The sequence below is a fragment of the Ovis canadensis genome, chromosome 9 (assembly GCF_042477335.2).
Source record: "Ovis canadensis isolate MfBH-ARS-UI-01 breed Bighorn chromosome 9, ARS-UI_OviCan_v2, whole genome shotgun sequence".
Lineage (NCBI taxonomy): Eukaryota > Metazoa > Chordata > Mammalia > Artiodactyla > Bovidae > Ovis > Ovis canadensis.
Window position 1 is genome coordinate 58466958 of NC_091253.1, and position 72089 is coordinate 58539046.

Genomic DNA, 72089 nt, shown 5'->3' on the forward strand with positions numbered 1-72089 from the left:
GTGTTAGTTCTAAAAGGTCTTGTAGGTCTTCATAGAACCATTCAACTTCAGCTTCTTCAGCATTACTCGTTGGGGCATAGACTTGGATTACTGTGATACTGAATGGTTTGTCTTGGAAACGAACAGAGATCATTCTGTCATTTTTGAGATTGCATCCAAGTACTGCATTTCAGACTCTTTTGTTGACCATGATGGCTACTCCATTTCTTCTGAGGGATTCCTGCCCACAGTAGTAGATATAATGGTCATCTGAGTTAAATTCACCCATTCCAGTCCATTTTAGTTCGCTGATTCCTAGAATGTCGACATTCACTCTTGCCATCTCTTGTTTGACCACTTCCAATTTGCCTTGAATCATGGACCTGACATTCCAGGTTCCTATGCAATATTGCTCTTTACAGCGTCGGACCTTGCTTCTATCACTGGTCACATCCACAGCTGGGTATTGTTTTTGCTTTGGCTCCATCCCTTCATTCTTTCTGGAGTTATTTCTCTACTGATCTCCAGTAGCATACTGGGCACCTATTGACCTGGGGAGTTCCTCTTTCAGTATCCTACCATTTCGCCTTTTCATAGTGTTCATGGGGTTCTCAAGGCAAGAATACTGAAGTGGCTTGCCATTCCCTTCTCCAGTGGACCACATTCTGTCAGACCTCTCCACCATGAGCCATCCATTTTGGGTTGCCCCGCGGGCATGACTTAGTTTCATTGAGTTAGACAAGGCTGTGGTCCTAGTGTGATTAGAATGACTAGTTTTCTGTGAGTATGGTTTCAGTGTGTCTGCCCTCTGATGCCCTCTTACAACATCTACCGTCTTACTTGGGTTTCTCTTACCTTGGGCATTGGGTCAGCCCCCCGTAAAGTCAGAGGTATAGGTGAGAGCATAAAACAATAAAGTAGGCAGACTCTGGTTTTGGGGGTAGATGCTCAGCAACGGGGTTTCCTGAGGCTCGATCCCACCTTTGCATACGCCGAAGCCTCCTTCCTCATGACCTTTGCCGTGGGCGGAGTTCCTCATGCTGGCTTCCGGCACTCCTCAGGGACCCCGGACTTCTTATCAATCTGCCTAGGAACTGACTCTCAGAAAGGGACCACTTCTGGAAAGAACTGAGGGCGGGGGCAGGCCATTAAGGCAGGGCTGTGTGAAAGGAGAAGTTCAGGGCCTGATCCTAGGTGGTGCCCAGGCAGGAGTAAGGGAGGAGACCCCAGGTGGCGCCGACCTCCAGGAAAGGGACATGGAGTAGGTGGGAAATCTCCTCCCCCAACCCTCCCTCAGCAGCCTTAGGGGACCCAGTGGCTCCTGAGTCCTCTCTGAGGACGTCCTCCTCGTCCCCAAACTGTCACCAGCTTAGCTTTGCACTACATGGGGTTTCATCTTCCTCCTTTCCTGCCTCGCTCCCATTTCCTTCCACTTACTAGCTTCTGTGATCCCAGATTCCCCACATAAGGTGTTAGCTCCAATGCTTTTGCTTCCGGCTCTGTCCTCTAGGGAATCCAGGATAAGACAGAGTGCTTCTGTTGTTTTAAAATGTTAAGCCTTCCAGAAGGCGTGTAACCTCGGTCTTTGTATTCACCACCGGAGACCTAAAATATTTGAGGGTGAAAAGGCAGAAAGTATTATGGATGTGAGAGTTGGACTATAAAGAAAGCAGAGCACCAAAGAATTGATGCTTTGGAACTGTGGTGTAGGAGAAGACTCTTGAGAGTCCCTTGGACTGCAAGGAGATTCAACCAGTCCATCCTAAAGGAGATCAGTCCTGGGTGTTCGTTGGAAGAACTGATGTTGAAGCTGAACCTCCAGTACTTTGGCCACCTGATGCGAAGAGCTGACTCATTTGAAAGGATCCTGACTGGGAAATATTGAGGGCAGGAGGAGAAGGGGACGACAGAGGATGAGATGGTTGGATGGCATCACCGACTCAATGGACATGAGTTTGGGTGGACTCCAGGAGTTGGTGATGGACAGGGAGGCCTGGCGTGCTGCGGTTCATGGGAGTTGGACATGACTGAGAGACTGAACTGACTGAACTGACTGAACTGAACTGAACTGAACCTCAGGGTTAATATATGTAGGTTAAGGCTTGGTGCAACTTACAAATTGATCACTAGATGGCGCGCTGAACACATCCTTTCATGACTGGGCCAGTTGTATGGGGCCCAGTCTTGACTTTTAAAAAATATATATTTAATTTATTTTAATTGGGAGATAATTACTTTACATTATTGTGATGGTTTTTGCCATATGTCGACATGAGTCAGTCACAGGTATACACGTGTCACCCCGTCCTGAACCCCCCTCCCACCTCCCTCCCCACCCTATCATCTGGGTTGTCCCAGAGCACTGGCTGCCCTGTTTGAAGCATCGAATTTGCACTGATTATATATTTTAGTTTCTAAATTCAATTATTTTTTCTGATTGAATCCTGTGATAAGAGTTTGAGCTGCAGAGAGTTCCCAGAATGGAAGAAAATAATATAGTGTGGAAATATCTATTGACAGGTGTATTTACTGCCCTTGAAGATGAGTTTGAAAGGACTCATTTTCTTATACTTGATAAAAATTACTACTTTTTTAAAAGAAAAATCCTTTTTGAGATGAAATTCACAAGGCATATTTTAAAGACAATAATGGCATTTAGTACACTGACAATTTGTGCAACTACGATGTACATCTAGTTACAAAACTTTTCCATCATTACAAACTAAAACTCTTTTAAGCAGGCTCTCCCCATACTCCCTCACTCCAGCCCCTGGCAACCAACCAATCTGCAGTTTATCCTGATGGATTGATTTATCTGTTTCATACAAATTTCATACAAATTAAATCATAGAATATGTGATCTTTAGTGCCTGATTTCTTTCACTTTGCATAATGTTTTCAAAGTTCATCTACCTTGTGTTATTTATTCATTTTTATGACTGAATAATACTCTATTGTATGAGGATACCACAATTTATTTATTTAGGGTATTTGGGCTATGTCCAACCACTGCTGTGAACTGTGCTCTTTTAAACATTCATGTGCATATATTTGTTTGAGTAATTATTTTCAGTCCTAAGAGTGGAATTCGTGGGTTGTATGGTAATTATATGCTTAACTGTTTGAAGAACTCTCAAACTGTTTTTCACACCAGCTGATATTTCTACCACCAACATTGTCGGAGGATTACAATTTTTTCACATCCTCACCAATGTCCTTTTTTGTTACTAGAATAATCATCCTAGTGGGTGTGAAGTAATCCTTCATTGTGGTTTTGATTTAAATTTCACTAATGACTAACCATGGTAAGCATCTTTTTATGTGTTTATTGGCCACTAGTATATCTCTGGAAAAATATCTATTCAAATCCTTTGACCATTAAAAACAATTTGGAATTGCTTGCCCTTTTGTTATATTTAATCGTTGGCAATACGATATTAAAAAGAAATTGCTTTTCTTCTGTTATTGTTCAGCTCAATCAACTTCATATATGCTTAATCCTTACCATTCACTTGTGTTATTTCATGTTGGTTTTTTTTTTCCCCCATTTCCCTTGGTATATCAATGTCTTCTTACTGATTTCTAAGAACTCATTTATGACTAAGGATGTCATGCTGTGCAAATGAAATACCATATTTTATTGCCATCAAGTTATGTGATGTTTTATATATTGGTTGTGTATTAAAATATAATCACGTTGTGTTTTTTTAATAAAAGAATCTTTTGTATACTCTGGTTACTAGATCCTTATCAGAACATAATTTGTGTGTGTGTTAGGGGCTCAGTTGTGTCCGACTCTTTGCGATCCCGTGGACTGTAGCCTGCCAGGCTTCCTTGTCCATGGAATTCTCCAGGCAAGAATACTGGAGTGGATTGTCATTTCCTTTTCCAGGGTTTTGGTATTATATCCACTGCCAAGTCCAAGGTCTTAAAGATTCACCCTTATGTTTACTTCTAGTATTTTCATGGTTCTGGTTATTATATTTAGTGCATAAGTCACTTATGCATTTTAAGTTAATTTTTGGTGTGAAGTAGAAGTCCAAGTTCATTCTTTGGCCTGTGGATGCCCTGCTGTCCCATTACCATTTGCTGTTGTTTAGTCACTAAGTAGTGTCCGACTCTTTCGCAACCCCACGGACAGAGGAAGACAAACCAGCCAGTAAAAAACAGCTAAGAAATTATCTCAAATGATAAGGGAATGAAAGCTGAATCTTCAAGCAGAGTCTTTCTCTAATCCCAGATAGTTGAGAAGCCACATCCAATTTCCAAAATCCAAATTCATTTTCCTTCTCTGTAAAATGAATAAATTATTTTGGTTTCAATTATCATTATTAAAATTATAATTTCTTATCTGCTCATAGCATAAGCCTTTCCCATGCAGTTACACAATTTGGAAACCATAGTTTTTAATTGTTGCATAAGAGTCTGTGGTTATATAATCACAGTAGGCATTTATTTATTTTTTTTTTAATTTTAGTTTTTTATTTTTAAAATTTTAAAATCTTTAATTCTTACATGCATTCCCAAACATGAACCCCCCTCCCACCTCCCTCCCCCTAACAACGTTCTGGGTCATCCCCATGCACCAGCCCCAAGCATGCTGCATCCTGCGTCAGACATAGACTGGCGATTCAATTCACATGATAGTATACATGTTAGAATGTCATTCTCCCAAATCATCCCACCCTCTCCCTCTCCCTCTGAGTCCAAAAGTCCGTTATACACATCTGTGTCTCTTTCCCTGTCTTGCATACAGGGTCGTCATTGCCATCTTCCTAAATTCCATATATATGTGTTAGTATACTGTATTGGTGTTTTTCTTTCTGGCTTACTTCACTCTGTATAATCGGCTCCAGTTTCATCCATCTCATCAGAACTGATTCAAATGAATTCTTTTTAACGGCTGAGTAATACTCCATTGTGTATATGTACCACAGCTTTCTTATCCATTCATCTGCTGATGGACATCTAGGTTGTTTCCATGTCCTGGCTATTATAAACAGTGCTGCAGTGAACATTGGGGTACATGTGTCTCTTTCAATTCTGGTTTCCTCGGTGTGTATGCCCAGAAGTGGGATTGCTGGGTCATAAGGTAGTTCTATTTGCAATTTTTTAAGGAATCTCCACACCGTTCTCCATAGTGGCTGTACTAGTTTGCATTCCCACCAACAGTGTAGGAGGGCTCCCTTTTCTCCACACCCTCTCCAGCATTTATTGCTTGCAGATTTTTGGATCGCAGCCATTCTGACTGGTGTGAAGTGGTACCTCATTGTGGTTTTGATTTGCATTTCTCTAATAATGAGTGATGTTGAGCATCTTTTCATGTGTTTGTTAGCCATCCGTATGTCTTCTTTGGAGAAATGTCTATTTAGTTCTTTGGCCCATTTTTTGATTGGGTCGTTTATTTTTCTGGAGTTGAGCTGCATAAGTTGCTTGTATATTTTTGAGATTAGTTGTTTGTCAGTTGCTTCATTTGCTATTATTTTCTCCCATTCAGATGGCTGTCTTTTCACCTTGCTTATAGTTTCCTTTGTTGTGCAGAAGCTTTTAATTTTAATTAGATCCCATTTGTTTATTTTTGCTTTTATTTCCAGAATTCTGGGAGGTGGATCATAGAGGATCCTGCTGTGATTTATGTCTGAGAGTGTTTTGCCTATGTTCTCCTCTAGGAGTTTTATAGTTTCTGATCTTACATTTAGATCTTTAATCCATTTTGAGTTTATTTTTGTGTGCGGTGTTAGAAAGTGATCTAGTTTCATTCTTTTACAAGTGGTTGACCAGTTTTCCCAGCACCACTTGTTAAAGAGATTGTCTTTACTCCATTGTATATTCTTGCCTCCTTTGTCAAAGATAAGGTGTCCATATGTGTGTGGATTTATCTCTGGGCTTTCTATTTTGTTCCATTGATCTATATGTCTGTCTTTGTGCCAGTACCATACTGTCTTGATGACTGTGGCTTTGTAGTAGAGCCTGAAGTCAGGCAAGTTGATTCCTCCAGTTCCATTCTTCTTTCTCAAGATTGCTTTGGCTATTCTAGAGCTAATCAATGAATATAGTAAAGTTGCAGGATATAAAATCAACACACAGAAATCCCTTGCATTCCTATACACGAATAATGAGAAAGTAGAAAAAGCAATTAAGGAAACAATTCCATTCACCATTGCAACGAAAAGAATAAAATACTTAGGAATATATCTACCTAAAGAAACTAAAGACCTGTATATAGAAAACTATAAAACACTGATGAAAGAAATCAAAGAGGACACTAATAGATGGAGAAATATGCCATGTTCATGGATTGGAAGAATCAATATAGTGAAAATGAGTATACTACCCAAAGCAATTTACAAATTCAATGCAATCCCTATCAAGCTACCAGCCACATTTTTCACAGAACTAGAACAAATAATTTCACAGTAGGCATTTAGATTAGTCTTTATTTTTAATTATTTTTAGCATACTGTGATGAAGCTAAAGTAGGTATCTATGAGACAACTTCTAGCTCTATAGTGTTATGGCTTCATGATTCTATGAAATAAATACCACAGATCCTACTTAATTCCATGATTACTAATCCCTAATAGTAGGCAATGGCAACCCACTCCAGTACCCTTGCCTGGAAAATCCCATGGCAGAGGACCCTGGTAGGCTGTAGTCCATGGGGTCGCTAGGAGTCAGACACGACTGAGCAGCTTCACTTTCGCTTTTCACTTTCATGCATTGGAGAAGGCAATGGCAACCCGCTCCAGTATTCTTGCCTGGAGAATCCCTGGGACGGTGGAGCCTGGTGGGCTGCCATCTATGGGGTCGCACAGAGCTGGACACGACTGAAGTGACTTAGCAGCAGCAGCAGCAATCCCTAATAGTAATGGTTAGAAAACCTCTCTCTCAGATATTCTTAGGTTTATCCTGATTTTCGTGTCTCAGTTCAGACGTACCATTCCTTGTCCTGTCCTTGTGAAAATGGGTAAGAGTGAATCACCCATTGCTGGTGGAGAGTTGTCCCTTCTGAAACTCACTTCAGCAATTCCCTATTAAACACCTCTGATCTGATTGTGTATTCTAGGTAGAGTGGGAGTGCCTCCGGTGCTGTATTCTCCAAGATTGTAATTCTCTGAGCTAAAAGCCCCAATGCGGGGGACATAAGAGATGCGGATTCAATCCCTGGGTCAGGAAGATCCACTAGAGAAGGGCATGGCAAGCCATTCCAGTACTCTTGACTGGAAAGTCCCATGGAGGAGGACCCTGGTAGGCTGCAGTCCATGGGGTCACACAGCGTTGGACACAACTGAAGCGACTTAGCATGCACACAGGACGATAGATTTACCTGTTTTAGTTCAGCCCATAGACAGCAGGCATTTTTCAAATTGTCTTCATTAGGAGATAAAGAAGAAAGCATAACCAAAAAGAAACAGATGTCTTTGTAGACGGCAAATGCCTTCCCCCGTCTGCTTCCGTTGATACTGCCAGCTAAGCAGACAGACCCTGGCTCTTTTCCCAAGGTTCACACTGTTTAAAGCACTCAGAACCAGGTAAAACTCTGTAGACTCATCCACTGTTCCAAGTTCACATCCAAGGCTAAGGTGGCCTGGTTGGTGGGCACCATTTTCCCACCAGCTTCCTTTATACCTGGGAGACATATTGAGGGAGATAACAGGATGGGGTTGATTAAGGCTTCAGATTCTGAACTAAAGAGAACCAGGTTTAAACTCTGAATCTATCACTAACACCCGTGTGGCTCTCAGCAAGCTCCTGAAGCTCTGTGGCATTCGGTTTTCCTACCTATAAATGAAGAAAGTCAGAGACTTTGTAATGTTGTGAGGAGAGACTTAAACGAGATACTGCCTACAAAGTTCATAAGACTTAGTGTGTATACAGTGTTAGTGTGTCTCTTCCCATTTTAAAGCTTTTGTCCTTTGTTATACTCATGCAGTGAGTTTCTTTTCTGTCTGAGGGCTCCCAGGAACTATCAGATTCTGGGCAGAGCTGAGGCACCTCCTGTTTGGCAAGAATTAGTGTCATTGTCAAGCTGTGTCCTGGATGCCTGTGATGATTAAGTATCTCAGTTCAGTTCAGTTCAGTCGCTCAGTCGTGTCCGACTCTTTGTGACCCCATGAATCACAGCACACCAGGCCTCCCTGTCCATCACCAACTCCCGGAGTTCACTCAGACTCACGTCCATCAAGTCCGTGATGCCATCCAGCCATCTCATCCTCTGTCATCCCCTTCTCCTCCTGCCCCCAATCCCTCCCAGCATCAAAGTCTTTTCCAATGAGTCAACTCCGCATGAGGTGGCCAAAGTACTGGAGTTTCAGCTTTAGCATCATTCCTTCCAAAGAAATCCCAGGGTTGATCTCCTTCAGAATGGGCTGGTTGGATCTCCTTGCAGTCCAAGGGACTCGCAAGAGTCTTCTCCAACACCACAGTTCAAAAGCATCAATTCTTTGGCGCTCAGCCTTCTTCACAGTCCAACTCTCACGTCCATCCATACATGACTACTGGAAAAACCATAGCCTAGGGGGCTCTAAAGAATGGACTTTCCCAAATCACCATCATTTCACAACAACAAAAAAATAATTTACCCCAAGAGTTGTTGTTTAGTCCCTAAATTGTGTCTGACTCTTTTTTGACCCCATGGGCTATAGCCTACCAGGCTTCTTTGTCATGATTCTCCAGACAAGAATACTGGAGTGGGTTGCCATTTCCTTCTCCAGAAGATCTTCCTGACTCAGGGATTGAACCTGTGTCTCTTACGACTCCTGAATTGGGGTTTTTAGCTCACAGAATTACATAGTCTGTGTCTCCTGCATCGGTGGGTGGGTTCTTTACCACTGAGCTCCCAGGAAAGCCCAAACCAAGAGTAGCAGTAACTATTCTCTATTAGGACTAATTCATTAAATATTTATTGAGCGCCTCCTTTCTACTAGAAGATGGGGCTTATGATTTCGTAAAAACTCAAAATGAAAAACCATGGTCCCTGATCTGAATACATTTCCAATTCAGGGACAGAAGAAAGTCAAGCTCATGCAGAAGGGTGGCAGGGACATTGTTTCCAAGATGTGTGTCCTTGAACTGAGGAGTCCTCATCTCTCTCTCTCTCTCTCAGCTTTTAGTTGCTAGTGTACCAGCTTTGAATCTGAACCCCAAGACCAAGACCAAATGTGGTAAGAATCTTGTTAGGCCAATGGACAGTAGAGTTCCTAAATGAATGGAAGAGTTTCTAAATTCTGTACTCTTTCAAACTCTCCCTTTTAAACTTCAGTGATAAATGATGACTCATGATGTATACTGTCTGGCCCAAGTTAGAAACCTTGTAGTCATCCTTAATTTCTTCCTGTCTTTCGTCACCCACATCCAGTTCACAACCCAGTCAACTCAGTTGTAGCAACAAAATGCCTCTTGAATTCTCCCCTGGCATTCTCCCATTACCCTCAGCCTGAGAGCTCGGCTTCTCTTGCTTGGTCTGCTCAATCCCCAGGTCCTTCAGCCCATCCTGCACACTGCAAGCCAGGGAGTGTTCCAAGCATCCAGGCTCAGGTGACCACATCTCATCTCTAGATGTGAAACAACTCACAGGTGTGATGCTAAAGCCCCGACAGAGATGTTGAGAGATCACCAGGGTGAAACTTACTAAAGGAAAGCAATGGTGGCTCAGATGGTAAAGCCTCTGCCTACAATGCAGGAGACCCAGGTTCGATCCCTGGGTTGGGAAGATCCTCTGGAGAAGGAAATGGCATCCCACTCCAGTACTCTTGCCTGGAAAATCCCATGGACAGAGGAGCCTGGTAGGCTGCGGTCCATGGGGTCTCAAAGAGTTGGACACGACTGAGCAACTTCACTTCAAAGAGAGAAAAAGCTCACCAGATTCTCAGAACAACAGAGAGGGTTTCAACATTTCCTAGGCTTCTAGGAGTTTAAAGAAAGCCACCCTTTTTGTCTTCTTCTTTTTTTTTATTTTTTTCTGAAGGTTCTTTGATTTGGATCAGATTTTTCCACTATAATTTTTAGTCTGAGGCAGATTAACTACAATCATTGAACGCTTGTTCAAAGGTCTGGCCAGTCTCCTTGTCTCATTTGAAAAAAAAAAAAAGAAAGAAAAACTAATGAAAATCTGTTTTCAGAAGGGAATGGCTTTATTTTTAAAAAATGTTTTTAAAATGTGAGCCATTTTTAAAGTCTTTATTGAATTTCTTATGATATTGCTTCTGTTGTCTTTGTGTTCTGGATTTTTTTTTTTTTTTTTTTTTTTTTTGCCTCAAAGCATGTAGCATGTGGATCTTAGCTCCCCTTGGATCGGACCCTTAACCCCGGCACTGGAGGGCAAAGTATTAACCACTGGATCACCAGGGAAGTCCCAAGAATAGCTTTAAACACCACAGTTTCCACACTTATTTGATTTCTACATCACGTTGAAGAAGCCTTCAGCACCTTTGTCAGACTGAGTATAATGAAAATGAAGAGTCTGTATCGAAGTTTACAACTGACAGTTAAATTGTGTGGAAATAGCACAATTCTTCTGTATGAGTCAAAAGACACCTGAAGAGTTTGATTTCACCTAAAGCCTTTAAGTGAACTTTGTCCTTTTGCTCAGGGGTTCAGCCTCCCTTTGGTTCTGTACTAATGAACTGGATCACTGATGTTGGATGGAAGACCCGTAAGAAGTAGAGCATTTTAGAACTGAAAAAGACCAGAGGCTTCGTCTAGCTCAGGCCCCTCGTTTTTGATGAGAACCCAAGGTTGGAACAGTGAGCGATTGGCCCGGGCCACCCAGCTAGTCAGTTTCTCAGATAGCCCCCACTTGTCACCCTCGGCAGACTCCCAGTGCTTGGCCAGTGCACATCGAAAGCAGCTGCAGAAAATAGCTGTCCTGGTGCCAAATTCTTATCTGCTGGTGTCCTTCAGATTGGGTGGGCTGAATGCCAACGGGAAACTCAGAGTCTGTGAATTCTAATCCTGGACAGTTCTGGTCATAGGGTCTTAAATTTCCCTCCAGAGCCTTGGTCCTGGGACAGATCAGAGGAGAGCTGAAAAGCATGAGTGGGTGCATCTGAATCCATGCAGATGGCTGGTGCTGTTTATAACCTCAACGTGTTATAATGGCCGTGGAGTCACTCTACCCGTGGCTGTGCCCAGCTGTCGTGACCATACAGATATATTTTAGAGCCCTATTCTCCAAGTGAGCTAGATGTGTTGCTTGTCGTGCAAATCAATACCCTGAAGATTTCAAAATTCTGAAAAGGCCAATTGAGGAGAAGTGAAACAGAGTCAGAGTTAAAGGCTGAGATTTTTCAGAGTTATGGGAACATGAGGGGCTCTGAATGGTCAGGGACTTAGCATTTTCTCCTGCATGCTGAGAAAATGACTTTTCTCAGGTGGTTATCTCAGTGTGATGATAATGGTGATAGTAACACTGATACTAATAGATGAACGTTTGTTGATGACCTACAATTCCAGGCACTAAGTGTTTGACATTCACTGTGGCTTTGAACCTTCATAAACAACCCTCTCAGGTAGGTTCTATTATATCTTCATTCTACAAGTGAGGAAATTGAGATTCAGTGATTTTAAGTCACTGGTAAGAGTCCAAGTTCTCCACTGCCATACTAGCTGTGAACTTCAGTCTCTTGACCAGTACTGGAACCTCTTCATGGGACGTCTTTCCCCTACCTTGTCTTCCAGCCTCACCTGTCAGCTCTCTGGGAAGCCTTCTACGATGATCCCAGGCTGTGTGTTATACCCTGCCTCCTGAAAGGCCACGTCCCTTCATAGCACACAGCACCCCATACTTCACAGATCAGTCCATTTGACTGTTTCTCTTTTCCTTTATGGTTCTTTGAGGCAGGCAACTGTCATTCATTTCACTTTACCCAATATTGTCCTGGCTCATTGCGGATGACCCCATAAGTGTTTCTTGAATAAATGGATGATGTAGAAACTGACAATAAGTTTCAGTTATCTATTGCTGAGTCATAAACCACCCCCAGTTTAGTAGCTTAAAACAACTCTATTATTAATGCATGCATGCTGAGTTGCTTCAGTAGTGTTTGACTCTGTGTGACCCTATGGACTGTAGCCTGCCAGGCTCCTCTGTCCTTGGGATTTTTCTGGCAAGAATACTGGAGTGGGTTGCCATTTCCTTCTCCAGGGGATCTTCCTGACCTAGGGATCAAACCCATGACTCCTGTGTCTTCTGCATTGCAGGCGGATTTTTTACCTGCTGAACCATCAGGGAAGCCCTTGTTATTATTATCTTTCAAATTCTGTGGATGCGGAATTAGGGCAGGGCGCAGTGGGACTGGCTTACTTCTGCTGTCCTTCCTCTGTGGCTCCTTCATTTGCCACAATATGTGCCAGAGTTGCCTCTGCCGGGATCATCGGTCTCACTGACCTTGCTCTCAGCAGGGCTCCTCCATTCTTAGGTGTAGACTCAAGGTTTCTCTTTTTCCTGTAGCTTCTCCACGTGGTCCCTTCAGGAAGGTGGTTGGAATTCTCATATGAAAGCTCCAGGATCCCAAATAAGTATAAGCAGAAGTGGCCGGTCCTTAAGGCTCAGGCCTGTAACTGTCAGAGAGTCACTTCCGCCGCCTTCTATTGATTACAGCAGGTCAGTGGACCAGCCCTACACAAGGGGCCTGGTTCATCAGGGACCATCTTTGGTGATTAGATACCCCATCATCTAGTGGAACCTAAACCATCCCAACCCAAGCCTCCAAAGAAATGGTGTTGGTTGGAAGAGGGCCTAGGCAGAGAAGGTAGATAGCTGAGCCTATTCCACCACCAGCATTTGAGGGAAAATCTGTAATTAAAGCCCATGAAAGTTAGGGATTTCCAGAGATTTCTGTTTGTGTAAACAGCCAGTCATACAGGGCCTGATCAGAAACACCTCAGGTGTTCTGTTTAGAACATAACACATAGCCCATGTCCAGCAAGGCAGAGGTCTGAGACAGCATTAGGACTGTGATCTTTCCTCTCCTGACAGCTTCTTCCTTTCCTCTGTATATATTTGGTTTACCCATCTTGAGCCTTCAGGCTCCTGAGACCTTGGTTTGAAGCCCCTCCAGCACTGCCTGTTGCAATTTTGATTCTCCTTAAGTGGATTTAGCCTGAGGGGTTTCTGCTATTCCTTTTGCACAGATGATATGCTCTCCAACTGCCTGGCTCTTAAAACAGTTTCTTTAAGGATCAGCCAAGTGCCTTAGAACTCATGTCACTGAGTTTTTTATTTTATGGGATCCTTTCTTTGCATTTGAAGATGCTTGCTTCCAAAGCATTTGATGGCTCAGTGGTAAAGAATCTGCCTACCAATGCAAGAGATGTGGGTTAGATCCCTGGGAGAAATGGCAACCTACTTCAGTATTCTTGCTTGGAAAATCCCACGGACAGAGGGGCCTGGTGGGCTACAGCCCATGGGTCACAAAGAGCTGGACACGACTTAGCAACTAAACATCAACAACCAAAGCATTTGAGGATTCTCTGGGTTTTTGTTGTTGTTTGTTTTTGTTTCTTTCCTACTCTAATTATGCATGTCCAGGCATTTAGTTGCTTTAGTGATGTGCGCAATATAAGTTAATCGATATTATCATGAATAAATGTATCTTTCCCTACTTGGCAAACCTACGGACAAAAACAAATTCTTTATTGAGGACCACTAAAAGCGATGCCCATATTTCCTTAAATAAATTTCTTTATTAGTATGATATAACGGCTGTGATTCTAATATAGCCATAATATTTTTGTCCATAATATTAATATATGGACAAAAGAAAAAGGGATTTTGAGGTCTTGAACTTTGGCCATCACTTTCCCTTTCATCTGAAAAAGGGGGCCAGCTCTGAGGCTACAAAGTTAAGAGCCTGGAGGAGACAGGAGAGATGGGAATGAGGAAGAAAGAGTAGGAAGTGATAGAAAGATCCTTCTGCCTCCATGAAACCATGCACATGGTAGTCCAGCTGCTTTCCCTGCTAGATACAGGAAGAATGTATGGAGAAAGTGTTGCATGGAGAAAGTCCTTCACATCTAAGCTAGCATCCTAACCTCTCATCCTAAGCCATTCCTTGATGGCTCAGATGGTAAAGAATCTGCCTGCAATGCAGGAGACCTGTGTTTGATCCTTGGATTAGGAAGATCCCCTGGAGAAGGGAATGGCTATGCACTTCAGTATTCTTGCCTGGAGAGTTCCATGGACAGAGGAGCCTGGCAGGCTATAGTCCATGGGAGTCACACCAAGAGTCGGACATGACTGAGCAACTAACACTTTCACTTAACCTCTCTAGAGAATCTTTCTGATCAAGTATTTGCTTCTATATCCAATGTAGATTTGATCTACAGGCTCCTGTCCTACTGAGATGATCACAAAATCAAGAAAACATCAATCTTATCAATTGATAAGCCTTAGGAATTATATAGGCCAGTGGTTCTCAAACTTTTTTTTGCTTCTGGCTTTTTTTATGTTAAAAAAATTTTTTTTAACCCTGAAAAGCTTTTGTTTATGTGGCTTCTATCTGTTGATATTTACTGCATTAGCAGTCAAAACTGAGAGAAAACATTTGCTAATTCACCTAAAAATAATAAGGAAGTAATTACATGTGAATGTAAATAACATATTTTCAATTACAATAACTATATTTTCCAAAACAGTTGAATGGGCAAAGTGGCAAAAAGTTTTATATTTATGCAAGTCTCTTCAATATCTGACAATAGAAGATAGCCAAACTCTCATTTCTACTTTCTACATCAATTTGTTGTGATATGTTATTTTGATTGACATATATGAAGAAAACCCAGCCTTACACAGATATGTAGTTGTAAAGGGAAGAAGTATTTTAATGGCCATTTTAGGTCATTGTGGATATTCTTTGATATAACACCAAGGCTTCTCGAATCTAGCTTCTGAAAGGTTGGCTGCAATACAGAATCATATCAATGAAAATTTTATACTCTATTATATCAAAATCCATTGGACTATCTTGCACTCCTAAATGAATTTTTTTTAATCCCATGGATAAGTTTTGATGGTGAGTGGTCTGATCTTTATTTTTTAAGAGGAAAGCCAAAGGAAAATTTCTCCTTAGTGACAACAAAAAGAAAGGTCAGTATAGGAAAACTGGTGTGGCATAAAACTACAAGGTGATAAAAGTGGCAGGGGGGAAAGACAGAACAAATTTTCAGGAGAGTGAAAGACATCTGAACTACTGTTAGAGGAAAGGAAGGAAATCAAAGCTTCAGTTTTTTTTTTTTTAAATTAGCACTTATGGAATATTGCCTAGGTGTTTAATAGAGTTATTGTATTTAATCCACTTTTATTACTTTTGGGAATATAGGATGTATTTTTCTCATCTCAGAATCCTAAAGGAAATCAGTCCTGAATATTCATTGGAAGGACTGATGTTGAAGCTGAAACTCCAATACTTTAGCCACCTGATGCGAAGAACTGAGTCACTGGAAAAGATCCTGATGTTGGGAAAGATTGAAGGTGAGAGGAGAAGGGGACAACAGAGGATGAGATGGTTGGATGGCATCACTGACTCTATGGACATGAGTTTGAGCAAGCTCCGGGAGTTGGATGCATGCTGCAAAGATGCAAAGTTGATCTGGTAACCCATCATGGTGATAGAAGAACCACGAGGGCTGAGAAAATTCAAGGCACTGGTACTTTAGTGCTAATTAGGTTTATTTACACCATTATATATAGATTTCAAGTTCTGGCTACTTCCTAGACCTTCTTATAGTCACTGGATTTCAAGAAATTTTATGAACCATTTTTCACCATTGTGGGAGAGAGAAAAACAGATAATAAAAAGGACAAAATAGTGTAGAAAAGGAGATGAATGGTGGGTTGTTGTTGTTTAGTTACTAAGTTGTGTCCGACTCTTTTGTGACCCCATGGACTGCAGCCCATCTGGCTCCTCTGTCCATGAGATTTCCCAGGCAAGAATACTGGAGTGGGTTGCCATTTTCTTCTCTAGGGGATCTGCCTAACCCAGAGACAGAACCCAGGTCTCCTGCACTGGCAGGTGGATTCTTTACCACTGAGCCACCTGAGAAGCCTGAATGGTGGGTAGTTAATACAAAGATGCAAGCACTCTGATCATCCTCAGGTAGATAAACAGAAGTGCCCAATGAAAAGAGAATAGCCAGGTGCCCAGGTACAAAGGTGGTGCCCATAAGTTAGACGCTTGGCAATGAGAAGTCAGTTATGAACTTTCCTGGTTTTTGCCTTTCCAGACATTAGAAAAACAACTTTCTTGGTTATTTTTTTCAAAAGTATTAGCCAGGCTATTTACCTACTACCTATTAAAATAGGGTGTGTTCCATTTAGTTCTTTTTATAGAGAGGAGATGTCTTTCTTATTTATTTTTGACTTATGAAGCTTTTATTGCCAAGGGGGAAAAAAGCTGTGCCTCTAAAAAATTCTCCACTGTAAATTATAATGATCATTGTCACTATCTGTTGAAGGAGATATCAGATTGAAATAAAGTTGTAACTTGAAGCTCAGTGCAAAAAGAAAATGCCCCAAATCAATTCTTCATCCACAACCAAGAGAAACGCCTAAATGTTTCAAAATTACAGTGCCGAAAGTATTTCATGTAGAATATTCATCTTAGGAAAAGCCTGTGAAAGGGGATTTTTGTTCTCTTTGACTGAGTCAGTCTCACTAATAATAATGCTTTGGTCCCTCAAAAAGCCCCCGGAAAAGTATTTTTCAATTTACTCATTTGATTTGTTATTCAGTACTTTTTACATTTCTTAACTTTTTTTTCCTTCAACTTTTCTCTCACAGCAGTATAATCAAATCGAAATAACCCTAAGGACAAACTTACTTCTCTTTTTTTAATTTGCTGATTTCCCCAGTCCCAATTCCTGTTTATCCACCCCAAATCCCTAAAAGAAACTGATGAAGGGAAAAAAGAAGGAAGGCTTTGGGATGTCTTTCTACCCCTTAGAGCACATAGTAATCACCATATTCACTGGAGATCAAGAAAGCACAGTTCAAGGTACTTCAGGCCTCTCCCAGCAGTAACCCTTGCCCAGAAGTTTGAGCAATTTATACTGATTCATCTGGACTTACTAGAAATTGGCCTCTCTTCTTTTTTTTAACTACATAGTTGTTGACATAGAACTTCTTACTGAAACCATGGAGCAAAAAATTCTCGAGAAAGTTCTTCTCTTCTCTATAAATTATTAGGTTATCAAATGCAATAAAAAATGAGCTTGCAGAGAACACCACTCTGGATATGTGAATCAGTGAAAGCACCCCCTTATTGGGGGTGGGGGGCAGAGGAGGAGCAGAAAATCTGTGGGTTTGTCCCTGAAGTGTCCTGAAAGGATATAATCATGGTAACACACATTTTAAATATTTTATTTATGAAAATGTGCCCTAATATATTTCCTTGGTTTTTCAGTTGCTTTTTCCTGCTTATATTCACTGCAAGTAGTCTTTTTCTTTTCTGTTTCTACTCTGGTGGGGGGCACTTTTCTCTCACTGTTTTAATCCAGGCATCTCAAAACAGGACCCAGTCTTAAAGACTGGATTCCTGAAATGTCCCACCTGTTCAAAGTGGTCCCACCTGTTCAAAGTGGTACCACCTGTTTAAAGTGCCCCCCCCCCTTAAAATGTTCCCTTTTGCCAAAGCCTCCCCTTCTGTTTCCTTCAGTCATCAATAAGCCTTTAGGACACGGCTCACTGCCTTAGAAAGGATGCTTAAATACTGCTGTCACTTTTATTCCTGATGACCATCTTCTGAGGCAGCCACTGTTACTACCCCATTTGGTAGATGGGGAAAGTGAGGCTGAGGGGAGTTGCACAGTCACCAGTCTGTGGGGGGTGTGGCAGAGCTTGGATCCCCAAGGTAGCTTCTGCAGACTTTCAGGTTCACATTATAAGACAGGACACTGCCTCCTTTCCTTTATAAGGACCTCATTTGCTGGCAGCTTTGTAAAAGACCTTGACTCAGGGCTGGCTTCTAGCAGACACCCGACTCCCAAGAAGCTGGGTCCCCAAAACTGGCCTAAGTGGGGTTCCCTGGTGGCTCAGACGGTAAAGAATCTGCTTCCAATGCAGGAGACCTGGGTTCAATTCCTGGGTCAGGAAGGTTCCCTGGAGAAGGGAATGGCAGCTCACTTCGGTATTCTTGCCTGGAGAATCCCATGGTTAGAGGAGCCTGGCAGGCTACAGAGAGTCAGACACAACTGAGCAACTAACACACACACTAAGTGCCTTTAACCACTATGATAAGGTTTCCTGTCACTAGTTACTCCCAAGTACTCCTTTAATCAGAGATCCTTGATGCCACAGAAAGCTCCTGCCAACTTCTGCCACTGAAGACTGGAGTCCCCACCAGGGTATGAACAAAAGCCCAAGAAAATCCTGCCAGAAACCAGTTCTCCAGAGTTTGGGTTCGATTTAGTGCAACATAGGAAACCATGCTCCCTCACTTCCCTCTCACCTCCTAAACTCCAGCTATATATCTTCTCTCTGGTAAGTGAACTGCCTTTCGATTTCATAAAATAATGGACATACCCCAAATTGGGCATTTGTTCAGTTTCATCCTCCACACTTCTCTAAACTTTTAAAGGTCCTACAAAGAGAATGCTCCTCTGTAAAAAGACCTGCATTTAAAAACCCTGTGATGGGTTTCCCGTTATTACTTCCTGTGAAAATTGCGGGTGGCTGGATCAAAAGTCTATATAAACATTATTCAAAAAGCCCAAAAACTCTCCTGAAATACAAATCAGTGCCAGTTAGACCCAAGACTCACCCCTACTCTGGATGTGTTGGCTGTAGGGGGTTCTTGAACTACTTGCAATTGTTAGCACTGTAGTGTCTTTTAGGCTGGAGAAATTCTCGTGTGTGTGTGTGTGTGTGTGTGTGTGTGTGTGTGTGTGTGTATGTGTGTGTGTGTGTGTGCGTGCGCGCGCGCAAGAAAGAAGTACACTTATATTGCTTTGAAGAGTGTATACCTTTCTTTCCACGTGGCCCTGACCTCAAAAGACTATTAAGGGCCTTACAAGCCTCTAGTCTCTGGCTTCCAAGAACCCTTGCTTTAGGAAGAGGAATCAGAATCAGAGAAAAGGAGAGTTACACTTAAAATTGCAGCGATCCAAACCTGATCAACTCCTCCGCCTCCAACAATGACCCAATTCCCACACAGAGCCAAAGGGCAGCTCCAAGTTAATTCCCAGACCAAACTCGAGCAAAAAGACCACGTTTTGACGCCCCAGGGCACTCGGTTTTCACAATGCGTTTTATTATTCATAAAAAAATAAATTTATTTACATTTGCTAATTATCGTGGTAGTGCTGCCTGGGGCGGCTGCAACGTTCCGCCGCTTCAGGGTCTAGTACGGAACAGCCTCCGCGCCCCACCCCGCCGGGAGGAAGAATGGGGACTCCAGGAGGTGGAGTCGGAGGCGGGTGCCACCCGAGGGGGAAGCCAGGTGGGGACAGTCGGGAGTGGGGGGTGGGGAGGAGGCCTGCAAGTTGGTGTGGGAGGAGGGAGCAGAGGGAGGTACCCAAGCAGACGCGAGCCAGGTCGGTGGGGAGAGGCGGATGGGAGGCTCAAGCCTTAGAAGGGGAAGGGGCAGACCTAAGCCTGGTTAAGGGGAGATGCTCGCCTCGGGGGTCGGAGGGGCGTCACTGGCCCCCGGAAGCGCGACCGGAGGGAGCGCTCCGGGCAGACCCGATCGGGTGGGTCTCTGCGAGCGCTCTTCCACCTCTCCCCGAACCGGCAGGGCATCGCGCGTCCGGCCCAGAGGGGGCAGCCCTGTGGGAAACAATTCTGGCCCAGGTGTACCGCGCTCCTCTCTTTGCAACTTAAAAACACACCCCGATGTAGGGTCTGGCGTGAAGACTTCGGTCTTTGAGGCAGGTTGTCCAGAGCGCGTTCTGACCATGGTCTAACTGTGAGAGGCCTGGGCAGTGCAAAGTCGTGCCATCACACGGTAGATCTGGCTCAGTTTGGAAACTAACCCCTAGGCGGCTGCGCGCTGGGCTCTGACTGCACCGCGGGGGTAGTCTATACAGCTAAAGCCCGAGGCTTGATCTGGGTCCGCGTGTAGTGTCGTCTCCCAGACCCGTGGGAACAGAGCCGTCTGCGCCCTGCGATGCCAGGCGCACAGCCGACACCCGGGAACTGCCCACCCCCACCCCCACCCCACCCCCCCGCCCGCCAACGCCCGCCACCTATCCAGTTCATGGTCCTGGGCTGGGGGAGTCTAGGAGAATCCAATGGAACGTTCTTCCCATTCTCGGGGCGTCTCACACTGTCTCCCACCTCTCCGTCGTCCCCAAACCCGTGTGCTCAACCAATAATCACAAGTGAGTGCGAGTTCGATCTAAGCGGTGGTCCCACATAATCTGTTGGCCGCGGAGACTTCTTTGGTGTCAGAGTCGGGTCGTCCCGAGACGACAAATGGCCACGTCTGTAAAACCAGAAAGAGCATCAGATACCGGAGAAACGATAGTTTCAAACCGAAACCGCTCTCCAAACTGAACCCCGGGATATCCCTGGCTTTGCGCAGCTCCGATTTTATCAGTATTCTGGGAATGTTTCGCGTCTTCTCTCTAAACCAAGATGTTAATTTTACTGGATTTTGATCACGTAAGACGGGAGTTTTCCGTTCCTGCTGTCTTCACGGTGATTCCGCGAAATTTGCATGAATTTGGGATTTTGTGGCTTAGTCCCCTTCCCCCAAAACACACACACACACACACACACACACACACACACACACACACACACACATCAGCCATTCACTCCAAGAAGGAACTGGGATATGATCTTTCTCAAGCTGGGAGAGTTGGCAGGTCGGAGAGGGACTTTCCAGACAAATCCCGTTTGGGGAAACCTCTGCTATTTAAGAATTGAAAAAACCCAAAGGCTTTTAAAAAGGTCTCGGTCTTCCCTCCCTCCTTTCAGAAAGTAGGGCTGGTTGATTTAAACCTGTTAGACTCTTATCTGGAAAAAGTTAGGAAGGGAGATTTTTCGTTCTATCTGCAAAGGGACAGCGGACTCCAGTGGAACCTAGATTTACCCCGGAAGCAGGATATTAGCCATAGTGATAGTAACTATCAACCGGCAAAAGCGTCACGTACAATGATCAGACTGATGCAAACACAGAAGGGTGGATGGTTCTCTTCCAGGAAAACGACTGGCTCCTCCCGTAATTTGGGAGAAACCAAACTGGCCTCCTCACCACCCCTACCAGACCTTCCCCCGCCCCACTCAGCGGCCAGACTCTGCCGGGCGCCGGGAAGCGCGCTGGGCATCACTCGACCGCCCCGGCCCGGGCCTCGCGCGCGGCGCCTACCAGGTTCACCGGGTGCACGTAGCCGTTCTCGTAGCGGTCCTCCTGCAGCAGCTGCCGCAGGTGCGCGATGTAACTGGAAGCCAGCCGGAGCGTGTCCAGCTTCGAAAGCTTGGTGTCGGGGGGCACCCAGGGCAGGCTGGTCTTGAGTCTGGAGAATGCTTTGCTCAGCACGCGCATCCGGGCGCGCTCTCGGGCGTTGGCCGCGTTCCTCTGCGACTGCTTGCACTCGGCCGCCGAACCCTTGGGCGGGAGGGGCTTCTTGCCGCCGCCGCCCCCAGCCACCCGGGGCCGCTTCCTCTTGCAGCCTCCCGCGCCGCCCGCCGCGACCAGCGCACAGCGCTCCTCCTCGCCGTCGGGGTCATCCTCCTCCGCAGACGAGTTGTCGCTGGGCGACACGTAGCTGCGATCGGCGCCGCGGAGGGACGGCCTCTTGGAGACGGGGACCTGGTACCCTCGCTGCAGACCCCGCAGCTCCATCTCCTCGGGGTCGCTCACCGAGCCGGTGGACATCGTTGCGTCCCCCGCGCCCAGCCTCCCTCCCCCAGGCCAGTCTCGCGGCCTCTGCCTTCCGCTCCCTCGCGGAGGCGGGGGCCAGGCTGAACTCCGCAGGCAACGAGAGATCTGGGTCGTGAACCGCGGAGCCCCGAGACAGATCCGAGAGAGCGTGGCCGAGCAGTCGGCGCCTGGGCCCAGGCTCGGCACTCACTACCGCGCACGGCGCGTTTTGACCGGACTATTTATTCTGTACTCCTCGGAACAAACCACCCCGGGCAAAGAAGAGGGGGTGGGAAAGGGGGGCAAGAGGTGGGGCGGGGGCGTGGAAGGGGTGGGGACCGCTTTTCAGAGTGCCGAGAATCTGCCGGTGGGGGCGGGGAAGGGGAAGTCTCTTGAACTGGGATCTGGACCCCTGGGCTCGAGGGACCCATCACTGCGAGATGAGTGCTCCTGGGTGAGTGAAGGAGGGGACCTTGTTCGTACCCGGGTACCCACTTCCACCCCCTACTGATCTTAACGGAGCCGAAGATTGCCGGACACTTGGAAACCAGGATTGCGACCTCTGAGTCCTTCCCCTCTTGTCAGCCGAAATGTGTTTTCCAAGTTCATCACTCATAATGTATGACTGCCTATTCAAGCCCGGCCCGACAAAAGCGTAAAAGCTAAACAAGCAACACTGAGCAATGGGCGAATTACCTCTCGTTTTCCTCCCCTCTTTTCCTTAAACGTCGTCGTTTGATTTACAAAGCACTTTCATCTACAGTGGTTCGTTTCATTTTCCAACATCTGTGACTTAAAATGTTATTATCTCCACTTTGCAGAACTTGAAGCTAAGCCGCAGAGATGGATGTTAAGTAAAGGACCCCATATCGACAGGCTGGTAAGCAGAATATGGACTCCAAATCCGTGTGTAGAATCCCAGGCCCCTCGGTATTTCTGTCGCACAGCACAGGATGCTCTGCGTGCTGTTTTCTGCTATCTGGGGAGTTCCACGCGTTAATTCTGTTTTCAACACCAGAGTGCTGTGAGATAGAGGGTCCTGCCCGCGCTCTGAGTTACAGTCTAGGGAATCGATGACCATTTTCGATGGTGTGTTGAAGAGCATGCTCCTGGATTCAGCATGCAAAGTCAGCACAACCATCCAAAGTAAAACAAAACAAACAAGAAACCACGATAAAACAGAACCCAGAAGTATGCCCCTCAAAGGAGACAAAACATAACTGCGGTCTCCTTGTTTCCTAACTGGGAGAACCTTGGCAATACGTGGTCTGGGGCTGTGTGCTTCATTTTAGGAGTGGACATCAATGGCCAGCTGTTGAGTGCCTGCTGTGTGTCAGGCACTGGATTAGGCGTTCGGTGCACCCCTTGAGTAATTAAAACTAAAACAACAGCAAAATAATTAAAATTCTGTGAGTGGGTTTGGGTTGGCCATGCCATTCTGCACTGAGGAAACTGAGTCGTCACACCCGAATTAGGTATTTACCTGTCCTTTCCCTACAAGCCTACAGGCAAGCTGAGAGAAGCTTAAGGAGACAGATGGGCAGTCGACCCGGACGGTGCGGGCAGAAGCCGCAGGCCAGCCTCGCCCCGCCCACTCCTCCAGCAGAACAAATGCGCCGGGCTTGGTGCCTGAAGTGCCGCAACAGGTGGCTGGCCAGGGCTGACTTCATCACTCAGGCATCATCGTTCCACCTTCGTCTCTCAGGCCAGGCCTCCCTGTGGGGATGTTTTGCCAGACCCCTCCCGCTCGCCCCCGTTTGCGGAGGTTTTCTCCAGATATATTTTGCCATTTTGGGGAGGGGGTGGTGGTGGCGGGGGCTGGGAAGCGAGAGCTGGGGGAGGGTCTCCTCTGAGGTCAGTTGAGTAAAACGCTCTCAGTTCTCTCTGTGCTGGGAAAACTCAGGGAGTACTTGACAGAGCTAGAAATCTTTCCTGGACCGCTGCTTGAACTTGAACTTGACTCTAGGTGCCGGGAGAAGGAGGGGAGGGAGGGGCGGTTGGGGGAAGGAGAGAGAAGGGAGGGTGGCAGGGAAAGGGGAGCAAAAAGATGTAAAGGGAAGATCTCAGGCCGCTTTTTGCACCGCCTATTGATGACCTGAAGCTATCAGTATAAATACAGAGCCTCATACATTAGAGGCAGGCATATAGGTTTTAAAAAACGGGATTGTTTATACAGGTGCAGAACAAAGTCTTTCTTTGGAAAAGATTAATGGCAGGGAGACCGCTAGATTTTCTCTAAACAGTTACAAAAACTGTACCCAGCCTCAACGCCAAGCAGGTCATGGCCAATTTCTTTTTCTTGAAGGAACTGCCTGACCCCAACGATTCATGTTGTTGTTGTTGTTTTTAAAACTAGCTCTTTCCTGGTTTTTTCTTTCCCCTTCCTTCCTATTTTCTTTTCTTTCTTCCTTCCCATCCTTCTTTTTCCCTTCCTCCCTCTGATCTCTTTCAAGAAATATAGCCATTTCCTCTATTTTCCCATTATTTTGTTTTCACTTTCCCTTTCCCTCCATTTCTTTCTATTATATTTTTATTTCATTCTTTTTTTATTCAAGTTGCAGACTCCTAATGAAGATTAAGAAATGTATCTTCATATACATTGCATGTTAGTATATAACTGCAGTTTGCTTTAACAGGTTTGTAATGACATCTGATATTACACTTTCAAAATGCTTTTTTACTTTTCCTTCTCTCTCAGTGATTACAAAAACCTCATAAGCTGAACAGTGCTAATGTAATATCTGTTTTGAAAAACCAGCTGTTTTAATTGTTTCGGCAAGTCCCCATACACTGCAAATAAAAAATGAAACCTTTACTTTTGTATGTTAAAAGCAAGCACACTGAAAACAATTCCTATTTGCCCATGCTAATAACCTTTGAGATCTGTAACACAAATATACAGGTTTCTATGGTGTATATATTGATGATTTTGAAATTCTTTTAAGATGTTCTTTTTAAGTATGCAGTGGGAGGTGGGTTAAAGTTACATTATCAAACAAACATTAAATACATTTACTAATGGTTAAGACATTAATAATCCCAGCTCTCCTGCTTATTAACTGTATGACCTTTGGCAATTTTTTTTTCGAGGCCCAGATTACTGATATATAATATGAGGAAGGGGGAGTCTGTGAGTAATGGCCTGGGCCACAGCCTGATGCATGAGGAAAAAAATCAATAAATGCTAGTTATTTTTATTACTATGGATTGTGTGATGCCCAACATCACACATCTAGTAAGTGTCAGGGTCCAGAACTGACCCAGGGTTTGTAAGCGAGGGCTTGTTCTGGGTTTCAGGCAGCACCAGAGGTTTCTTCTCTTTAACTGCAGGCTTCTGTGGTTCAAGTGCATGGTCCTATTAACTGACGTTTCCCCCAGGCCTCGGAAAAGACTTCACTGAGAGAAACTGATGGGGCTACATTAGAAACTTTCTTTCCCCAAGTTTTCTCCCCATAAAGCCACAGAAATTCTCCCAGCCCCCCTTCCCCTATTTGAAAACTGCTAAATAAATAAATATAAATAAAACTCCTAAATCAGTTACTGAAAGGGTTAAATGAAATTGTGGGAAAGTAACACACTAAGTGTAACACTTAGTGCTTAATTTGCTGAAATATAAAATTCACAGGCTCTGGTTTTCTAAAAAGAGAGAATGAGGTCACAGACCACAGGAAAGGCCATTTAATGCCACACACCCACCCCTTGCAACCCCGAAGTAGGTACCAAGGCCATTTAATGCCACATCACTCCAAAGTAAGTGCTGGGGGAAGAAGTTTGAGGCTGTACAGATCAAATGGTTTAGAGTTTAGGGAGAGTAGGGACTGTGTCTATAGTCTTGGACACCAAGTCAAAGCATGTACAAAGTAGGTGCTTAAGAAATGGTTGTTGTGGGAATGCATTTCCCATATGACTTTCCTGGTGGTGTCTCCCCAGATACTCTTGATGTTCTGGGTTGTCCAGTTGGCTGAACAAATTGCCTGTTCCTTTGATCTAGAAAAACAAGAGTCTAGACCAGCACTGGCTAATATCATTGATGTTAACAGTCACATGAGGCAACTGAGCACTTGGAATGTGGCTAGTCATGTCCAGTATTGTAAAATACACACTGGATATTGAAGATAACGTGAAGAAAAGATGTAAAATACCTAATATTTTAAAAAATATACATCAAACAATGATAATGTTTTGCTATATTGGGTTAAAGGAAGTATATTATTAAAAATAATTTTCCATGGCTTTGTATTTTTATAATGTGGCTACTAGACTTTGGGATTTACAGATGTGGCTCGCATTGTATTTCTGTTGGATAATTTGGGGATTAACGATGCAATTGTGCATAGAGTGTCTAGTGTTTGCTGTGGCAGGTGTTGGTGAGCCCGACTCCCGCCCACTCGGAAGGCACATTCTCGTGGGAAAAAGCACCATAATGCGGGAAGCACACATTAGAGCACGTCTGCTCTCACTAACTCCTGTCATCTCCCCTGCACCTCTCCACGTGTACCCTACTCCATCTAACAGGTCCAACCCCAGAACACGGGGAGAAACGCTTCCGGTGGGTTTGGGCTTCCAGTGGGTTTGAATTTCTGCAGCACTTCTCACCGGGAAAAGTTACACCGAGGCGTCCGTTCCCCAGGTAGTTTAGGCCACCCCACAGACAGCGGATGCCAGGGCTCCAGATGCCCAGTTCCTTGGTCTTTTCAGAGCATCCCTGGATACAAAGTACGACGTCCACGCGTGAGAGGCTCCGGGTCTGGCAGTGTGCAAGTCACGTGGAGCACGGGTCACGTGGTATACGGTTACACGGTGGGATGGGACAGTCACGTGGGGAGCATAGTGTCGCCATGTTTCTTTGTCACTCGAAGCTGAGGAGCTGATTGGGCACATCCAGGGTGTCCGCACGCTCCCTGACCCGGAAGGAAAGGAACGCTCCTCACTTGGACCCTGACGGCCATGTGGTCAGGTGCCTGTGCGAACTGTGGGGTGTGAGAGATGAGTCTTCTGTTGTCCTGAAGGCATTCGGTCCTCTGCCAGTTATTTATCCAAGATTTGCTGCTAGATTTTTGCCTCTGTGGAGTCCCTTGAGACCTTAGCCTTTAGAGAGGCTGGGTCTGGGCATGTCCGGTTTTTGGAGTCTGAAGGTGGAAAAACTGGAGTTAAGAATGAAAAAGGAGATAGGGAATGTGATCAGACCCAGAGACCTGATTTTCTCTGCCATTTAGGACAGAAGAAAAAAAAAAAGTCCTCAGTAATTTGTCTTGATAACTAAAATGCAGGTGACTTTGAAATAGAATTTTTAAAAAGCGATACGTGTGGGCGCTAACCAAGGTTTCTACAACCTTTCTAGGTTAGGACTAGAAAGCTGCGGGACTCCTACAGATGGACTTTCCTGATGGCTCTGCTGTAAAGAATCTGCCTGCCAAACAGGAGAGGCAGGTTTCATCCCTGGGTTGAGAAGTTGTCCCCTGAAGGAGAGAATGGCAACCCACTCTAGTATTCTTGCCTGGATAATCCCATGGACAGAGGAGTCTGGTGGGCTACAGCCCATGGGGTTGCCGAGAGTAGGACAGGACTTGGCTGCTGAACAACAACAACAGATTCCTGCAAACGACTTTGAATTCTCCATTAGCAGAGTTAAGCAGCCAGCCCAGCTCTCAGGAGGAAACACATGGTGATGGCTTGGCCTCTGGAGGTTGGTCTGCAGACTGTCTGGACTTCACTTACTTAGAGGATCCTAAAGGACAAGTTGGTCTGGGCTGTGATTCATGGGTCTGACAGAAGTCTTATTTTTTAAAAACCGTTTGGGACAGCCTTCCATTCTCAGGCAGAAGCTGAGTCTCTGTCTAAGAAGTTTTTCTTTTACTGTTGATTTTTATTGGCAATACTTTGAAAGTGTGACAATACTACATTTCCAAAACATTGCTCCAAGCCTTGGATTTAACTGTGGAGTTAACCTAAGAAAAGATGACATCTTGCCATGTGGCACGTACTGGAAAGAGGTCTCTCTGCTGTGGACATTAGGAGATCTCTGCCTATCACCTCAGTGGCCTTGGGACACTTGCTGGCTGCCTTGGAGCTCTTTCTCTGTGTATAGCCCACCAACCAGGTGGCGGTGAGGGGAGCTGCAAACCCATGTGTAAGCTTCCCTGGAAAGTGCAGAACATTGTAAGGTCAGTTATTACATTGCTGTCTTCATTCTCTCTCCTAGGGACTCATCTTTGTCCTACTCTCTTCTCTCAATTGTGAGCCCTGCTCGGTATCACCCTCATGTTATCAGCCATCTACCCTCTACCCCCTTCCCCTCAGCGCCTCATCCCCTATTGAACATCAAGTGAAAACTAAATGCCGCCTGGCGCCAGAGGAAGTTGTCCTGTAATAGATACTTCGTGGTGTCAGAGAGCAGGGATCCTGTGCACTTTGTCAACCAGTCCCTTAAACTCTTCTGTAAAAGGGAGCCTGGGTTATTTACATACAAACTTTGTTTCCCTGGCCCTAAGTCCCTCTCACTTCCAATTCTAAAATGAGCTCCCATAGGGATCAGAGAAAAGGGAGGTGTTTGGGGCAATGTGCAGACTTTCTCTGAATGTTTTGTCCTTTGGATTATTTGTGCTGCTCTGCCCAATTAGCAAGGATAATGAACCAGTTAGCGTTCAGGGGAAAACGCTGCCCTCTGTTAAGTTTCAAAGGTGAACTCCTTGAGGATATTTGGAAACAGAAGTAGATAAGGAATCTTCATGCCTGTTTCATCACCCTGTCCCCTATTTCTTCCTAAATTGCCACATTCAGGCAACTTCCGTTAGGAGAGTAGCAGAATTAAAATTAATAAGAAAACAAAAAGACTAAATTGTCAACTCAGTGATGACAGAGACTGTGCCTTGTCCATCTGGGTATTCCCCCTGTCTGTAACAGACACTACTTAAGTATTTAATCATTGAAAACATTGAAAACCACAGGAACCCAATCTGATCTTCACCCATAATTACTGGAAGACATACTCAAACCATTATTTGCCCTTCACTTAACCAACTCAATTTACTCCTGTGTGCTCTGCCCCACTATCAGTACTTAGAGAGATCCAATTACATTTCTGATTACTTGAATGGACTTATGAAAACTATTCTCTGTTTTTGAATGTAGCTTATAGGTCAGTTTACTCATAATGTAGTTGCCACAATCCCATGGTTAATTCTAAATAATTGAAGAATTATGTTTATTATAAACATCCCAGCAATGGAATTTCTCCTTATAAAAATGAAATCTGGCTTTAAATACTATCAGTAATTTTTTTTCCTGATTGAAAAAAAGTCAGAATTTTTATAAAATTTCAGAGGGTCACAGATCTATAAAGCCTCACATTAAACCTTTATGTGTAAGGAGAGAAAGGCCCACACATTTAATGGGTGAGCAGAGCAGGGGATTCAGAGAAAGTAAGGCCATCATCAGTGAGGTGAGAGGAAAACCAAGATTACTGTTTTTGAAAGCAAGGGAGGGGTTTCAGGAAATAATGGGTGGGGACTTCCAGTTGAGGTGGCATGGTAAAGTCACGTTTTGAAGCTGCCCTTGTGCTCCAAGCACATGGCAATTAGTTAGTGTAAAAATAGGAAACTAGAAAGGCACAACCGGCTTCAAAGCAAGAAAAATACCTCCGTGGACCAGGAGTAGAACAGAAACTGAATGTTGAGTGCAGTTGGAGCTCCTGGCAGATCCTCCAGGCAAGAGCATCCAGGAGTTGAGTTCCTTTGCAGAAAGGGGGAACATCATTGTCCCCTGTGAGGAGGGGTACTGGTGTGGGTCACTACCTAAATTAGGATGGAGGTCCACCTTAGTGAGTGCAACCACCAAGGAAACAAAGAAAGCAAACCTAGCTAGCCTATTGGCTCTGTGACTGAATCAGTTTCAATTTTTTTCCCTTAACTGTGGGTCACTTTTTCCTGCTTCTTTGCATGCTTTGGTGCCTTTTGTTTGGAGGGCAGACATTGTGAATTTTGCCTGTTGGTGCTGGATATCTGTGTATTCTTATAAATACTATCAATGTTCATTCTGGGATGCAGTTACTTGGAAATAGTGTAAACCTTTTCAGTCTTGCTTTTCAGATGGCTCGGTAGAAGGAATCAGCGGTGCTCATTCTAAGTTAATTCTTCCCCATACTGAGGGAAGACTCTTCGGAGCATTCAGCCTGAAGCCCTGTGCATCATGGAGGTTTTCCAGTCTGGCTGGAGCATGTGTTATTCCTGGCCCTGTGTCCCTACCTGACTGTTCCCTTTAATCTTTTTTGGTGAGAGTTCCTTCAGCTTCTGGTAGTTTCCTCCTGTGCTTGTGCTGGTCCACTGAAAACTCCAGGGGGACCTCCTGCAGATCTCTGGAGTTCGCTCTCTGTGCCCCTGCCTTCTCTCTGGTCTTCTGTTGGGTGAATTCTAGCTGCCTTGTTCTCCCCACTCTCTCAGCTCTGGCTTCTCCACTCAGGGGTCTGCCTGGGTTCTCCCTTTCTGCTTTTCACTTTGGAAACGTCTGTGATGGCAAGATCTGGGGCAACGGCAATGATTATAGGCCTTTCCTTGTTTCCCATCTCTTAGGGTCCACTGTCCTTTACTACCTCCTGTCCAATGTTTGGAGAACCATTGTTTCATCTCTTTTGCCTGTTTTGTGGTTGCTCCAGATGGAAGGGCGAGTCTTATCACTGGAACTCAATTTTGTCCCTAAGTGGAAATCTTTGAAATTACTCCTTGGTAGGAAACTGGTTTCTTTTTGGTTTGCTCTTAAGGGTTAGAATTGCTTAAGCGTGCTTATGTTTTGAGGAAAAATTAAAGATGTTAAAAATATGAGAAACAGGAGTTCCCCAGAGGAGGTGGAAGGAGATGGGAAAGTAGCTTTGATGAGCATAAAATACACCTCTTTGCCTGAAATGAGTTGAAACTAAATAATGTAGGATGCCACTGTAGATCAGGAATGGTTCTCATAGGAAGTTAAGAGGTTAGCCCCTGTGAGGAGGAATGAGGTATTGAGGTTAACAGAGGTGGGGGAATATGAGGAGTAACCCTTTTGGAGAACAGAAGAAAGGACTGAGTAGGTGTAAGACTGAGTGTTTCAGAGTGTTAAGGGCCCTGATGAGGGACTTCCCTGGTGGTCCTGTGGTTGAGACTTCCTTCCGAAGCAGGGGCTGTGGGGTTCAATCTCTGGTCAGGGAGCTAGGATCCCACTGTGCCTTGGGGCCAAAAAAAAAAAACACAAACAAACCCTGAAACATAAAGCAGAAGCAATACTGTAACAAAGTCAATAAATATTTTTAAAATAGCCCACCTAAAATAAAAGAAAAAAGGGACCTGGTGAGTTTGAGCATTATTCCCATTAACAAATATGAAGTTTTCTAGCATAGTGGTTGATATATAGTGGTTATTAGAAATAGTTGAATCTTGATAATAAGATTCCCCATTTACATCTCTGGTAACAAGAAATTGCAAGAATAAGCCGCAAATGGATTCATTATGTTTTGATGAGGTAGAGAGGCAAGTTAGGAATACGGAGTTTAGGGGAGACCCTGTTAAGGATTTAGATCAAGCTTCTATAGTCGGAGACCTGTGGTACACAGGAGGGAGGCAAAAATGAAAGTGTATTTTAATTTTTTTTTTTCTTTTGGGGTTAGTGGAGAGGAAAGGATTTGCAAAGACACAGTACCACTATGTTGCACAAGTTTTGAGGGTGTCATTGACATAGAATTCAATGTGGAAGAATCCATGTATTCAATTATCATGTATCTATTATTGATTTTTTAATTGAATATCTGTTTCTTATATTTTTTAGTTGTGCCTTGGCCTTGCAACCAGAATACATATATACATGCACATATGCCTACATACATGTAAACTATTCTTCGAAATTTAGGCTACCTGGAGAGATTAGCAGATTTTTTTCAACATATCCCACAGCAGTTTAGAACACAGCAAATACTGGGTATTTTAAATCAGTGATAGGCCCCCTGATGTCTTGATATCAGTTAGAGGGCACTCACTGGCATATGATAGATAGTTTAATGGGGGAGAAAGGGAGGGTGGGTCGGATTGGTCCCCAAATGCCCTTATTTTCTCACTCTGCACACAAAATTTCAGTATTCCTCTACATTTTATAATGAAGATATTAAGGTTAAGAGAGGCAAAGTTCCTTGCTGAGAAATAGTTGAAGGTGAACTCAGGCTTCTAGATGAGGAGTCTAGCTCTGCATTTACCATTTCATGCCCATGATGGTTAGTTTCGTGTATCAGTTTGGCTAGGCCACAGTTCCCAGTTATTTGGTCACATGTTGTTCTAGATGTTTTTGTGAAGGCATTCCTCCTCTCTCTCTTTTGGATGAGCTTCACTTTGAAACAAATGGACTCTAAGTGAAACAGATCATTCTCTATCATGTGAGTGGGCCTTATCCTATCAGCTGACTGTCTTAATAGAAAAAGACTGACCTCCCTAGAAGAAGAAGAGGAGATTCTGCCAAGAGACCGCCTTCAGACTTGGACTTCATCTCTTTCTTCTGTGTCTAGTCTGCTGGCCTGCCCTGCAGATAATGTTCTTAATCAAAAACTGTTGAATCTTAAAGAATTTAGTAAGCAAGATAACGTGTACTATCAGGCACTCCTAAATTGGGAGTGTTATAATTATAAAGGGACTGTGAATCTCATAGTCCTTGAAATTTAGTCCTTATTTTAGAAGTCATGGAAAAATAAGTCTAGCCAGGAGGAAACTGTCCCAGGTAACTGTAAGTATCGATGCACTGACTTTTCATGTTTTGTTTTGTTTTGTTTTAATAGTATTATGCTACCTGGTTGAAAGATGGGTGAATTTTAATTACAAATTTTTCTTTACATCATTTGGTTGGATGTAACGACTGAGTCTCTTTCTCTAATAGAAATATAATTCTCGGACCATAAAAATTCACCCTTTCCAAATATGTAGTTCCGTGGTTTTTAGTATATTCACAACATTGTACAATCATTTCCATTATATATTTCCTGAACATTTTTATCATCCCAGACTGAAACCCCATAACGTTTAGCAGTCACTCTTCACCTCCTGGAAACCTCCCTTCCACAACTTCTGGAAACCGCTGATCTCTCAGTCTCTGTGTATTTGTCTATTCTGGACATTATTACATAAACGGAATCATCTAATTCCATCTATAAGCCATCTGTATAGTAAACTATAGAGCTTTCCACCTTAGTTTGTTTCACTAAGTATAATATTTTTCAAGGTTGATCCATATTTTAACATATATTAGTTCTTCATTTTTACATGGATGGATAATATTCCATTGTGTGTATATACCAAACTTTGTTTATCCGTTCATCAATTGATGGCATTTGGGTTATATCCACTTTTTGGCTTTTATGAATAATGATGCTATGAGTATTTGTGTACGAGGTTTGTGTGAACATGTTTCCAAGCCTCTTAGGTCTACATCTAGTGGTGGAAATGCTGAGTTGTATGGTAACTTTGTTTAACTTTTTGAGAATCTATCAGGTTGTTTTCCAAAGTGGCTGTACCATTTTACATTTCCAGAAGCAAAGTAGAAAGGTTCCAATTCCTTTACATCCTCACCAGCACTCTTTATTGTACTTTGTTCTGATTATGGTCATTCCAGTGGGTGTAAAGTAATGTGTCACTTTGGTTTTGATTCGAATTTTCCTGATGACTAACAATGTTCAGCATCTTTTAATGTGCTTGTTGGCCATCTGTATATCTTTTGTGAAGAAATGTCCATTCAAGCCTTTTGTCCATTTTTAAATGGGATTATTTGTCTTTTTGTGGTTGAATTGTAAGTATTCTTTATTTATAATTAAGATTAGGATTACTAGAACCTAATCAAAATAATATGATTTGCAAATATGTTCTCCCATCCTGTGGGTTTGTCTTTTCATTTGGTAATATCCTTTAAAGCACAAAATTTTTATTTTGACAAAGTCCAGTTTTTTCTTTGATTGCTTAGGCTTTGGGTGTCAGGTCTAAGAAACCACTGTATAATCTATGGTCACAGAGATTTACCTCTGTTTTCTTATAAGAGTGTTATAGTTTCAGCATTTATATCTGTCTCTGTGGTTGATTTGTAGTTACTTTTTGTGTATGGTATGAGGTAGAGATCCAAATTCTTTCCTCTTTTTTTGCATGTGAGTATCTACTTTTCCCAGCACCATTTGTTGAAAAGATTGTTCTTTCCTACTTAGATTATCTTGGTCTCCTTGACCAAAATGAATTGAGGAAAATGAGAATAATATTTATTACCAAATAAGGCAATATTTATGGACCCTCAATTCTGTTCCACTAATCTATATGTCTACTTTTATTCCAGTACCATAAAGTCTTAAATACTGTATCTTTCTAATCAGTTCAGTCACTCAGTCATGTCTGACTCTGCGACCCCATGGACTGCAGCACACAAGGCTATCTTTCTAGTAAGTTTTGAAATTGGGGATCTTTTTCAAGATTGTTCTGGTTATTCTGCCTCCCTTGAATTTCCACCTGAATTTTATGATCAGTTTGTCAGCTTTTCAAACAGCCAGCTGGAATTTTGATAGGAATGGCATTGAGCCTGCAGACTAACTGGGGAAGAGTATTGCCATCTTAATATTAAAGCTTCTGACCCATTAACATGGGATATTCATTCATTTAGATATTTGTTACTATCTTTCAACAGTGCTTTGTAGTTTTCAGGCCATAGCTTTTATACTTCATTTGTTAACTTTAGTCCTAAATATATATTTTTTTATTTTTTATTAATTACTTTTTCTTGAAATATAGTTGCTTTAAAATGTTGTGTTAGCTTCTACTGCAGAGCAAAATGAATCAGCCTTACATATAAATATATCCCCTTCCTTTTTGGACTTCCTTCCAATTCAGGTCACCACAGAGCATTAAGTAAAGTTCCCTGTACCATGCAGTATGGTCCCATCAGTTGTCCATTTTATAGATACTGTCAGTGGCGTACTGTATCTGAGTCAGTCCCAATCTCCTAGTTCCTCCTACCCAACTCCTTTCCCTCTTGTTATCCATGCATTTGTTTTCTACCTATGTGTCTGTATTTCTGCCTTGCAAATAAGGTCATCTATGCCATTTTTCTAGAGTCCATGTATATGTGTTGTTTTATAATATTTGTTTTTCTCTTTCTGACTCACTTCATGCTGTGTGACAGTCTCTAGGTCCATGCACATCTCTACAAATGACCCAATTTCATTCCTTTTTATGTCTGAATAATATTCCATTGTATACAATAAATGGAATTGTTTTCTTAATTTCCATTTTGGACTGTTCGTTACTAGTGTATATAAATACAGTTTATTTTTGCACGTTCTTGTACCCTGCAACCTTTCTGTATTCTTTTATTAGTTCCAATGGTTTTATAGTAGATTGCTGAGGATTTTCTGTATGTAGGTTTGTCATCTTCAAGTAGAGATAGTTTTGCTTGTTTCCTTCCAATTTGGATGCCTCTTTCTTTCTTCTTCTGCCCCCTCATTCCACCTTCCTCCATCATTCCTTCTCTCTTGCTATCTTGCATTTTCTCTTTGGTATAATTGTCCTTGCTAAAATGTTGAAAAGAAGAGGTAACAGTGTAAATCATTCTCTTATTCTTGATCTTAGGGGAAAAGCATTCATTCTTTCATCAAGAAGTATGATCTTTGTTGTGGATTTTTAATAGATGCATTTTGCATATTGAGGATGTATCATTCTTTCCCCAAATTGTTTAATATTTTACCATGAAGGGGTTTGGATTTTGCAAAATGCTTTTTATGCATCTATTGAGATAATCATGTGAGTGACTTTTCTGTACTTTATTCAATTGATATGGTGAAATAATTGGCTTTTGGATGTTGACCTACCAACTTTACATTCCTGGATTAAATCCTAATTGATCATGACATGTAATTCCTTTTATATATTGCTGGGTTTGGTTTGCTAGTATTTTATTTGTTGCTGTTGTTCAGTCACTAAGTCTTGTCTGACTTTTCACAACCCCATAGACTGCAGCATGCCGGTCTTCCTTGTCCTTCACTGTCTCCCGGACTTTGCTCAGATTCATGTCTGTTGAATTGGTGATGCTGTCTAACCATCTTATCCTCTGCTGCCCCCTTCTCCTTTTGCCTTCAGTCTTTCCCAGCAGCAGAGTCTTTTTCCTATGAGTTGGCTCCTAGTATCAGGTGGTCAAAGTATTGGAGCTTCAGCTTTAGCATCAGCCCTTCCAGTGAATATTCAGGGTTGATTTCTTTTAGGATTGACTGGTTTGATCTCCTTGAAGTCCAAGGGAGTCTCAAGAGTCTTCCTCAGCACCGCAATTCAGAAGCATCAATTCTTTGGCACTAAGCCTTCTTTATGGTCCAACTCTTGGTTTCTCAGGAGACAAGATATTTGTCTTGTAACAGGATATTTATGTCTATATCAGTGACATACGGATTTTGTTTTCTTGGTACATCTTTCTGTTGTTGGTATCAGGGTAATACTGGCATCACAGAACAAGTTAGGAAGTGTTCCCTCCACTTCTGCTTTCTGAAAGAGTGTGTGAATGTTCTTTAAATGTTTAGAAGAATTTACAGGCTTTTTTGTGGGTTATTTTGTGATTACTAATTTAATCTCTTGTCACAAGTCTATTCAGAAATTTTATTTCTTCTTGAATCTGTTTTTGTAGTTTGTGTCTTTGTGTGCATATAGTCTAGGTTATCTGATTTGTTGGCTTACAGTTGTTTTTAGTATCTCCTGATAATCCTTTTCATTTTTGTAACTGTGTGTGTGTGTGTGTGTGTGTGCACGCACGCATGTGCACAGCCGTGTCTGACCAACTCTTTGCAACCTCATGGACTGTAGCCTGCCAGGCTCCTCTGTCCATGGAATTTTCCAGGCAAGAATACTGGAGTGAGTTACTGTTTCCTCCTCCAGGGGATCTTCCTGACCCAGGAATTGAACCCACGTCTCTTGCATCTCCTGCCTTGGCAGGCAGATTCTTTACCACTGCACCACCTGGGAAGCCCATTTATTTTTGTAAAGTCGGTAATAGTGTCCCGTCTTTAATTCTTGATTTTCGTCACTTGAGTCCAGTCTCTTCTTTTCAGTCAGTCTAACTAAAGGTTTGATTTCATTGATCTTTTCAAAGAGCCAGCTTTTGGTTTTGTTGATTATTCTTTATTTTCATATTCTATATTTCCACAGTAAGCATTGTTTTCTTCCTTCTGCTTGTGTTTGGTTTACTTTACTCTTTCTCCTTCTGGTTTCCTAAATGTGGAAGTTTAGGTTATTGATTTGAAATCTTTTAAAATTTTTTAGTATAGGCATTTACAGTTGTGGTGAATAATTTTACATGTCAGCTTAGGCTAAGCTATCTCCCAGATAGCTGGGAGAACAGTGTTTCTGGATTCATCTGTTTGCGTCTCTCCAGAAGAGATTGATACTTAAATCAGTAGACTACATAAATGTGATGGTCCTCACTAATGTAGATGGACATTATCCAATCCCTTGAAGGGCCTGATTAGAACAAAAAGGTGGAGGAAGGGTAGGTTCACTCTTTCTGCTTGAGTTGAGATATCCATCTTCCCCTTGCCCTTGGACATCAGCCATCCTGGTTCTTGGACCTTGAGAGACTCAATTACACTACCTATTTTCCTGGTTCTCCAGCTTGTACATGGCAAGTGTGGGACTTCTCAGCCTCCATAATCCTGTAAGCCAATTCCTATAATAAATCTTCTCTTGTATGTATCCTGTTGGGTTTTGTTTCTCTGGAGAACCCTAATATAAATATCCTTCCATGTATGGACCATGCTTTATTATTTCTTTGCATGTCTCGTGATTTTTTTAGATAATCAGACATTTAAAATAATGTAATGTGGCAATTCTAGAAATCAGAATTTCTTCCTCCCCAGGGTTTTACTATTGTTTATTTTTGGTTTTGTTTGTTTAGTAACTTTTCTGCACCGATCGCATGAAGCCGGTGTTCTTTTTTGTGTTTCTGCTTGGTTTCCACTTGATTATCATAGTGGTCTGCTGATTAGACAGGGATTTCCTTATATGCCTGGAACCAAACGTCTCGCAGTCTTTGCTGAGGGTCTCTCTGTGCGTTTTGAAGCACAGCTTCAAACCTTCAACCCTTAATCAGACAGGTTCTGCCTTAACCTTCTCTTCTTGTTTGCACAGAACCACCAGATCATCCAGAATTTAGGCCTTAAATTCAGGTCTTTCTTAAGCATGTACACAGCTCTGGGAATGTGCACAGAGCTACTTGTGTTTGTGGCTTTCTTAATTCCCAGAAGTATGGCAGAGCTTTTCAAAGCCCACATAGAATTCTCCTTTCCAAGCTTTTCCTTTTAACATTTTTGGTTAGCCTATTATTTTCCCCAAGCTTTATTCACCACCTTAGGCAGCTTCAGAGTTGAGCAGCTGCCTGTAATTTTTGATGAACGCACCTGGAGGAGAGACTTTTTGCACTGGCTGAGCTGAGTCAGGTCAAGTAAAGGCATCACTTCAAGTGGGGTCTTCTAGGGAACTAACAGTTCAGATAACGACAGTTCTCTTGGAATGAAGGTTAACAGAGCCCCACTTCATTCTTCTCCCTCCAGCGGCTGCCAGTCTGTTGATTGTTTTTTTTTTTTAATTATTTATTTTTAATTGAAGGATAATTGTTTTACAATATTGTGTTGTTGTTTTTTTGCCATATATCGATATGAATCAGCCATAGGTATACATATATCCCCTCCTTGTGAATCTCCCACCTCCCACACCATCCCACTCCTCTAGGTTGTCACAGAAGCCCGATTTGAGTTCCCTGAGCCATACAGCAAATTCCCACTGGCTATTTTACTTATGGTAGTGTATATGTATCCAAGTCAGCTGAGTTTTACTATGATTGCGAGCTGTCAGTTTTCAAGGCTACTGTGGAGCTAGAGAGGAGCAGTGAGCACAGGGCAAATGAAAATGCCTCAAAACACACTGTTCTTACCAAGATTAAGCTGTTTGCCTTGAAAAACCACTACCCAGATTTCTGGGATCTTTTGATCAATTTCTAGAATTCTTAAAATACTGAACCTGACAATTTTTTTGTGAGTTTTCTAATTGCTTTAATGGAGAAAATGAAGAGAGAATTTCTGTAGTTCCTTAATCTGCCATTTTTGCTGACATCATTTCCCTTGCCCACTGAATTGTGATGTATTAATAGATTGTATATATCTTGAGATCCAATTAGAAAGGCAGTACATGAAGTGCCAGTTATCCTGTTCATGTATAGGAAGGAGAATGTTAAGAGGTCTCACATATATTGAGGAATTTGCTGTCAGTCTTTTCTTGAACTTCTCTTGGTGCAAGAATCAGAGGAATCAAGGAGCAGCTTGTGTTCAGCAAGACTGTTTTCACGTTGCTCGTCTATCACATGATCCTCTGTAAATCGCACTCCTGTGCATTTGTGTTTTTGCCTCTCCATCTTCCATAATAGCTTTCCTGTGATTAGACTTCCCAGGGCAAGGACGGAATCATTCCACTGAGAGAGTCTGGTGTAAGAACCGCTGTGTTCTGAAAACTTGCCCTGCACATTCAAGAGGGAAAGCTACTTAAAAGAATGGGTGCCCTTAACTGCTTGTGTCATTGATGACAACAGGGTAATATTATGTAGTACTTGTGTAAGACTGTTCTGAGGTGAATAAAAAGAAACAGTAGGTATTTAGTTTCTTTTCTTCTTATCTCCCTAATAATGCTTGCACATATAAGCACAAGTTGCCTGTGGCTAAGAAACAACAGTAATCATTTTAGCATATATTCAGTCAGTAAATTCTGTAATGAACCCAGTTAAATAAGTCCACTCTTTCAGCAAGGAGATGGTGAGAACTTACTATGGACTAGGCATAGGAGAAGACGATGGCACCCCACTCCAGTACTCTTGCCTAGAAAATCCCATGGATGGAGGAGCCTGGTAGCCTGAAGTCCATGGGGTCGCGAAGAGTCGGACACGACTGAGCGACTTCACTTTCACTTCTCACTTTCATGCACTGGAGAAGGAAATGGCAACCCACTCCAGTGTTCTTGCCTGGAGAATCCCAGGGATGGAGGAGCCTGGTGGGCTGCCGTCTATGGGGTCGCACAGAGTCAGACACGACTGAAGCGACTTAGCAGCAGCAGCAGCCGCAGTCTTGGAGGTGATGAGATTGCCAAGATTTTCCAGTTTCCTGCATGTCATCTTGTTTCCTCTTTGTACATAAGCTTGAGAGGTGTGCGCAGGGATGGGTACTCCCAGTCCCGTGGGGGAGGGTGGGAACACTGGCAGCTGCCAGGATGGCTGTGGCGGTGGACGGCTGGATGCAGGTGCACAGCCTGCCTCGATTTGACAGGCTTTAAGGCTCGCATTATCTCTAGTGGTATCCAATATCCTGACCAATACGGTCCTTCAAAACAACAGAAGCAACCCAGTAATGCGACTTCACCAGGGCATCCACTTCCATAATATTCACTCAGATCTACGTGGATTAAAACATCTGCAGTGTATTTTTTTGTATGATTTGCATGGTCCCCCGTCCCAGCAGCTTAGAAATTAAATCATGCCCCTGACATTATGATGCATTGGTATCTGCATGACGTTTTTTTTCACTTACACCCTGTATGCTCTGTAAAGATTAGAACTTTCAAGGGTATGTAACAATTCCTTGCCAGAGCAGTTCAAGGGACAGGTAGTAACTGCTGGGTGAATTAACTGCAGTAGAAAGTTGGTGTAGAATTCTGAAGCTGTAGAATGTTCATTTGCCTCTGGTTTGGAGAGTCTAGTCTTGTTGTCTGATGAATGAACTTAGTCTCCATCCACCACTAACTAACTAGACCATGGATGAGTCACTTGAGTTTTCTAAATCTCCATTTTCTTGGCTGTAAATTAAAACGAATAACCCCTGCCTGGCAGCCTTATGAGGTGGTTTTGAGAATGAAATGATAAGAACGCATGTGAAAGTAGTTTGGAAATGACTGTTAGAGGCAGATAAGAGCTCAAGATTACCTCTCCTCCCTGCCAGGTTCTCGCCTCGAGAGAGAAGAACCAGCCAAATGGGGCTTCAGAGTGCCATCCTGTTAGAGATGTAGAAAACAAAATTTGGGGCTTGGGAAATTGGAATTAGAGAATGTGGCTTAGACCTGAGGCCAAAATTGTGTCCCCTGCTTCCCACCTCAAATAAAAAGCTTCGTATTGGCCAAGAGAGCTGAATCGACTGGGCAGTGGTCCAGTCCGCTCACTGCCAATTCAAGGATGCTTCTGGAGGATGAGAGGAGCTGGGACACAGAACAGCAAGCAGTCCGCACACACGATGGTGGTGCGGGTCCTCCTACAGTGGTCAGTGCTCACAGACAGGAAGCGCTGGCTCACCCCAGAGTAGGAGGGGCTTCTACTGCCTGAGCCCACGTGGTCAAAGAGAACTAGACATCCTGCCACCAATGAGTGGCACCTGTTTCCCTGCCATCTCCCCAAGCAGGGAAACAGGCTCTGGTAGAGGCCAGGCTCTGCCAAACAGATGAGCACCCCTTCTTCCTGAGGAGAAGAACAAGTAAAGGGGGGAGTGTTGGCTTCATCACTTTAGAGGGAGGAAGTGACTAGAAGTTTGTGGATTTGTGAAGGAGGGCAAGAGTCCCCTCCTGTCGCCCAGTCACGGTGGTGAGGCATACAGAGGGATCAGGGTTTGCCTTTATAGGATTTGCCTATAAGTGAAAAGTCTGAGGGAGTTGTTTATTAAGGTACATTAGATGATATTGCCTGGAGAATCCCGGGGATGTGGGAGCCTGGTGGGCTTCTGTCTGTGGGGTCACACAGAGTCGGACATGACTGAAGCGACTTAGCAGTAGCAGCAGCAGCAGAGGATATTAAACAGTCCCCTCATTTTATAGGAAGAAGGGGTGAAGAGCAGGTGGGTGACTGGCTCAATTAGTTGACGTCTGTTTTCTAGTCTTCAGAAAGAAGATTAGGTCTAGAGAACAGAACACTTACCAGGGAGGGTAGGACTTGGGTGGTGTCCCTGGGCTGCCAGAGAGACAAGTAGGGGAGCTGGGGAGTGTGTTCTCAAACAGAAGTGTATGTGTGTGTTGTGTTCCAAGTTGCTTCAGCCGCGTCTGACTCTTTGCAACCCTGTGGACTGTAACTGCCAGTCTCCTCTGTCCATGGGGATTCTCCAGGCAAGAATACTGGAGTGGTTTGCCATTTCCCCTTCTAGGGGATCTTCCTGACCCAGGGATTGAACCCATGTCATTTATGTCTCCTGCACTGGCAGGCAGGTTCTTTACCAGTAGCACCATCTAGGAAGTCCTTCAAACAGGAGTGTACATGCTAAGTCACTTCAATCATGTCTGACTATTTGCTTTTGTAAATTTATTTATTTATTTATTTTAATTGAAGGTTAGTTACTTTACAATATTGTAGTGGTTTTTGCCTTACATTCACATGAATCAGCCATGGGTGTACATGTGTCCCCCATCCTGGACCCCCCTCCCACCTCCCTCCCCATCCCATCCCTCAGGGTCATCCCAGTGCACCAGCCCTGAGTGTCCTGTCTCATGCATTGACCCTGGACTGGCGATCTGTTTCACATATGGTAATATACATGTTTCAATGCTATTCTGTCAAATCACCCCATCCTTGCCTTCTCCCACAGAATCCAAGAGTCTGTTCTTTACATCTCTGTCTCTTTTGCTATCTCACATAGGGTCATTGTTACCATCTTTCTAAATTCCATATATGTATGTTAATATGCTGTATTGGTATTTTTCTTTCTGACTTACTTCACTCTGTATAATAGGCTTCAGTTTCATCCACCTCATTAGAACTGACTCAAATGTGTTCTTTTTAACAGCTGAGTAATATTCCATTGCAAGGAGATCCAACCAGTCCATTCCGAAGGAGATCAGCCCTGGGATTTCTTTGGAAGGAATGATGCTGAAGCTGAAGCTCCAGTACTTTGGCCACCTCATGCGAAGAGCTGACTCATTGGAAAAGACTCTGATGCTGGGAGAGATTGGGGGCAGGAGAAGGGGACAACCCAGGATGAGATGGCTGGATAGCATCACGGACTTGATGGACGTGAGTCTGAGTGAACTCCGGAAGATGGTGATGGACAGGGAGGCCTGGCATGCTGCGATTCATGGGGTCGCAAAAAGTTGGACACAACTGAGCGACTGAACTGAACTGAACTGAATATTCCATTGTGTACATGTACCACAGCTTTCTTATCCATTCATCTGCCAATGGACATCTAGGTTGCTTCCATGTCTTAGCTATTGTAAACAATGCTGCGATGAACACTGGGGTACCTGTGTCCCTTTCAATTCTGGTTTCCTTGGTGTATATGCCCAGCAGTGGGATTGCTGGGTCATGTGGCGTTCTATTTCCAGTTTTTAAAGGAATCTCCACACTGTTCTCCATGGTGGCAGTACTAGCTTGCATTTCCATCAACACTGTAAGAGGGTTCCCTTTTCTCCACACCGTCTCCAGCATTTATTGTTTGTAGACTTTTTGATAGCAGCCATTCTGACTGGCATGAGATGATACCATTGTGGTATCATTGTGGTTTTGATTTACATTTCTCTGATAATGAATGATGTTGAACATCTTTTCCTGTATTTGTTAGCCATCTGTATGTCTTCTTTGGAGAAATGTCTGTTTAGTTCCTTGGTCCATTTTTTGATTGGGTCGTTTATTTTTCTGCAATTTAGCTGCATGAGCTGCTTATATATTTTGGAAATTAATTCTTTGTCAGTTGCTTCATTTGCTATTATTTTCTCCCACTCTGAAGGCTGTAAGTAACACAATAATAGTGGGAGACTTTAATACCGTACTAACATCTGTGGATAGATCAACCAAACAGAAAATTAGCAAGGAAACACAAACTTTAAATGATGCAATGGAATAGTTAGACCTAATTGATATCTATAGGACATTTCACCCCAAAACAATGAATTTCACCTTTTTCTCAAGTGCACACAGAACATTTTCCAGGTTAGATCACATCGTGGGACATAAATCTAGCCTTGGTAAATTAAAAAAAAAAATTGAAATCATTTCAAGCATGTTTTCTGATCACAATGCAGTAAGATTAGATGTCAACTACAGGGAAAAAAAAACATTAAAAATACAAACATATGGAGGCTAAACAACATGCTTCTGAATAACCAACAAATCATATAAGAAATTAAAAAAAAGAAATTAAAATATGCATAGAAACAAATGAAAATATGACAACCCAAAACCTATGGGATTCAGTAAAAGCAGTGCTAAGGGGAAGTTTCATAGCAATACAAGCTTATGTCCAGAAACAAGAGAAAAATAAAATAAATAACCTAACTTTACACCTAAAGCAACTAGAAAAAGAAGAAATGAAGAACCCCAGGATTAGTAGAAGGAAAGAAATCATAAAAATTAGGGCAGAAATAAATGAAAGAGAAACAAAGGAGACTATAGCAAAAATCAATAAAACTAAAAGCTGGTTCTTTGAGAAGATAAATGAAATAGGCAAACCATTACCCATACTCATCAAGAAAAAAAGGGAGAAGAATCAAATCAACAGAATTAGAAATGAAAATGGAGAAATCACAACAGACAACACAGAAATACAAAGGATCATAAGAGACTACTATCAGCAACTATATGCTAATAAAATGGAGAACTTGGAAGAAATGGACAAATTCTTAGAAAAGTGTAACCTTCCAAAACTGAACCAGGAAGAAATAGACTATCTTAACAGATACATCACAAGCGTGGAAATTGAAACTGTAGTAAAAAATCTTCCAACATTCAAAAGCCCAGGACCAGATGGCTTCACAGGTGAATTCTACCAAAAATTTAGAGAAGAGCTAACACCTATCCTACTGAAACTTTTCCAGAAAATTGCAGAGGAAGGTAAACTGCCAAACTCATTCTATGAGGCCACCATCACCCTAATACCAAAACCAGACAAAGATGCCACAAAAAAAGAAAACTACAGGCCAATATCACTGATGAACATAGACGCAAAAATCCTCAACAAAATTCTAGCAAACAGAATCCAACAACATATTAAAAAGACCAAGTGGGCTTTATCCCAGGGATGCAAGGATTCTTCAGTATTTGCAAATCAATCAATGTGATACACCACATTAACCAATTGAAAGATAAAAACCATATGATTATCTCAATAGATGCAGAGAAAGCCTTTGACAAAATTCAACATCCATTTATGATAAAAACCCTCCAGAAAGCAGGCATAGCAGGAACATATATCAACATAATAAAAGCCATATGTGATAAACCCACAGCAAATGTTATCCTCAATGGTGAAAAATTGAAAGCATTTCCCCTAAAGTCAGGAACAAGACAAGGGTGCCCACTCTCACCACTACTACTCAACATAACTTTGGAAGTTTTGGCCACAGCAACCAGAAGAGAAAAAGAAAGGAATCCAGATTGGAAAAGAAAAAGTAAAACTCACTGTTTGCAGATTACATGATCCTCTACATCAGTCAGTTAAGTTCAGTCTCTCAGTCGTATCCAGTTCTTTGCAACCATGTGAATCACAGCATGCCAGGCCTCCCTGTCCATCACCAACTCCCGCTGTTTACCCAAACTCATGTCCATGAGTGGGTGATGCCATCCAGCCATCTCATCCTCTGTCGTCCCCTTCTCCTCCTGCCCCCAATCCCTCCCAACATCAGGGTCTTTTCCAATGAGTCAACTCTTTGCATCAGGTGGCCAAAGTATTGGAGTTTCAGCTTCAGCATCAGTCCTTCCAGTGAACACCCAGGACTGATCTCCCTCAGAATGGACTGGTTGGATCTCCTTGCAGTCCAAGGGACTCTCAAAAGTCTTCTCCAACACCACAGTTCAAAAGCATCAATTCTTCGGCACTCAGCTTTCTTTATAGTCCAACTCTCACATCCATACATGACCACTGGAAAAACCATAGCCTTGACTAGATGGACCTTTGTTGGCAAAGTCAAGTCCCTGCTTTTCAATATGCTATCTAGGTTGGTCATAACTTTCCTTCCAAGGAGTAAGCGTCTTTTAATTTCATGGCTGCTATCACCATCTGCAGTGATTTTGGAGCCCCCCAAAATCAAGTCTGACACTGTTTCCACTGTTTCCCCACCTATTTCCCATGAAGTGATGGGAGCAGATGCCATGATATTCATTTTCTGAATGTTGAGCTTTAAGCCAACTTTTTCACTCTTCTCTTTCACTTTCATCAAGAGGCATTTTATTTCCTCTTCACTTTCTGCCATAATGATGGTGTCATCTGCATATCTGAGGTTACTGATATTTGTCCCAGCAATCTTGATTCCAGCTTGTGTTTCTTCCAGTCCTGTGTTTCTCATGATGTACTCTGCATATAAGTTAAATAAGCAGGGTGACAATATACAGCCTTGACGTACTCCTTTTCCTATTTGGAACCAGTCTGTTGTTCCATGTCCACTTCTAACTGTTGCTTCCTGATCTGCATATAGGTTTCTCAAGAGGCAGGTCAGGTGCTCTGGTATTCCTGTCTTTTTCAGAATTTTCCACAGTTTATTGTGATACAGACAGTCAAAGTCTTTGGCATAGTCAATAAAGCAGAAATAGATGCTTTTCTGGAACTCTCTTGCTTTTTCCATGATCCAGTGGATGTTGGCAATTTGATCTCTGGTTCCTCTGCCTTTTCTAAAACCAGCCTGAACATCAGGGAGTTCACAGTTCATGTATTGCTGAAGCCTGGCTTGGAGAATTTTGAGCATTACTTTACTAGCATGTGAGATGAGTGCAATTGTGTGGTAGTGTGAGCATTCTTTGGCATTGCCTTTCTTTGGGAATGGAATGAAAACTGACCTTTTCTGGTCCTGAGGCCACTGCTGAGTTTTCCAAATTTGTTGGCATATTGAGTGCAGCACTTTCACAGCATCATCTTTCAGGATTTGAAATAGCTCAAATTGAATTCCATCACCTCCACTAGCTGTGTTCATAGTGATGCTTTTCTAAGGCCCACTTGACTTCACATTCTAGGATGTCTGGCTCTAGGTGAGTGATCACACCATCGTGATTACCTGGGTCATGAGGATCTTTTTTGTACAGTTCTTCTGTGTATTCTTGCCACCTCTTCTTAATATCTTCTGCTTCTGTTAGGTCCATACCATTTCTGTCCTTTATCGAGCCCATCTTTGCATGACATGTTCCTTTGGTATCTCTAATTTTCTTGAAGAAATCTCTAGTCTTTCCCATTCTATTGTTTTACTCTATTTCTTTGCATTGATCGCTAAGGCAGGCTTTCTTATCTCTCCTATCTATACTTTGGAACTCTGCATTCAGATGCTTATATCTTTCCTTTTCTCCTTTGCTTTTTGCTTCTCTTATTTTCAGTTATTTGTAACGCCTCCCCAGACAGCCATTTTGCTTTTTTACATTTCTTTTCCATGGGGATGGTCTTGATCCCTATATCCTGTACAATGTCAGGAACCTCAGTCCATAGTTCATCAGGCACTCTGTCTATCAGATCTAGTCCCTTAAATCTACTTCTCACTTCCACTGTATAATCATAAGGAATTTGATTTAGGTCATACCTGAATGGTCTAGTGGTTTTCCCCACTTTCTTCAATTTAATTCTGAATTTGGCAATAAGGAGTTCATGATTTGAGCCACAGTCAGCTCCCAGTCTTGTTTTTGTTGACTGTATAGAGCTTGTTCATCTTTGGCTGCAGTGAGTATAATCAGTCTGATTTCAGTGTTGACCATCTGGTGATGTCCATGTGCAGTCTTCTCTTGTGTTGTTGGAAGAGGGTGTTTGCTATGACCAGTGCGTTCTCTTGGCAAAATTCTATTAGCATTTGCCCTGCTTCATTCCGTACTCCAAGGCCAAGTTTACCTGTTACTCCAGGTGTTTCTTGACTTCCTACTTTTGCATTCCAATCCCCTGTAATGAAAAGGACATCTTTTCCGGGTGTTACTTCTAAAAGGTCCTGTAGGTCTTTATAGAACCGTTCAACTTCAGCTTCTTCACTGTTACTGGTTGGGGCATAGGCTTGGATTATGGTGATACTGAATGGGTTGCCTTGGGAATGAACAGAGATCATTGTGTCGTTTTTGAGATTGTATCCAAGTACTGCATTTCGGACTCTTTTGTTGACCATCATGGCTACTCCATTTCTTCTAAGGGATTCCTGTCCACAGTAGTAGATATAATGGTCATCTGAGTTAAATTCACTCTACTTAGCCTCAATTTGTAAAATAGGGGGTAATATATTCTTTCTCAAAGACTTTTGACAATCATGTGAAATAATTTGTGTGAAGTATTCTAAGATGGGCTTCCAAGTGGCACTAGTATTATAAAGAACCTGCCTGCCAATGCAGGAGACATAAGAAACTCAGGTTTGATCCCTTGGTTGGGAAGATCTCCTGGAGGAGAGCATGTCAATCCACGCCAATATTCTTGCCTGGAGAATCCCATGGACAGAGGAGCCTGGTGGGCTACAGTCCAAAGGGTCCCAAAGAGTCAAACATGACTGAAGTAACTTAGCACTTATGCACCCTAGGAGAAAGCCAGATTCATAGTAGTTACTCAGTGAATTGTAGTTGGATTGCTTTACAGAAATTTATCTTTTGATGATAGAAATTCTCATTTGGCTAAGAGTAGAGTTTCTCCCTTGCTGACTCAGCCATAAAGAATTCGCCATCAATGCCTGCCAGTGCAAAAGATGCAGGTTTGATCCCTGGTTTGGGAGGATCTCCTAGAGAAGGAAATGGGAACCCACTCCACTATTCTTGCCTGGAAAATCCCATGGACAGAGGAGCCTGGTGGGCTACAGTCCATAGGGTCTCAAAGAGTCAGGCATGACTTAGCCACTAAACAACAGCCAGAAGTCTTTCAGTTGTAACTGGTTGTTAAATGTGCTGAGATTTTGTCTCCATCTGTTACCTTTCACTGTGTGGAGGCATTCTGGGTGGTCAAAAACTAATTCACGAACTCCAGCTGCTTCTTGGTTCCAGAGCCTACCTAATTGGAGGTTGTTATCAATAAAACTGGGCTTCCCAGGTGGCACTAATGGTAAAGAACCTGCCTGCCAATGCAGGAGACATGAGAGACATGGGTTTGATCTCTGGGTCGGAAAGATCCCCCTGGAGAAGGAACTGGCAACCCACAGCAGTATTCTTGCCTGGAGAACCCCATGGACAGTAGAGCCTGGAGGGCTTAAGTCCATAGGGTTGCAAAGAGTTAGACATGACTGATGAGACCTGGCACAGCACCAACAAAGTTAATCTACCTGAGGCAAGAATCATTTGTTTTATAGAGAAACAGTGTCATCAAAAGGTAGTAAGTCCAGCATCTTTCTGCAGGACTACGCTTCCCTTTCAACATGGGACTCTCAAGCCCTTGCCACAAACTTGATTCAGATCAGGGCTGAGTACAGTTTAGCCAAGCAGTATCATTGAAGGGCATTAGAAAATCTAGTTAAGAGCTCAACAGTTCATCTGTGTAGAAATCTCATCCATGACATCTGGGATACCCAGTCAGCCTCAGAATTCCCTTGCTGTTGACATCAGTGCAAAGAGGTTGTTCTGCATTTGTGAAGTCCCTTCCTCTTGATCCATTGTCCTCCCTCCTCTTGTGTCATTATAATCATAATAAATTGGATCTGCATGCTGGCTGCCTGGATGGAAATAAATTTTATGGTTTTAGTATAATGGGAAAAGAGAAGAGACACGCATAATACTCATACTTGGAATTGCTAAACTTGAAGCCAATATAGTTATAGCCATAACTGAGTCTGTGAGTTTGTATTTGGTATATGAATTCCTAAGTGCTACTGCTGTAAGTTATGTGCAGGGGGTGTCATTACTGAATTATGAATCTTCTGTACTAGAAGGCTTAATATTTTGTTCAGTGCTTTGCATAAAATTGTTCAAGTGCCATGAGTAGTCTATGGATCTGGCCATCATTTTTGAGTTGTTTGAGAAAAGTAGTCCCTTTTAAAGGCTTCTTGTTTAAGTTTTGTGAAAAAGCCATCATTGTATTTCCACTGATCATCTCTTAAGCTATTTGTGTTTTTACTTCTTTAAGGCATCTCATGTTGCAATACTGAGTCAATCTGGAATGTGGGTTTGCAAATTCAGTTCTGAGGAGCAGGCCAGCTGGGAGCCCTGCACAGATACCATGAGCCACTTCTGTGGGAAAACAGAAACCTCTCTCACCACTAATGACCCCTATAGAGACAATCAACTTTTAAAAAAATATATTTTTAATAGTAGTTATTAAAAATCTCAACTTTTTAAATGAAGATATTTCTATTCAAACATTTAGAAGAAATGAAAGAAAGCTGATAAATACACTTTTTAAATTGATGGTAATGTCAATCAGGTCAACAGTAGTTATTTAACCAAGACATTACATATCTCATCTACCCTATTTCACATTTTAAGATCACTCTAGGTAAGGAAATAGCTTTAAGAAAGTATATGTTAGATTGAAAATTGTAGTCTCTTTTTTGGTATTATGACCACAGTATTTTTCTGATAATTTAGGCATTAAACTCAATTTATAGGAGTGAAAAAAAATATCCCAGCATTTGCTCTTTTCATTGCTCTGTTTCATTTAGTGCTTCATTTTCACTATGTGAACTGTGTTTACTCCAGTAAACTACAGCCACAGTAAGATCTCCTCCATTATCTTACATGGAAACGTTCATTGGATAATATTTGTACATTGCTTTGAATTCCTCCAAAGTATGCACATTGTTCCCCAAATTCAATATGTGCTAAATAGGTCTCATAAAATACCCAAAATATTTTTTTCACAATTACTTTAAAACAGCATAATTTTTGAATATGTAAGTCCTGCTAACTAAAATATCTACCCTCTTTCCATTTCATCAGCATATTTACCGCCTACCTATTTTCTGTTTGGTTACATTTTATCACACAGACAAAATAAGTATTTCTAGACTAATGGAAACCAACAGTCACACTGAACCAATTAAAGCAAGCAGAGGAAAGAATTAGCTGAGAAAAATCTGTGGTGTTTTATGGATGAGATTTTATACACAATATCATACCTCACATTATCATAACTCACAGACTTCTTACTTTCTTAATGAGTGACAATAGCAAATCTGGAAAACATCTGCCTTGAAAAAGAACACTAACTGCTCTCAGCTTAAAAAATGTTGCTCGGCTATTACTGTATAGCAGCCATGCGTATCATATTGTGGTATGAGATGTCTTGGTTGTAAGAAATTAACATTCTCCTGTTTGATTTCAAATTGTCTAGAACAGAATCCCGGCATAACTCAAATCATTGTAAAGCCACAGTTGCAATAAAGAACATGATTTACTATTAAGCAAATCTTCAACACTGCTGCTCAATTCCCAGAAATCATTATGACTTGGATGAAGAATTTAGCAAACTGTTCTGTGATTTTGTGCTATCTAAAAAGAAAACTGTCAATATAAAAATGAAATCTAAAGCAACCTCTCATTTATATAGCTAACCATTTTGACTGGTAAGCATATTTTGGCAACACAAATAAAATATTTTCTTTAAATTTCATTACAACCTCAAGAGCAGCTACCATCATAAATTTATCAAAGTAATTCTTTTGTGGTCCAGTGGTTAGGACTCAGTGCTTTCACTGCTGAGGCCTGGGTTCAATCTCTGGTTGGGGGACTAAGATCCCACAAGCCAACTGGTATTTGGAAGATGAAAGAATGACACTTTTAGGAGAAGGAATAAAAAACAACTCCAGTATCATTTGTGCATTGCATGTTCTAATTTTTCGAGTTATTGTTCAGTAGTTATGAAAGTTAAAAGTAGCTGTTCATTCATTTTTATTTCTCTTGAAAGTGGGAAGTAAGATCACAGTAAACTGCTTTCTCACTTTGAATATGTGTTCTCATTGTACTCATACTGTATTATTAATTTCTAAACCACCACGAAAGCATAGTTTGGCAAAATGCTAATTATTTCTTTCTTGGCTTAGAAAATAAATTTGGTCATGGAAAAGAATTCATTTCTGGACTATCTCAGATATTTGTCATCATCTTTTTTTTTTTTCATTTCAGTAGTGATGCCTTGTTATTATGAAGTGTGAAAACTTTCATTCAAGAGTGACTTTATCCAAGACATTATCTAATGGAACAGCTGGTACCCTTGTTCATATTGACCCTGAACTGTTGAGAAGTTCACAGTTCTCACAGGCCTTTGACTTGCCTTTGTTATGAACAGAGCAAGGTCTGAATGAATTATATTAACTATTTAGCTCATTCTCTGTTATTTTATCTTATTTTAATTCTTTTGGCTGCACTGCGTGGCATGTGGGATCTTAGTTCCCCAACCAGGGATCGAACCTGCACGCCCTGCATTGGAAGCTAGGAGTCTTAATGATTGTACCACCAGGGAAGTCCCTTTTGTTATGTTTGATGAAATAATTCACATGAATTGAAGACAGAATTTTTCCTTATACCAACTGAGTTTTAAATTATACAGTTGATTTACTTTCAAACATTTTTGATTATCAGAAATGCTCTGAAAATATGCCCTCCAACTCATAATCTTATGTATCGGCATATGTATAGATACTGATATATATCTGTTTTTAGATAATTCTACTGTTTAGCCGAAAGCATAAGCAGATTTGAATTTTTAATCTTATTAGTTCCAGAAGACAAACCTAGTAGTGTGTAAAGAGGACTGAGCCAAGTTGATGGTGGCTTGAGAACAGGCTCTGAACAGAATCATACTGTTTACAGTTATCTTTTGCATGCAGGTGCATTGTGGGAAAGTAACCCACCTCTGAAGTCACATCATAAGAAATTAACAATGCTGTATTTGTTTCTGTTTAATATTTCTCATATTTCTTATTCTCATTCTGTAGGAATGCATTCTAATCCAAGCACACATTCTCATACATTCATTAATCCTTGTGCTCCAAAATGATTCACATGAAAACTCAAAATCAGATGGTTTCATGTGTTCCAACTTAGCTTTAGCTAAAACAGGGTCATCCTTGAACTTGTCATCTGCTGAGGTATTGAATTCCCTAATTCATTCAATTACATGATCTTAAGAATGTGGCCATTTGCCATTTCTGTCTCAACTTTGAACACATGTTTTTGCATCTAACTGTTCAGCTTAGGAAACCCTTAATTATAAATGACCTAATGGAAAAAAAGAGTAAATCGTTTAAGAAACTATCTAAGCAATACATAAAAATGTGATTTCTGTTTAAAAATAAAGTATTATTAATGTAATTTTCCTGGTGATGAAAAATTTTAACTCTTTAAAGCATGCTACTGCAATATCTGAATTACAAATTAATTGTTTAAAGAGTAAAATATGTCTTTAGTTTTAAGAAGAATTCTCATATACTTAATGAAGTTTTAATCAGGGTGATATTTTGAGAGAAAATCAGTTGTCATTTTTTCCCTAATTTAAAACAGTATACTAATTCTAGACTAATTTAATTGTAAAAAAAATTATTTTCACATGTGTATATTGTTACTCAATTTTCTTCTAAGAATGGACCAATGTTAGTTTCAGATATTTATAATTAAATGGTTGAGTCAAATTAAACATAATTTATCTTCTTCACTGGACTATAAACTCCTTAAGGGTGCAGATTGTGTCTTTTTCATTCCCCAGATATAGAAATGACTAGAACAGAATTTGGCATGTAGTAGGTGCTCATTAAATGTGACTGAATTGATCTAAATCTTTATGTGGCCAGATATAAAACACCTATTTTATTTTTATCATATAGCCTTCAACTAAAGAATAAAATATAAGCTTATACTTTGCATTTATCCCATGTCTTTTTAAAATCCTTTTCAGATCACTTTCACATAGTTATACCACTTGATCCTTTTGGAGTGATGAGTCTAATAAGTCTTATCAGTCCATTTTTCTTGCTTGAAGGCACACTCCTGGCTAATTAATTACACGGCAGGAATTGAAAACCAGGTTTTTTTCTTTTAAACACTTGTAGGCCCTTTGTCTGTTCACTGTCTTATGAGCAATATGTGGAATGGGTCAAATTGCCTCTTTGTAGAAAAGACTTCTTTCTTCAATTTAGAAATGAAGAGTGCTAAAAAGACTATCACTTCTACACAAACAACGAGGGGGAAAAATCCTGACAAGTGGAAATTAATGATATTTGAACCTGTGAAAGAATTGAGATTTCAGGGTGAACAACCACCCTGAAATATGGGGAGAGACAAATGCTTGCAAAGAAAGATGTTGCCAGATTCATATAAGCCAAAGAGAAGATTCGGCTAGAAGTTTTTAATGAATTTCTAAAGATGGTAACGATAACCCTGTATGCGAGACAGCAAAAGAGACACAGATGTATAGAACAGTCTTTTGGACTCTGTGGGAGAAGGCGAGGGTGGGATGATTTGGGAGAATGGCATTGAAACATGTATATTATCATATGTGAAACAAATCGCCAGTCCAGGTTCAATGCATGATACAGTATGCTTGGGGCTGGTGCACTGGGATAACCCAGAGGGATGGTATGGGGAGGGAGGTGGGAGCAGGGTTCAGGATGGGGAACGCGTGTACATCTGTGGTGGATTCATGTCAGTGTATGGCAAAACCAATACAATATTGTAAAGTAATTAGCCTCCAATTAAAATAAATTTATATATTAAAAAATAAAAACAAAAAATAAATAAGTATAAATAAAACTACAAATGTATGGAGGGGGGGAAAGAAGTGGCTGGAGCATAGTTTTTTTTTTTCCCTATGCTATTTGAAATAGTGGTTTGAAATACTTAAACTTTGTTGTGATTTTAAAGGTGATATTGTAAAAAAAAATTAAAAAGTCTCTCACAAGATCAAAAATAAATAAAAAAAGCCTGGGTGGGAAGGTGAAGCCCCTGGAGCTGCAGACATTTGTGTGTGTATGGGGTCACAATCACAGAAGAATTTCCCTCTAGGAACTCCCAGGGCAGATTGAGGAGAGGCCTACGAAAACTTCCCCTGTGATATGGCTAGAACAGGGGAGGGAACAGAAGCCACTGCCAACACCGTCAGATTCACCTTCTGTATCATCTAAGAGGAACAAAAGCCTTACTATACAGGGAAAAGGAAACAAAGGTATGGACTAAGGCATCTGGGGGATAGCTGAGATCATGTAGACCCAGTATTACCCCCGAGAAGGAACAGGAATACTTAAGAATGTCACAGACCTGAGATCCGGGTTCATAATGCTTGCCTAAATCTGAGGCTTAATAAGAACATCTCCTTTCACCACTCCCATTATTCTCAAATAAAATTAAGAGTGGAATACAACTGGGAGAGCTGCAGGAGACAGAATCTGTCTTTTGCACAAAGGAAAAAAAATAAAACACCTTAGCCAAGTAGAAGACCCAGAGCCAAGCAGGAAGCAAGCTTCAAACCCAGCCCAATTCCTGACTTGATGGGCATGAACCCCTATACTAACAGCCCAACAGGGGGAAATGTATGCCCATCTCCAAATATAACAATCATGTATCCCAATATTTATTTTGTCTTGTACAATACATCCAACTTTAAACAAACAAAAAATTTAGGCATACAAAGAGGGAAGAAAAAACACAGTTTAAAATGACAAAGGAGTCAATAGAGCCAGACTCAGATATGACCCATATGTTGGACCTATCCAATAGGGGTTTAAAATAGTTATGGTCAATGCGGTAAAGGCTGTAATTGAAAAGGAAGACAACATACCTGGTTGAGTAGATACCTTGAGCAGAGACATGGAAACTATAAAAATGAAAATCCTAGAAAAGAATAATTCAGTAGCAGAGATGAAGAATTCTTTCAGTGATTTTGCCAGTAGATTTAAGAGAGCTGGAAAAAGAGCCAATGAACTTGAAAATGGAGCTAGGTCAATAGAAATTACCCAAAGTGAAACAAAGAGAAAAAAGAATGATACAAAAGAGAACAGAGCATCCAATGGCTAAAGGACAATACCAAATGATCTAACATATGCATAATTGAAACTTCAGGAGCTCAGATGGTAAAGAATCTGTCCACACTGTGAGATACCTGGGTTTGATCACTAGGTCGGGAAGATCCCCTGGAGAAGGGAATGGCTACCCATTCCAATATTCTTGCCTGGAGAATCCCATGGACAGAGGAGCCTGGCAGGGTACAGTTCATGGGGTCGCAGAGAGTCTGATACTATTGAGTGACTAACACTTTCACTTACTTTAACTTTCAGGAGAACAAAAAGAGTAGAGGGCAGAAAAAATATTTGAAGAAATATGAGTAAGAAATTTTAAAAAACCCAACACCTGTGAACATCATGCTCTAAATCCTGAAAGCTGAAGACAGAGAAAAAAACTGTGAAGGCAGACTGAGGAAAAAATGATGTTACACTGATGAACAAGGAAGAGAATTCCAGCAGACTTCTCATTAGAAATCATATAAATAAGAAGGCAATAGAATGATGTCTGTAAAGTTCTTAAAAGGAAAAAAATCTGACATATCTAGTAAAAAATATCTTTCAATTATGAAGCAGGGGGCTTCCCTGGTGGTCTGGTGGTTAAGAATCCAGTTGCCTATGTATGGGACATGGGTTCGATCCCTGGTCCAGGAAGATCCCATATGCTGCAGAGCAACCAAGCCAGGGTGCCACAACTACTGAAACTGCCCTGGATGCTGTGCTCCACAGCAAGAGAAGCCACTGCAGTGAGAAGCCTGTGCGCCTAAGTGAAGAGTAGACCCTGACTGCCGCAACCAGAGAAGGCCCACACACGGCAATGAAGACCCAGCACAGTCATAAATAAATAATGATTTTTAAAAATTGGAAGTAGAAGCAAAGCCTTTCTCAGATAAACAAAAATTGGTGTAAATCATTACCATAGATCTACTCTGCAAGAAGTGTTGAAGTTTCTCAAGTAGAAGAAATATGATACCAGCAACTTGGATTTATACAGAGAATAAAGAATGAAGCTAAAATGGAATATTTTGTTAATTTGTACTTGTTCTAAAAGCTATTTAAAGGAAAACTTGTAGCAATGTATTTATTCCATAAATAAAAATGAAATGGATGACAGCCGTGGCACAAGGAATGGAAGGACTTGGGAATGTACTGTCACGTTGTATATGAAGTGGTATAGTATTATTTCAAAGAAAACTCATTAACCCTTACCAAGTTAAATATTAAAAAAGGTATCAAGCGTCTATGAGGAAGACGCTGACTCACCATGGTTCCTTCTTGCTGAGGAAGGAAGTCAGTCAGGAAGTTATGCTTCTGCCACGTGGCAGCCGTGGATTTTAATGCTGCTGGAATGACACTCGTGGACCCAGAAGTGATGGTTCACTGAAGATGTACCCTAACCATCCACCATATAAAATCCTTGGGGAAGATGTGTGCTGACTTGATCAAGAGGCTCAAAGGAGAAGAACCTTAAAGTGGAAAGGCTGGTTCAGATGTCTGCCAGAACTGACAATCACTATGAGAAACACTCTTTGTGGTAAAGGTTCTAAGACCTGCCAGCATTTCCAGAAGATTCTTAAGTGACTCATTCACTTGGACAATCCTTCTGAGAGAGTTAAGCAAATTACTTCTATTATTATTGAGCCAAGAGTAGAGGAAATCACCATTGTGTTGCTTAAATCAACTATTTTAATAAATTTATTATTAGTCATTGAAAAAAGAGGCATAAGTAGTAAATAATTGTATGAGATAAAATAGATCATTGAAACACTTTGTTGTTCAGTCGCTCAGTCGTGTCTGACTTTGCAACTCCATGGGCTGCAGCACACCAGACTTCCCTGTGTTCCCCATCTCCTGGAGTTTGCTCAAACTCATGTCCGCTGAGTTGGCAACACCATCCAACCATCTCTGTCGTCACCTTCTTCTCCTGCCTTCAGTCTTTCCCAGCATGAGGGTTTTTTCCCAGTGAGTCAGCTGTTTGCATCAGGTGGCCAAAGTATTGGAGCTTCAGCTTTAGCATCAGTCCGTCCAATGAATATTCAAGGTTGGTTTCCTATAGGATTAACAGGTTTGATCTCCTTGTTGTCCAAGGGACTCTCTAGAGTCTTCTCCAGTACTGCAGTTCGAGAGCATGAATTCTTTGGCACTCAGCCTCTTTATGATCCAACTCTCACATCCATATATGACTACTGGAAAAACCATAGCCTTGACTATACAGAACTTCATCAGTAAGATGATGTCTCTGTTTTTTTAATATGCTTAAAATGCTTAGTCATTCAGAAAAGGCAAAAAGTGAAAAAAAAGCAAGAAGGGCCAAATTGAACAAATAGAAAATGGCTAACAAGATAGTAGATTTAAAGCCAACCATAATGATAATCACTTTAAATGTCTAAATGCATCAGTAAAAGGGAGATTGTTAGATTGGATTTAGAAAGAAGACTCAGTTTTATGTTGTCTATAGGAGACTCACTTCAAATATAAAGACATAGATAGGTTAAAATAAAAGCATATACAGGCCCCCCTACTATCCAAAAGTAGAGTGTTCCTATGAAACCTTTCCTAAGCAAAAATGCCTTAAAGCAAAGAAGCATTTATCTTAAGACGCATCTTGCTAACAGATGCAAAAAATAAATCAAGATAAAGCACAAATGCTCATACAGTTCAGAGCAACGGTGGCTTCATGCTGGGATTTGGATGTGCTTCCTAGGGAAGGAGTTTGGTGGTACCACTGGCTGCTGGGGGTGCCCTACCTCCATGCCGGAAAATAATACTGAACACTATGTATTGCTTATTGTAGTTGGTTTGCAATAGTGTGTTAGTTTTGGATGTACAACATAGTGATTCAGTGTTTTTTATAGACAATGCTCCATTTATAAGTTATTACAAAATAATGGCTGTACTTCACTGTACTCTGCTATATAGCCTTGTTGCTTGTTTATTTTATGCATAGTTGTTTGTATCTCCTAATCTGCTTCCTACCAGGGCTTCCCTGAGAGCTCAGCTGGTAAAGAATTCACCTGCAATGCAGGAGACCCCAGTTCTATTCCTAGGTTGGGAAGATCCCTTGGAGAAGGGATAGGCTACCCACTCCAGTATTCATGGGCTGGTGGTTCAGACAGTAAAGAATCCACTTGCAATGCAGAAGATCTGGGTTCTGTTCCTGGGTTGGGAAGATCCCCTGGAAGAGGGCATGACAACCCATTTCAGTAGTCTTGCCTGAAGAATCCCCATGGATAGAGGAGCCTGGTGGGCTACAGTCCATGGGGGTCCCAAAGAGTCGGACATGACTGAGTGACAGAGCACACACACGCAGTCTGCTACCCCTGTCTTGCCTCTCATCTCTTTCCTCTCCCACTTTGATTTTTGTCTGGTTTTGTAAGAGCAAAAACCCTCTTCATATTTTTTTTGGTTACCTAAAACAGGTACTAATGGAGGTCTTTCAGAAAAGGGAAGTGTATAAAGCAGAAGATACCTGTACCAATTACTATGCCCTGTCTCCTCCATAAAAAAGCCAAAGCTGGACTAAACTATGTTAAATTCAGTCAAAGTAGACTTCAGAAAAAGAATATTGTCAGAAATAAAGTAGAACATTACATAATGATAAAGTGGTAAGTTCTGAAAATGGACCTAACAGTCCTAAAGGTATACATACCTAATAGGAGAGCTTCAGAAGACATGAGGCCAAAAGCTGAGAGGACAGACAGACACATCTGCAATTATCACGGGTGACTCCAACCCTCCTTTATACTTACTGATAGAACAACCAGGCCAAAAAAAAAAAAAAATCAATAGGGACATAAATGATCTGAGCAATGCTATCAATCAACTTGACATGGTTGACGTTTATCACTCCACCAAAACACTTCAACTTCCCTGGTGGCTCAGATGGTCAAGCGTCTGCCTACAATGCGGGAGACCTGGCTTCAGTCCCTGGGTTGGGAAGATCTCCTGGAGAAGGAAATTGCAACCCACTCCAGTATTCTTGCCTGGAAAATCCCATGGATGGAGGAACCTGGTAGGTTACAGTCCATAGGGTTGCAAAGAGTCGGACACAACTGAGCAACTTATGACTATGAAAAAACTTCAGAATACACATTCTTCTTAAGTGTCCATGGAATATTCATTAACGTAAACTATATTCTGGGTCACAAATGAACTTTAACAAATTTAAAAGAACAGACATGGTAACAACTATGTCCTCAGATCATTATAGAATTATATTAGAAATTAATAAGAGAAAGCTGGAAAATTTCCAAATATTTGGAATTTAATACATTTCTAAATAACCCATGAATCCAAAAGGCAATCTTAGGGCAAATTTTAAAATGTTTTGAACTCTCAACAAGAGAAAAACAAAGAAGCCAGTTAAACCAGGCAAATTATTTTAACAGAGACATCACTGAAGAAAATACACAAATGCAAATAAGCATATGAAAACATGCTCAACATCATTTGTCACTGGGGAATTTCACATTAAACAAGATGTCATTACATGTGTATTCCAATGGGTAAAATGTTTTAAAAACTCTGATAATACTAATTGCTGGCAAGAATGAGTAACAAAAAGAACTCTCATTGTTTGTCTAAATATAAAATAATACAGCTACTTCAAAAGACGGTTTGGCAATTTCTTACAAAGCTAAACACAGTCTTATTATACAGCCACAGATCAGGCTCCTAGGTATTTTAATAATAATGAATAAATAATGACAGTTCCTCAAATTTTCTTCCAGAAAATATATGGAGTTCACTTAATAATTCATTCTACAAGGCCAGCATTCAGTTCAGTTCAGCCGCTCAGTTATGTCTGACTCTCTGTGACCCCATGGACTACAGCATGCCAGGCCTCCCTGTCCATCACCAATTTCCCGAGTCCACTCAAGCTCATGTCCGTTGAGTTGGTGATGCCATCCAACCATCTCATCCTCTGTCATCCCCTTCTCCTCCTGCCTTCAGTCTTTCCCAATAGGGTCTTTTTCAGTGAGTCAGCTCTTCGCATCAAGTGGCCAAAGTGTTGGAGTTTCAGTTTCAGCATCACCTTCCAATGAATATTCAGGACTGATTTCCTTTAGGATGGACTGGTTAGATCTCCTTGCAGTCCAAGGGACTCTCAAGAGTTTCCTCCAACACCACAGTTCAAAAGCATCAATTCTTCAGTGCTCAGCTTTCTTTATAGTCCAACTCTCACATCTCTATGTGACTCCTGGAAAAACCATAGCTTTGACTGGATGGACCTTTGTTGGTAAAGTAATGTCTCTGCTTTTTAACATGCTGTCTATCATTCAGAAAATGAAGATCATGGCATCTGATCCCATCACTTCATGGGAAATAGATGGGGAAATAGTGGAAACAGTGTCAGACTTTATTTTTTTGGGGCTCCAAAATCACTGCAGATGGTGACTGCAGCCATGAAATTAAAAGACGCTTGCTCCTTGGAAGGAAAGTTATGACCAACCTAGATAGCATATTAAAAAGCAGAGACATTACTTTGCCAACAAGGGTCCATCTGGTCAAGGCTATGGTCTTTCCAGTAGTCATGTATGGATGTGAGAGTTGAACTGTGAAGAAAGCTGAGCGCCAAAGAATTGATGCTTTTGAACTGTGGTGTTGGAGAAGACTCTTGAGAGTCCCTTGGACTGCAAGGAGATCCAACCAGTCCATTCTGAAGGAGATCAGTCCTGGGTGTTCTTTGGAAGGACTGGTGCTGAAGCTGAAACTCCAGTACTTTGGCCACCTGATGCAAAGAGTTGACTCCTTGGAAAAGACTCTGATGCTGGGAGGGACTGAGAGCAGGAGGAGAAGGGGCTGACAGAGGATGAGATGGCTGGATGGCATCACCGACTTGATGGACATGAGTGTGAGTAAACTCCAAGAGTTGGTGATGGACAGGGAGGCCTGGCATGCTGCGATTCATGGGGTCGCAAAGAGTTGGACACTACTGAGCAACTGAACTGAACTAACTGACTGAGGTTGGTCATAGCTTGTCTTCCAAGGAGCGAACATCTTGTAATGTCATGGCTGCAGTCACCATCTGCAGTGATTTTGGAGTGATTTCTTGGGGGCTCCAAAATCACTGCAGATGGTGATTGCAGCCATGAATTTAAAAGACCGTCATTATTCCAGCCAAAGAAAGCCAAAGAAAGAAGCCAAAGAAAGAAGCCACAGAAAGAAGCCAAAGAAAGAAGAACAATATCTTATATGACCATAGACCAAAATTCCTCAATAAAATGTGATCAAGTTGCATTCATCATTGGATAAAAAATATAATCTATCATGACCGAGTGAGGTTCATCCCAGAAATACAAGGCTAATTTCACATTTCATAACCAGTTAATATAATTTGATGCATTCATAGGTTGTATGAGGAACACCAAATGGTCATTTCAATAGATGGTGTAAAAAAAAGAATTTAATAAATTTCTACATTCTTTCTCGATAAAAACACTTAATAAACTAGGAATATAAAGGAGTTTCCTAAGCTAGTAAAGGGCATCTACCAAAAAAACCAAAAGACAACAACCCCTGCCAAAAACAAAAAAAGCCCAAACAAAACTAGACCTACTACCTATGTTACATTGAATGGTAAGAGTTTGTATCTTTCTTCCAAGACCAAGAATAAGGAAAATATGCCTTCTCCCCTCACTCTTTATTCTTCAGGCAAGAGTGCTGGAGTCAGCTGCCATGAGCTCCTCCAGGGGATCTTCCCGACCCAGAGATCAAAGCTGTATCTACTGTGGCTCCTGCATTGCAGGAGGTTTCTTTACCCCTGAGCCATAGGGGAAGCCCAAAGCTAATCTCTAAGAGCTTCCAATAGCTAAACCTGGAACAAATTTGAACAACAAAATAAATGGTATTGGATTATAAGCTAAGAAATAAAATCAGTATCTCTTGCATTTGTATTGATATAATTATTGAATAAGTACTTCCTTAGAGAATAATTCCAAATAATAAATGTAGAAAGGATGAGGGAAATAGAAAATAACCATCCAATCATCTTAGTAATAATGGTAACAGGCATGATCCACAGATGAATGTCACTGTTAGTGGGCAGAACTTTACAGAGAAACAGGATATTTACATAGCCTTGGTGTATCTTTCCTATGACATTTATTAATCACTATTGTGGTCTTAACATGTTTCCACAATTTCCTGATACCCTTCCAGGAGGTGGAGTTTAATCCCCCTCCTCTTGGGTCAGACATAGATTTAGTAACTTGCTTTCTAATGAATGAAGTATATAAAGGGGTAAAATGAATTTTACAGAGGAAAAACATGCAGTTAACAAAAACTAAACAATCAAGTTAACTGCACTAACCTTATTAGCCAGTAGTAAGTCAGGCTGATATAGTGATTTGTTATATGAGAAGGGTACTTGACTCTGTGATGTTCTTTCCTCAAATCTGTATTCCCTATCTAATGAGTGAACATCAAACAGACAGAGAATCAGTCTACAAAAATATCTGACCAGCACTTTTCCAAAGTGTCAAGGTCATGGAAAAACAAAACAAAAAATAAAAAGGGAAAACTAAAACAGTCACAGATAGGAGAAAATAAAAATAAATGCAGCCTGGTGCATTGGATTGGATCCTGGAACAGGAAAGAGTCTTTCGTGGAAAAACTGGTGAAAAGTTTTGATAAACTATAGGTATGTAAGCATTAACCTGTGAGAAAGCTGGGTAAAGAGTATACAGGAACATTCTGTATTATCTTTGCAATTCTTCTGTGTATCTAAAATTATTTAAAATGTTTTTTAAAGGCATGTAGTAAACAGTTTTGGTATATGTGAGGCAATTTGACAGTGCTTTGATCTAGGCAAAGAAACATACAAACTAGCATAGCCATGTGCTCCGTTGCTTCAGTCATGTCCAACTCTTTGCAATCCCATGGACTATAGCCCACCAAGCTCTTCTGTCCATGGGACTTTTTAAGCAAGAATACTGGAGTGGGTTGCCATTTCCTCCTTCAGGGGATCTTCCTGACCCAGGGATTGAACCCCCTTTCTCCTGTATCTCCTGCATTGCAGGCAGGTTCTTTACTGCTGAGCCACCAGGGAAGTCCCTAGCATAGCCATAGTCATTTATATAAAAATAGTAGAGTGACAAAATAATTGTGGTGCAAAAGAGTTTAACATACTGCTGCCGCTGCTGCTGCTAAGTCACTTCAGTTGTGTCCGACTCTGTGCGACCCCATAGACGGCAGCCCACCAGCCTCCCCTGTCCCTGGGATTCTCCAGGCAAGAGCACTGGAGTGGGTTGCCATTTCCTTCTCCAATGCATGAAAGTGAAAAGTGAAAGGGAAGTCGCTCAGTCGTGTCTGACTCTCAGCGACCCCATGGACTGCAGCCCACCAGGCTCTGCCATCCATGGGATTTTCCAGGCAAGAGTACAGGAGTGGGGTGCTTTATATAAAATATAAAAGATAGTGAAGATAATTTTGGTGCAGTATACAGCATGCTTAATATACAAGTAGTTCTGTCCATCCCACAATTGTTTAATTAGTATCTATTTTTTTGTTTCTTTTAATGATACAATATCTAGGTTTTTACTACCCAATTAAAGTTTTTATAGCAAAAGAAAGTTGCTCAGTTGTGTCCAACTCTTTTTGACCCCATGGACTACACAGTCCATGGAATTCTCCAGGCCAGAATACTGACTGGAGTGGGTAGCCTTTCCCTTCTTCAGGGGATCTTCCCAACCTAGGGATTGAACCCAGATCTCCGGTACTACAGGTGGATTTTTTACCAGCTGAACCACAAGGAAAGCCCATTTTTACAGCGATGGAACTGTTATAAATCTACTATTCAGTATGGTAGCCACGAGTCACATGTGGCTGTTAAACACTTGAAATGTGGCTAGTATGACTGAGGGGGTAAATTTTAATTAATTCAACTTCAATTTAAACATAAATTTGAATAGCCACATGTGGCTGGAGACTCTCATATTGGACAACAGAGCTCTCTATATGATAAGTCCCTTGAGAGCAACAATATGTCTTACTCAGTTTTTATCACTTGTCTGAACAGTGATCAACAGAGATGTGTGGTAAATAAAGCTCACAAAGTCACTTTTTGGAGAGTCTGGTCTAGTGATTTTCAACCTGCCTACACATTAGAATCACATGGAAAAGTGAAAGTGAAAGTCATTCAGTTGTGTCCAACTCTTTGTAATGTATAGTCCATGGAATTCTCCAGGCCAGAATACTGGAATCGGTAACCTGTCCCATCTCCAGGGGATCATCCCAACCCAGGAATTGAACCAGGGTTTCCTGCATTGCAGGCGGATTCTTTACCAACTGAGCTATAACATGGAGAGAGCTTTAATTTGTGATCTTCACCCCAGTCAGTCACTTTAAGGCAGGGACTGGGGGAGCCAGAGAAGGGAAGAGATGTCCGGATGTAAGTATTTATTTTAAAAGATGTTAGGTGATTCTAATACAACCAGGGTTGAAAAACAGTTTTCAGTAAAGAAAGGATATATGACACAATTATCAAAAATGGATTTAGAGTCCCTACCTTTCTACACAGCCCAAGGTTTCTTACATTATCTAATAGATGGCAAAGTAAAACTATGTTTCATGCATATACTTTTAAACAAATAAGTGCTAAATAGTACTTTTAGGAAAAAGATATTGTATCATTTAGGCTATTATAACTCATGAAAAAATTGTGTCTTGCTGGATTAGACAGTATGTCTATATGTATATCTATGTGACTTCCCTGGTGGCTCAGATGGTAAAGCGTCTATCTACAGTGTGGGAGACCCGGGTTCGATCCCCGGGTTGGGAAGATCCCTTGGAGAAGGAAATGACAGTCCACTCCAGGACTATTGCCTGAAAAATCCCATGGACAGAGGAGCCTGGTAGGCTACAGTCCATGGGGTCGCAAAGAGTCAGACACAACTGAGCGACTTCACTTTCACACTTTCATGTGTACTATACATATAATACGCATAGAATATCAAGGAGAATAAGATATCTTGAACATATATCTCTGCAGTTCAGAGAAAAGCAGAATAGATGAATCACAAATCACAGATTTAATTGTTTGTTGTAGTCAGTTCAGTCAGTCAATCAGTTCAGTTGCTCAGTCGTGTCAGACTCTTTGTGACCCCATGAATCGCAGCACGCCAGGCTTCCCTGTCCATCACCATCTCCCAGAGTTTACTCAGACTCATGTCCATCGCCTCAGTGATGCCATCCAGCCATCTCATCCTCTGTCGTCCCCCTCTCCTCCTGCCCCCAATCCCTCCCAGCATCAGGGTCTTTTCCAATGAGTCAACTCTTCGCATCAGGTGTCCAAAGTAGTGGAGTTTCAGCTTTAGCATCATTCCTTCCAAAGAAACCCCAGGGCTGACCTGCTTCAGAATGGGCTGGTTGGATCTCCTTGCAGTCCAAGGGACTCTCAAGAGTCTTCTCCAACACCACAGTTCAAAAGCATCAATTCTTCAGCTCTCAGCCTTCTTCACAGTTCAACTCTCACATCCATACATGACTACTGGAAAAACCATAGCCTTGACCAGATGGACCTTTGTTGGCAAAGTAATGTCTCTGTTTTTCAATATGCTATCTGGGTTGGTCATAACTTTTCTTCCAAGGAGTAAGCGTCTTTTAATTTCATGGCTACAGTCACCATCTGCAGTGATTTTGGAGCCCCCCCAAATAAAGTCTGACACTGTTTCCACTGTTTCCCCATCTATTTCCCATGAAGTGATGGGACCAGATGCCATGATCTTTGTTTTCTGAATGTTGAGCTTTAGGCCAACTTTTTCACTCTCCTCTTTCACTTTCATCAAGAGGCTTTTTAGTTCCTCTTCACTTTCTGCCATAAGGGTAGTGTCATCTGTACATCTGAGGTTATTGATATTTCTCCCGGCAATCTTGATTCCAGCTTGTGCTTCTTCCAGCCCAGCGTTTCTCATGGTGTACTCTGCATATAAGTTAAATAAACAGAGTGACAATATACAGCCTTGACGTACTCCTTTTCCTATTTGGAACCAGTCTGTTGTTCCATGTCCAGTTCTAACTGTTGCTTCCTGATCTGCATATAGGTTTCTCAAGAGGCAGGTCAGGTGGTCTTGTATTCCTATCTCTTTCAGAATTTTCCATAATTTTATTGTAGTAGAAAGTGGTTAAAGAGAATCACTGTTGGAACTTTTGTTTTGGGCCTATCGAGTAGATTTGTTACCTGGGTTCTAAATAGTGAATTAACAAAAGGAATGGAAAGTTTAAACATAGCCAGGGTAGAAGCCAAGGAGCTGACCACCATTATTCCCTCACTACTGATGAATTTCCTCCTTCAGATTCCTGGATCTTTGTGTTTTAATTTGGTGTGTAGGTTGGGAGATTATATTTAAACCATTAAGGGATTTTAACTAGAGAAAGGTGAGAGCTGAGGGGTAATTGTTATTGGATGACAGTATAAGGTGCTATCAAAGATTCAGCTTCAACTTGGATAATCATTTATCTTCTCTGCCAGCTATAATCATAATCAATTACGTGTTCCTTTCCTGTTGACTTTTTTTTCCTTTTCTTTTTTCTAATAGAGTGATTTGGGGGAATGGGGAGCTGAGAGCCATAAAAACCCTGTTAGTCATAGAGAATTATTTGTTGTATAGAATTGCTTATTACTGATGGCAAACGGTTTTTATGGGCCATTCCCTAAAACTTGGAAATGATTTAACTGGTGTAGCAGGAAAAGCATGGACATTGTACAGTAAGACCAGGTTTTGAATCTCAGTATTTTCACTTACTAACTATATAATTTTTGGGAATTTTATCTCCTTGAGTCTCAATTTCCTCTTTTACATGGTGGAATTATAATGCCTGTCCTAGTAAAGCTGTTGTGAAGAATAAATGAGCTAATATCATAAGGTACATGGTAGGCACTTAGTGCATTCTAGTTTTCCTTCCTTGATGACACCTCATGCTTCTCTCCACAAGATCACTCCTCTCGCTCCTTCTGGCTCTCAGGGGTCCAGCACTGTAAGCCCTGCTTGTTCTGCAGCCCTCCTTTCAACCCAGCATCACCACCTCACCTGTGGTCTTCCAGGTTCCTGCAGGTCTCAGCATGGTGACTATTCTTACTCCCCCTCTTTTCCCTACTCTAAGTGATATTTATTGACAACAGTGTTAAACTCTTTAGATGTATGTCCACTTAATTAATAACATAATATATAATAACATAATTACGTTTATCTACTTAAAGCTTCCCAGGTGACTCAGTGGTAAAGCATCTGCCTGCCAATGCAGGAGAAGTGGGTTCAATCCCTGGGTTGGGTAGATTCCCCTGGAGGAGGGAATGGCTACCCACTCCAGTATTCTTGCCTGGGAAATTCCATAGACACAGGACCCTGGTGGGCTACAGTCCATGGGGTTGCGAAAGAATCAGACACAACTGAGCGACTGAACAACAGCTTAATCTTCATGACAGTGTCATCCCTATTTTACAGATGAGGCAGCGAGACTTAGATGAGCTCTCCCTTGGGTCATGACACTCAGCTACGGTGACACAGCCGGTCCTCTGTCTTGGCTCCAGGTTGCCCCCAGGACCCATTGACAGCTTTTCAGGACAGAATACAATTCTCTTTGTGGTTGGAACTCCTGTGTCTCCACCTGAAGCTTCAGCCACACTCAGAGCCATTCCTTAAACATTCCATGTCTTTTGTGCTTCCTGCTTTTCCACGTTACTCCCTGCAGTGCCCTGTTCTCCAACCATCCAGTTAGCTTCAGTTTTGCAGCCTGTCTGAGATGTCAAACTTTCCGTGAATTCTTCCTAGCTTGTTGCAGGCCCTCCAACTTCCGTAGTCTGTGACACAAGCTTGTAACTGTCACTTTTCATACTCTTTGGAAATTAGTAATTCGTCTGTTCCTTTTCCTATGCTATTATTTATACTAGACTATTACACTATTACTGGCTTTCCTGATAGCTCAGTTGGTCAAGAATCCGCCTGCAATGCAGGAAACCCCGATTCAATTCCTGGGTCGGGAAGATCCCCTAGGGAAGGGAAAGGCTACCGACTCCAGTATTCTCGCCTGGAAATTACATGGACTGTAAAGTCCATGGGGTTGTGAAGAGTTGGATGTGACTGAGCGACTTTCGCTTTCACTTTTCGTTACACTATTACTATCCTTCAGTTGCTGGCTTTCTCCCTTCTAACAGGGAAAAGAATTTTTACCACCTACTTGATGTTTAATAAAGGTGTATATTGTGTGTGTGCATTAAGTTGGAATTTCTATTAAGATAATTTTAATTCACATGTGGTTACAAGAAACAATAGAGATCCCTTACATGGTGCTCATTTTCCTCTAGTTCTGTGTGTGTGCTAAGTCACTTCAGTCATGTCTGACTCTTTGCAACCCTGTGGGCCATAGCCCTCCAGGTTCCTCTGTCCATGAGATTCTCTAGGCAAGAATACTGGAGTGGGTTGCCATGCTCTCTTCCAGGGGGCCTTCCCAACCCAGGGATTGAACCCACATCTCTTATGTATCCTGCACTGGTAGGCAGGTTCTTTACTACTAGAGCCACTGGAACCTTTAGTAAAACTATAGTATAACATCAAAACCAGGATATTGACATTGATACAGTCCACTGATTTTATTCAGATTTTTCCAGTTTTACTTGGACTCATTTCTGTGTGTATTAAGATTACCTTAAAATTTATCACCCATGTAGGTTTGTGGATCTACCACCACAATCAAAATACTGAACAGTTCCAATACCACATGGGTCCCTTCTAAGACCTTTTATAAGCAAGTTCATGTCATTCCCTCCCTTGCCCACTTCTTACCACATCCTTTGGCAACCTTACCTAACCTCTGGTGACCATTTATCTGTCTTTCATTTCTAAGATGTTGTCATTTCAAAAATGTTACAAAAATGGAATCACTAGTACATAATCTTTTGGGATTGGCTGTTTTAACTCAGTGTTACTCCCTGAAGATTCATCCAAGTTTTTTCATATCTTAATTGTTCATTCCTTTTATTGCTCGGTTGTATTCCATGCAATGGCATATCTACACTCCATTTGCTTGGCATTCTACACTCCACTTTCTTTAATCATTCATCTGATGAAGGACATCTGGGCTGATTCCATTTGGGGGCTATTATGAATAAAGCTACTATGAACATTTGTGTTCAGATTTTTAGGTGACCATAAATTTCATTTTCTCTAGAATAAATAATCAAGAATGAAAATGCTGGATCATATGGTAATTGCATGTTAAGTTTTATAAGAAACTCTCTTCTTGGGCTCCAAAATCCCTGCGAATGGTGACTGCAGGCATGAAGTCAGAAGATGGTTGCTTCTTGGCAGGAAAGCAATGGCAAACCTAGAAAGCGTGTTGAAAAGCAGAGACACTACTCTGCTGACAAAGGTCTGTATATTCAAGGCTAAAGGCTGTGGTCTTCCCAGTGGTCACATACAGCTGTGAGAGCTGAACCATAAGGAAGGCCGAATATCAAAGAAATGATGCTTTTGAGCTGTGGTTCTGGAGAAGACTCCTGAAAGTCCCTCAGACAGCCAGGAGATCAAACCGGTCAATCTTAAGGGAGATCAACTCTGAATATTCACTGGAAGGACTGATGCTGAAGCTGAAGCTCCAGTATTTTGGTCATCTGATGCGAACAGATAACTCATTGGAAAAGTCCCTGATGCTGGGAAAGACTGAAGGCAGTAGGAGAAGAGGGCATCAGAGGATGAGACGGCTGGACGGCATCACTGATGCAATGAACGTGAACTTGGGCAAACTCTGGGAGGTGGTGAGGGACAGGAAGGCCTGGCGTGCTGCAGTCCATGGGGTTGCAGAGTCAGACCTGGCTGGGCCACTGAACAACAGAAGAACCCCCAAATTGTTTTCCAGAGTGGCTGTAGCATCTTGTATTCCACCAATAGTGTATGTGTGGTTCAATTCCTCTAAGTCCCAGTCAGCGTTCTATATTTCCTTTATTTTTTATTTTGACCTTTCTGATATTTCTCTTGCTTTCTCTCTTCCCCTTCCTTCTCTCCCTCTCTCTTTCCCCCAAACTTCTTTTCTTCCTGAGAACCACGCCTGTCTCATTGTGTGCCGTTTTTTACCATGAGGGCATTTTCAGGTAGGTTCCTTCTTCATTCCATGGATATTTGTGTTCCTGTCTCTTGTATGTGGTGAGCTGTGTGCATGGAGGGGAAGAAGGGATCTTTTATTGTAGGGTAGGGTGCTGGCCACTCTTCCTGCTGGTGGCTTCTCCTTTTTGGCACCCATTCCCAACCTATTCCCAAGCTTGTTTCTTCAAACACCCTTCTAGGAGACTTTCAATGTGGTTTTTTGTTTTTTTTTTTTCTTTCCACAAAATTAACCTTCGCTTCATTTAGCCAGTTATCTGTTACTTACAACTTAGAATGCTAGCTGATATCATTTTCTTTTTTTTAATATAAATTATTTTCACTAATCATTCATAGTACAGGTTTCCCTGGTGGTTTAGCAGTAAAGAATCCGTCTGCAGTGCAGGAGACGCAGCAGACTCAGGTTCGATCCCCGGGTGGGGAAGATCCCCTGGAAAAGGAAATGGCAACGCACTCTAGTATTCGTGCCAAGAAAATCCCATGGACAGAGGAGCCTGGCAGGCTATGGTCCATGGGGTCACAAAGAGTCAGACATGACTGAAGCAACTGAGCATTTCATAGTAGAATATTTAACATATATTTCAGTGTCCATTCTTAGTAATATAAAAACATCAAAGTATTACATAATGTGGAATAGTACTAAGTGTAAAAGAAAACTCATTCAGGTTCAGAGGGAGAACTATTATATTTACCTGAGTGGAGATGGGAAGAAGAGATCAGGAAAGGTTTTCAGAGGATAAAGAATTTGAGTAAGGTCTTAAAAAGCAAATAGCATTTGGACAAATTGCAATCCAAACTGAACAGCTATTTGCTGAATTTTGGTTGTACATTCATCCAAACAGATCACCACTGAATATCTTTTCTGCATTCTTACTTCTTATGTATTTACCTATTCTAAATAGATAGAAGATAGGCCCTGTGTTCTAACACAGTCTGATCATTTTAGATTGGTGTAACTATATCCTTTTCTGCACTGAATAAGTGATGGTGACTGTGCTTGAACTAAATGGTCAGGACTGGGGAGGTTAAAATCTGATACCTTGTATCAGTTCTCCACTTATAAGATGAAGCTCAGATTTTTTGTTTTAATCATTATTGTTCTTTCTTTTAGTTTTTCTTAAAACATACCGAGTTTCATCCAGTTGCAAAACTGTTGCACCATTCCACATTATGTGATGCTTTTATGTTTTTATGTTGCTAAGAGTAGACACTGAAATATGTTCAATATCCTACTATGAATAATTAGTGAAAATAATTTACATTTAATAAAAACAAATGATATCAGCCAGAGTTGTAAGTTGTAAGTAACAAAACTCCTTTTAAATTTTAGT

The 72089-nt window shown here is 41.8% G+C and overlaps 1 protein-coding gene and 1 long non-coding RNA gene across 2 annotated transcripts; one reads left to right on the plus strand and one right to left on the minus strand.

The window, feature by feature from the left end:
* Positions 1-19205: 19205 nt before the first annotated feature.
* Positions 19206-22263, minus strand: MSC (musculin). Its single transcript, XM_069600256.1, has 2 exons — positions 21288-22263; positions 19206-20399 (listed from the first exon to the last, which is right to left on the minus strand). Exons 1-2 carry the CDS (start codon positions 21795-21797, stop codon positions 20313-20315), a joined length of 597 nt encoding a protein of 198 aa, XP_069456357.1. The 5' UTR covers positions 21798-22263; the 3' UTR covers positions 19206-20312.
* A 317-nt stretch (positions 22264-22580) lies between these two features.
* Positions 22581-43489, plus strand: LOC138445830 (uncharacterized). Its single transcript, XR_011259010.1, has 4 exons — positions 22581-22662; positions 23284-23547; positions 27124-27946; positions 42598-43489. It is a non-coding gene; the product is annotated as an uncharacterized lncRNA (long non-coding RNA).
* The last annotated feature ends 28600 nt before the right edge of the window (positions 43490-72089 follow it).

Coding starts and splice junctions, on each gene's coding strand:
- MSC (XM_069600256.1), bottom strand. CDS start 21,797: ATGTCCACCGGCTCGGTGAGCGACCCCGAGGAGATGGAGCTGCGGGGT. Junction 20,400..21,287: donor ACGTGCACCCGGTGAACCTG/GTAGGCGCCGCG, acceptor CTGGTTTTACAG/ACGTGGCCATTTGTCGTCTC.